Source organism: Sycon ciliatum, chromosome 12 (genome assembly GCF_964019385.1).
Source record: "Sycon ciliatum chromosome 12, ocSycCili1.1, whole genome shotgun sequence".
Lineage (NCBI taxonomy): Eukaryota > Metazoa > Porifera > Calcarea > Leucosolenida > Sycettidae > Sycon > Sycon ciliatum.
Genome location: NC_088654.1, coordinates 1,504,661 through 1,576,749, shown reverse-complemented (window position 1 = coordinate 1,576,749; position 72,089 = coordinate 1,504,661). Strand labels below are relative to the sequence as shown.

The 72,089-nt window shown below is 47.9% G+C and overlaps 1 protein-coding gene across 1 annotated transcript; it reads left to right on the top strand.

Annotated features, from left to right (window-relative positions):
- The first annotated feature begins 35,432 nt into the window (after positions 1-35,432).
- LOC135828392 (uncharacterized) lies at positions 35,433-54,203 on the top strand. Its single transcript, XM_065340838.1, has 7 exons — positions 35,433-36,609; positions 40,635-40,719; positions 46,865-46,890; positions 47,647-47,692; positions 50,661-50,740; positions 51,855-52,101; positions 53,273-54,203. Exons 1-7 carry the CDS (start codon positions 35,526-35,528, stop codon positions 53,289-53,291), a joined length of 1,587 nt encoding a protein of 528 aa, XP_065196910.1. The 5' UTR covers positions 35,433-35,525; the 3' UTR covers positions 53,292-54,203.
- The last annotated feature ends 17,886 nt before the right edge of the window (positions 54,204-72,089 follow it).

Below are 72,089 nucleotides of genomic sequence, written 5' to 3'. Positions count from 1 at the left end.
AGCTTTCCCCGCCTGTGCTGTCCCTGTATGGAATACCCTGCAACCCGCCGTCCTCAGCCAGCCACCTGACCGGAAACGGCTGCAAAGTTTCAAAGTGTCTGTCTTCCGGCACTTTCGTGCCCAGCAATGGAACTGGGCCACTGACACTTTGTAAGATGTATGCACATCTGCCCACACACTGCTGCATATTGCCATACGCCTCGTGCCCTGCTTACTCTTTTCTCTGGATCTGAATGTGCACCCCTTACGCATTATATAAGTATACTTTATTTACTTCTCTCCCCCTCTCTTGCCCCCAACCCTCCCGGCTCTCTCTCTTCCTCTCTCTCTCTCTCTCCTTTTATTTAATACTTTATTTAGTTCTCTTATTTAGTTGTCTTGCTCCCCAACACTCCCCGCTCTCTCTCTATATATATCTCTCTCTGTCTCTGTCTCTGTCTCTCTCTCTCTTTCTCTCTCTGTCTTCTCTCTCTGTCTTCTCTCTCTCCTCTCTCTCTCTCTCTCTCTCTCTCTCTCTCTCTCCCTCTCTCTCTCTCTCGCTCTCTCTCTCTCTCTCTCTCTCTCTCTCTCTCTCTCTCTCGACAACGTACTCGGGGTCATCGTCAGGAACATGCGTGAGGAGATTCGAATCCGCACTGCTGCAAACACCGTACAAACCGAAAATTCAAATGAACTTGACTTCATCTCGTTTTGCAAGGCGGGAGAGAAGCCAGTTCGCGTTCAGCCCAGACGGAAGTTGGTTACGACTGATCTCCTGTCAGCGGCCTCAGACTGGAAACTTCTTGTCGACTCAGTTAGTGCAAAGATTTCTTTCCCTAGCTGTGTTGCACTTACCAAAAAAAATGGAAAAGACCCAAGTGCCATTAGTATGTGTGGCACTTGTTGTGAGCTGCCTTTGGAGTGAAAAACTTGTCAGCGCCTTCTAGGTTCAGCCTGGTCCCATAGCTCAGTGGTTAGAGCATTGCTCATGACAAGCAGGATCCCAGGTTCGAGTCCTGGTGGGTCTGGCGTTTTTTTCTCTTTTCAGGCAGTTCACTTCCCCGACTGATCCTTTGAATTTGAAGTTCTCCCAATCCTTTCCAAATAATAATAATAATAATAATTTTGAAAGGATTGGGACAACTTCAAATTCAAAGGATCAGTTGGGAAAGTGAACTGTCTGAAAAGAGAAAAAATCACCAGACCCACCAGAACTCGAACCCGGGACCATGCCTGTCATGAGCAATGCTCTAACCACTGAGCTATGGGACCAGGCTGAACCTAGATGGCACTGACAAGTTTTTCACTCCAAAGGCAGCTCACAACACGTGCCACACATACTGATGGCACTCGGGTTTTTCTCCCTCCCCCAGGGGACCAACCACGGTCAGCCAAGTGCCAACGAAGAGAAAGAAGCAGCAAAGACACGTACTGAGTCAAATGACTGCCACTGTCAGTTCTCAAACAAAAGCAATTTTTGTCAAATTGAAAAATCCCGCCTGTTAGTGTTGCTCACTAGCCACTAGTGACTAGAGTTGTTCGTCCACGAAATTGAAATTTGCAATATACCACTACGGTACCAGCAAGAGTAGGTAAGTTGGCATAGAACAACAGCTATGCACAGCCATGGTCATCTCCGCTTCACTTTGGAAGGCAGTACACTGCAAGCACCCTTCATACCTCGACATTGCCTTGGAGTGGATGCAAATTCACCATGAGTTTTCCAATTCGCTACAATCGATCTCGGGGTGATGATCGGGTCTTTTTCATCACCACTGCAGCCTGGACAGCCTTCGGGAAGACATGTGTCACCCTCCTGCTCAACAGATTCCTACATCTAGATTTGGTTACCGTCAGGGAACGAAATAGAGCTGCAAAACACCAAAGTGATTGTTTTCTTCCATTCCATTACACTGCTGAGCATGCACAGCATGGTGACAGCTAAGCAGTACGCACGTCATCAACTCGGATCAAGCCCAATTTCCAAATATGGAAGGTGTTATCTATGAAATTTGACACGGTTCCTCTTCGCTGATCGGCTCGAGACATAGCTCATCGGAATCAGTGCCCAATTCTCCTTCGGATAATCCATACTTATTTTTGGCGTTCAGTATCCCAGACTCTGTTGTAGATTTATCCATCAGACTAAACTGCTGAAGGCCCCAATGCATATTCAAAATGCGCTTAACTGGGTTAACTCCTCTTCGTCAAGTCGTAATAAACTAGGATTCTCTATTTCAAGAAATAACTCAATTATTATTATATTTAAAGAGTCGGCGTGGAGAAAGCAATTTTATTAGTGCAATAAAGAGTATAATAGATGCAGACATGGCCAGACAACAACAAGTTCATGGAATTTTAAAGGATTTTTATGTTATTCGAAATCGATTTTCGTGTTTCGCTCATCAGTGAATAGTATCGGAACTGAGGGTACTGTGTACAAAAAAGAACATTTTATAACAGCATAATTAAAAGTTTGAAACTCGGATGTTGAGCCATAAATAAATTTAGAAAGGAAAAGGACATAAGGATACGAGTTAACTGGATACTACCGGTATATACACTCAGAAAGTGCAATAACTAGGCACACAACTGACAAGAGTACTGAGACATTCGACGTCCTGGCACCTACGGAGATGTGTTGAAGCTAGGTGTCAGGCCGTCGAATGTCTCAGTAGTCTTGTCAGTTTTGTGCCTAGTTCTTGCACTTTCTGACTGTATATAGTATCCAGTTACAGTGATGAAGACTGAAGAGTTACTCTTAATTAACTCGTATCCATATGTCCTTTTCCTTTCTACATATATTTATGGCTCAACATCCGAGTTTCAAAATGTTATAAATTCTTATAAATTTCTCCTTTTTTTAAGACATAACCTGGGATTCGAGCCCGCTCTATCGTCTGACGGCTCATATAATTAAAAGTGTGAACAAAAAACAGAAGTGCTACAGCGTTACATAATCACTTTTCTGTTTGGTGCCGTGCAAGTTATGTTAAGCAGTTGAAGGTTCTGGAAGCTGTATGTATTCGTGTGCATAATCCTGTTCTTTGTAAACAAAAGAAGCATGTAGTCGCGCTAAAGTTTTTCTTGTAGCTGGTTATCAGATGTAAATTTCGTGTTATGTTGCACTGTATCACCTCATGCTTTGTGCCTGCACTCAGTTTGTTGCAAGCCACCAGTTCTCAATTGGGAAAGGCCTTCGCGCTTATGGCATTGTATTCGTTGCAATGTTGTATTTCGACTCCGCCGTACCGCTGATGTTGCTGCATGGCATACGCTATATGCGCTGTGTGCGTTTTGCTGTATTATTATTGTTATTATTATTATTATTAATTCAACATCTCTCCTGGCTCGTCAGAAGACTGCCAATATAATTATATGAGAAGTCGGGTGGTAGCCAACCACGGCGAACTGAATAATAATGAGAGAAACAAAGAGAGTACTGCAAGGGGAGGCATGACGAAAATGGTGAGATTATTTAGGACGAAGAAGCTGAAGCTTGAACTCCTTAATGTCTGTGCATGCTTTAGGGCTAGTTGGCAGGGAAGACCAGAGAGTGTACGCAGAGAAGATAGGAGATTTCAGAAACAGGGAGGTATTGGCACGGGGTAATGAGAAGGAATGACGTGTTGATCTGGTGGACACAAACCAGTTATACTTAGCAAAGTGTTTTCGAGCCAGGTCTAATAAGATCATGTGTACAATGATGCAAAGATGTTGCTGGTGTCGCTCTAAGAGGGGAGATACTGAAGCTAAACTGTAGAGACGTTGGGAAGAGAATGTTTGATTTTTTGCGAAACAGGATTTTTAGAAGCAGACGCTGGTGTATTTCCAGAGTTTGAACAAGGGCCTGAGATAGACCGCACCACGCTGTGTCACAGTAATCAAATATAGGTAGAATATACGACGTAAAGAACAATTTTCGGCAATGGTCATTTAAATGGTGGCAGTGAGGTTGCAACATGCCAAGTGAGGAGCTAGCTCGCTTGCATACTGACGACCTGTGGGGACCAGGACATATGGCTGTCGAATATAACACCAAGGTGTTTGTGTTCATGAACAATTTTAACGTTAGCATTGGCTCCTGGAAAGTGCAACGGCTGAGTAGGCGGCGATGGGCTGATGACCATTGCTTCGGTCTTCGCGATGTTGGGCCTCAGCAAGCTTCCATCCATGCTATGGTGGAGTTAATGCCGGCCTGCATGGAGGTAACGAGGTTGGACGGCGAGTTGTCAGAGCACAACAGTGCAGTGTCATCAGCAAAAAGGCTGACGTCTGGAACTAGGGAGGGCAGATCGTTCACATAAGTTAGGAAAAGGAGTGGACCCAGTATGGACCCCTGTGGAACACCAGACACTACAGGTAAAGGATCGGACAAGGAAGCAGAGACACGGACAGTTTGATGACGGGACGACAAATACGACGACAGCCACTGCAGAGCTGTACCACGTACTAGAAAAATGTACTCAAGCTTTGCAAGTAGGCCTCGATGCCAGACTGTATCGAACGCTTTTGACAGATCAAAAAAGACAAGACCTACATGCTTCTGCAGGTTACGATGTCCGTAAATATCCTGGATTAAGCGTGTCAATTGCAAAGTAGTTGAGTCGCCACGACAGAAGCCGGATTGTGCAGAGGAGAGGGCAGGGGTGACATGGTGGTAGAGAGATTCATAGAAGATGCGTTCACAGACCTTGGATATAGTTGGTAGGAGGGAGATGGGCCTGTAATTAACAGCTTGGGAGCGTTGTCCTTTCTTAAATATCGGGACAACAATAGCAGATTTCCACGCAGATGGGAAGACTCCTGCACGATATGACAAGTTGAATAGCAAGCACAGGGGATACGACAAGGAAGGCACCAGCAGTTTAAGGACTTCATTTGGAATACCGTCTTTTCCAGGAGACTTGCAGCTCTTAAGACGTTTCAGTTGTTTGCGGACCACACCAGTTGTTGTAAAGACCTCCAGAAGTGGAGCGCGCAGCTCTGGAGCTGGGTGCAGGGGCGGGATAACCCAGTTCGGATCGTCGGGAAGGCCGGGAGAGACAAACTGTTTGTTCAGAGTGTCCGCAGTGGACTTTGCCTCAGACTGACTGTTGCCATCAGGATCAATCAAGCACTGGATTGGGGCGCGAGAGACACTGGGACGCTGGGTGCGAATGAACTGATAGAGAGAAGGACGATTGGGTGATGAGATTGTTGCAGAGAGGGAGCTGATGTAAGAGCGGTAGGTTTTACGGGATAGGTATTTGACAAAGTTGCGTTGAACTCGGTAGGCCTCCATATTGACAGGTGTTGGAAATGTTCGGCTGACACTGAAGAGGTCTCGTTTACGTTTCACCGCAGATACGAGGACAGTCGGCACCCAGGGTGGATGTCACAGACGATGTGCGTGTGTTTGACCGACACGAATGGGTGGAAAAATCAGCGAGGTGGTGCTGGAAGGTTTGTTCCAGGACGATTGAAAATCGATCGACTGCGTCGTCAACAGTTGGGGAGTTGCCTGGGCGTAGAAATGACCAGTCACAATGAGAGAGATCGGAATTAAGAGAGTTCCAGCAGTGAGAGGGGACATGACGATAGCGGTAAGGGAAATGTTTGCGTGGTGCTTGCTGCAGATGTTGGCCAGGCGATGGTGAGAGCTCGAACCGACATGACACGGTCAGATGATCCGAGGATCCAAGAGCGCAAGTCGTGTTAATATCCGTTGCAAGCTGGGGGTTGTTGACGAAGAGAAGGTCTAAGCACGACTGGGTCCCTGCAGGTGTTGTGTGCGTTGGGGTATTCACAAGCTGCTCTAGTCCGAAGCAGGTGAGGTGGCGGTAGAGCGCAGCTCCCGCGGGGGACGTTGAGTCAGTTGGGCACCAGTGCTGGTGCTTACAGTTGAAGTCTCCAGTCAGTATGACGTGGTACGAGGACATGGGGATAGTGACCAGGGCATCGGTGAGCATGTTACAGAAGTGATTTATCTCTGTGCTTTTGGCAGAGGGTGGGCGATAGGCACTACAGACAATAATAGGCTTTGGGGAGCGGAACAAGGTTTAAGCTCCACCCACACTGTTTCACAGGTAGGGCGACTGAGGTCGTTGCGAAGTTGGATACAACTGAAACGATGATCACGAACGAGAAAAGCGACTCCACCATATCCCCTGGAGGCGGTACCAGACATATTTTCGTTAGGAGGTCGATCACGCCGAAAGGTGGTGTATCCAGAGATACTAAGAGCGACACTTGGAGCTAACCAGGTTTCACTGAGGCAGATAATGTCAGGTCTGTGGATCTCGGCAATAGCCGACAATTCTGCGGATTTGTTGAGAACGGAGCGGCAGTTAATGGAGAACAAGTTTAGCTTTTCCTGGCAGCGCGGGTAGTAGGGCCGAGCCAGTGGATTTAGGTGGGAATTGGCCATCATTCGCTAGCTGTTGCGACATCGTTTGTGCTGGTGCCAAAGCTGTCACTTTTGAAGCGCCAGGGTCGGATGGTGTGGGAAAGCATGTCAGGCCAGAATGCCTTATTGGCTACTTTCTCCTCGTCGGCTGCCTCCACAGTCACGCGTGCATATGCAGTCCTGAAGTAGCCTGATGCATAGACGACGCATTGCACTATGTCGACCCCATGATCGGAGCACCATTTAGCAATAGATGATGCGGAGCAGTGAGGTTGTACGTTCCCAATGTAAAAGACCTTACGCTTTGCCCGGGGCGCTGCCGTCAACTCAGCAACATGGCCACCGGCGGGGGGTGTTTCGTTTGTGTAGCGGGACTTCTCCTCGAGCTTGGTGATCAAGGATGTCTGCATATTAGTATTGCCTTCTACGGGTGTGCTTGAACGCTGAGCCCTGCGCAAACGCCTTGCTTGGACGTCCTGCCATTCGAGTTGAGGGGTGTGCGTACGGTGTGAGACGGAGTCGACAGTGCTAGGTTGCTGTACAGTGTGTGCACTGGGCTGGCTGGCACTGCCAGCATGTGCGTGTGTACCATACAGGGTGTGTGCGGGCGGGCTTGAGCTGGAGGATCCAGTGGGTGCACGTGCAGGTTGTTGGGATGTTCCTGCTAGTACGTCGCTGTACTGTGCTGTGCTGCCAGAGGTTGTGTGGCTCCCGTGTACGCGTGGCATGGCATGCTGTGTGTGTACTGCGGTGTGTACGCTATTGTCTCTTAGGTCAGCAATTTCCCGCCTGAGTTGTTGAATCTCAAGTTTCAAGGACGCAATTTCATCCTCTCTGCCCCCCCCCCCCTTGTCGCCATCATCTCCTTGTTTAAATCCATTATTGTGGTGGACAATGAGGCTAAGGCAGTCGTTATATCTCCTATACCAGTCATACCTTCCAGGATGGGGTGGGACCCAATCCCCTCCTTCCGCAGTGCTCCTACCAGGTCTGGCCGCGAGAGAGAATCAGATTTCGAGATGCCGGTCCGGGTGGCCAGATTTTGGAGGCAGTCAAACGTCAGAAGGGCCAGGTCGACATGCTCATTGGTGGCCATAGTCCACAGTACAAGTCACAGACTCTATGGGTTACAGTTGCAGACTCACAAACAAGCTGAGAGGATGTTGAATCGCGAGTACATGCAGAGCTTCAAATTTTGCATCCGCTCTACGAGCACCACAAAAATCGAGTGTATACGCTGTTATGTCCAGTTTTATATGCGTATGTTTTGCATGTACGCTGTTTTTGCATGCTATAAATAGCTGGTGTTATTAGTGTTCATTGTTAATTATTCGATGAAGTGAAATATACTGTGTAAAGGAAAAGAGTTGTCCTCGTACCTTGTGGTCGTACGATCCTGACAATTTAGAGAATCTTAGAGGGTTCACATCATTTGGCGACCACGCCAGGATAGGAGCGAGCATGGCAGAGCAACTACACAATTTGGAAGCCAGCTTTATCGCCAATGGAGTTCGGTTAGGATTAGAAGGCGAGTTGTTGATGGAACATGTGGAGCAGAGGCTCCAACAGTACGAATAGCGTGAGGAGCGCAGTGCCAGACGGCGAGAGGAGGCGCTCCGCACCGAGTTTGACAAAACACTAAAGGAGATTAACAAGCGCATCGCCAATGCGTATGAGGGTGATGGTAAAGCCGCGATGGGAGGTACAGAGGAAGCTTCCTGTCACAGCGGGGGGCGTAAACCGTTGATGAAAATCCCCTCATATGATGGAACGCAGCCATTGGAGCGTTATCTTGACCTGTTCGAGGATATCTGTTCCAAGAACGAGTTCGAAGAAAGCGAATGGCTGCTGCGACTGCGCATCGCGCTAGCGGGTAGCAAAGCGGAGAGGATATATATTGGATGCAATAATTACGAGGAAGCAAAGCGAGAGTTGCTTGCCTCGCTCGGAAAGACTCCGGATAAAGCGTGGAAGATATTGCTGACAGGCAAGCAGCGGTCAGATGAGTCGTTCCACCAATACGTTGTCCGTGTTTGCCGAGAGGTAGAGGTGTGGGCCACACTCGCCATGACAGAAGATGGCGAGGTGGACACCAAGTATAGCGCCGATATAGGTAAAATGGCCCCGGTGCTGCAAGCAATGGCAAAGCAGGTAATCTTGGAACAATGCGGACCTGAGATGAAGACGTACCTGGTCGAACGGCAGTGCTACGGGATGTCTCTGCGCCAGGTACAGGAGCACGGCGCGTCTTACCAGGTCGCGCACGGACGACAGGGTGATACTGCCAGGAAGCCAGTAGAACGATCCGTGCCAAGGCCCACGGCGTCGGCACAGTGCATGGCGATATCGGTCGCAGATTCAGAGAAGCAGCTAAAGTCGCTGCCACAGGAAGGGAGAAAGGGTTTTCTGCAGCGAGAGAGACTCTGCTGGAACTGCCTTAAGTATGGCCATATGGCCAGAGAATGTCGGTCAGGCTCGAGATGCACGAAATGCCAGAGGAAACACCACCTGCTAATACATGATGTGTTGGATAGAGCAGGTTACAGCCGGGAGAAACCGACTGAGATAGTAACGGAGAAGAATGTTGGATCGTGCTGTCTACACTCGCCAAGTGTGCGGCTGATGACCGGAGTGGCACGAGTTGAGGGAAGAACTCGAAACGCGAAGGTTCGCGTGTTCCTGGACTCGGGTGCTGAGGCGTCATTCGTGACTGCAGCGTTGGTGTCAGCAATCGATGCAGAACACGTTGGGGTTGAAAATGTAGAGGTGAAGCCGTTCGGCGCGGAACCAATCCAACAGCGCATGGATAAGTACGCCATCACGATCCAGGGTAGCTCCGCTAGCATTTGGGTACGCGCGTTCGTGAAACCAACGCTAGAGCTGGACCTGAAGTGCGCAAGTCCGCACACCATTGCGCAGTGGCACAGTTGGGGAGTAGAGCTGAGTGACAAGCCTCAACAAGGGACATCAGACGAAATACATATGCTGATTGGTGCAGACTATATCAACGCGGTACTGCACAGCAAGAAGGAAGTTAATGGTGAGACGGTGTGGAACACAGAGATAGGTAATGTATTATCTGGTCCAGCGTCTGCACCAAGTCGAAACAGTCAGCCGGTGACCGTGTCATGTGTCACAGCCCACATCGACAAACTATGGCAGTTGGATGAACCTCCAGAACAACATCAGCACCTGCCATCTTTCCCGCTATGTCGCCAGGGCAGCGGGTACCAAGTGGGTCTCTTGTGGCGAAATGAGCGTCGCCCAGCGGATAACTATGCTCAAGCTAGAGTCATCGCAACGCGGCTCCTTGAAAAGCTGAAGAGGAATGGGAAGCGTGCGCTCTATGATGATGTGCTGATCAGGGAGTACCGCGAGCTTGGAGCAATTGAGCTGGAGCCATGTGAGAGCGATGCCGGGTACTATGTACCGCATCATGGTGTATTCCGCGAGCACGCTGCAACCACGAAGTTAAGAGTGGTGTTCAATGCCTCGGCGACGGCTCCAGATGGCAAGTCGTTGAACAACATGGTTGACCCTGGACCGTCGCTATTGCCGAGTCTCGCAGGTATGCTATTACGGTTCCGTGAATATAAGAGCGCGCTGCAAGCGGACATCCGCAAGGCTTTCTTCATGGTCGCGGTTAATCCCAAAGACCGTCCGTACCTGCGTTTCTTGTGGCCCGGTCGAAGCGACAGCGATGAACTGTTAACCTGGAGGCTAACGAAACTGCCATTTGGCGTAAACTGCTCGCCATACATGCTTACTGCGTTGATTCAGCATCACTTGAAGGAGCTACGGGCGTTGTCTGCACCCAAAGAGCGAGATCGTATTGATCTCTTGCTCACGAGTTTCTACGTTGACGATTTGGTCTCTAGTGTCTCAAATGCCTCGGAAGCCAAGGAGATGCAAGAGTTCAGCGTGCGTGTGCTTACGGATGCTGGCATGGAGTTACGCAAGTGGCGAGGCAACGAAATCCCGTGCGATCCAGAGGCCGGAGATAAAGTCCTCGGTCTGAAATGGAAAACCAGTGATGACTTGCTCAGCATAGCAGCGCTAGGCGAGTCCGATAGGCCGTCTGTTTGGACCCGGCGATCCCTCCTCAAGTGTGTTGCGTCAGTGTTTGATCCGCTAGGTCTAGCAGCACCGGCAGTTGTGCCGGGAAAGATACTGCTACAGCAAGCCTGGAAAGTCGGAGGCGACTGGGATGATAAGTTGCCTGATGGCATCGCAGCCGCATGTGCGCAATGGTGGGGAGAGTTGGCCGAAGTGGTGAGCATTGACATACCGCGTTGGATTTGCTGCAATCTTGACACGCTGATTGCGCTTCATGCCTTCGCCGATGCCAGTGAGAAAGCGTTTGGATGTTGTTTGTATGCAGTCGTCAATGGACAGTCGCACTTGGTATTTGCCAAGGCCAAAGTGGCACCCGTGTCTCCACCCACGTTGGCCCGCCTTGAGTTACAAGCAGTATGTCTAGCGGCTCGCTACGCTGAGTTTGTGGTGAAGGAGCTGCGTGTGACCGTCACGCAAGTTTATGGCTGGACTGACAGTCTCACTACCGTTCATTGGATCAGTAATCCATCGTACAAATGGAAAACATTTGTGGCTAACCGCGTCAGTCAAGTCCAAGAGATATCGAAGAAGGTCGGCATTGTGTGGAACCATTGCCCGGGCCTTCACAACCCAGTAGATTTACCGTCGCGTGGGAGTAGTGCACAGCAGATCCGTAGTCCGTTCAGGAGGGGCGGACCAACCTGGATCACGGAGCCCAATGACTGGCCCACCGCACCCTCAACCGCAGCTACAGATGAGTCCAGTGTAGAAGTACGAGTGTCAGCCACCACCTGTAGTAGAGAATCTGATCAGGAATGGTGGCTCCGATTCAGTAAATGGTCGAGGGCACAGGGCATGGTGACTCGGATGTTGCAGTGGAAGCACACTGAGCCTCGTGCTGAACTCTATTTTGCAGCAGACAACGTATTGTATCGCATCGTTCAAGCCGCATGTTTCGCTGAGGATCTTGAGCTGATCAAGCAAGGTCAACCAGTGAAGCCTGGGTCGAAGGTGTATCAGCTTGCACCATTTCTGGATGAGCATGGAGTGCTCAGAGCCGGGGGACGACTTCAGCACAGCGAGTTGGCGTATGGATCCAAGCACCCAGTCCTGTTAGGCAAACATCATCTGATCGAATTGCTGTTGGAGAAAATGCATGTTGGAAGGATGCACCAAGGTGTAGAAGGAGTCTTGTCGTTCATCCGTCAGAAATTCTGGATTATCGGTGGTCGACGAGCGCTACGCAACATTACTCAGCGATGTGTTACATGCCGCCGCTACAAGGCTAAGGCTGCCTCAGAAGTCTGCCCGCCGCTGCCAGAAGACCGAGTAGTTCACGAGAGGCCGTTCGCAACTACCGGCATCGACTATGCTGGTCCGTTGTACGTGCGCCGTGGTGAGTCATCTCCGAAGGTAGGGATAGCATTGTTTGTGTGTGCCACCACCAGAGCAGTTCACTTGGAGGTGGTCGATAGTTTAAGTACTGAGTCATTCTTGATAGCATTTCGGAAGTTTGTCGCGAGACGTGGTTTGCCGTCTCGGATCAGGTCTGACAACGCTACAACGTTCAAGGCGGCATCTGAAAAACTGAGTGTGCCATGGATGTTCAATCCTCCAGCTGCACCATGGCATGGAGGCTTCTATGAGCGAATGGTTGGTACAGTGAAGAGTGCCTTGAAAAAGGTAATGGGAACAGCGTTTCTGAAGGTCCAGGAGCTTGAGACCCTCTTGTATGAGGTTGAAGCAGTGGTGAATAGTCGTCCGCTAACTTATGTGTCTGATAGCTTGGATGAGCCACCGGTAACCCCTGCAATGATGATGGGTAACATCTGGATGTCGTCAGAGAAGCCAGCAGGTACTCTGGACGCTGCGCAGATGTCATCGAGATTGCGTTACCTCAGTCGGACACTGGAGCATGTCAAGAATCGTTGGGAGATGGAGTACCTAAGTCAGCTGAACAAACGCCTACAGACCATGTCGCGCCCTTTAGCTGTGGGTGATGTTGTCTTTATTCTCGATGACTAGCTCTATAAATAGCTCGATTATTCCCTGGTCGAGATGGTAAGCGTCGTGTTGCCAAGGTTAAGTTGAGTACCAGTACCCTGTTGAGGCCGATCCAAAGGTTAGTGCCGTTAGAAGTATCGTCACAGGACGTGGCTCCTGGGCTTGCAGATACCGCTCAACCTGCTATCGTCCCTCAGCAGCCAGCGTATCAGCCGTCAGCACCGTTACCACCACCACGGCAGCAGGAGATGACGCGTTCTGGGCGCGTAGTCCGAGCCCCGGATCGTTTTTGACTTGTGTGCATCGTTGTACGGCGGTGAGAAGCCCTTTGGTGGGGAGAATGTTGCAAACCACCAGTTCTCAATTGGGAAAGGCCTTCGCGCTTATGGCATTGTATTCGTTGCAATGTTGTATTTCGACTCCGCCGTACCGCTGATGTTGCTGCATGGCATACGCTATATGCACTGTGTGCGTTTTATATGCGTATGTTTTGCATGTACGCTGTTTTTGCATGCTATAAATAGCTGGTGTTATTAGTGTTTGTTAATTATTCGATGAAGGGAAATATACTGTGTAAAGGAAAAGAGTTGTTCTCGTGCCGTGTGGTCGTACGATCCTGACAATTTAGAGAATCTTAGAGGGTTCACAACACAGTTACATGTATGAATTTTAGCACTATGTTTGGCACCTATTATGTAATGCTGTAGCACTTCCCTTTTTTGTTCACACTTTTAATTATAAGAGAATTGGTGAGCACACATGCTCATTCCCTGGGCACTGCAAATTCACAACTCATTTCATTTCACATAATCATTTTCAACGTTTCGGCAAATTGCCATCATCAGGATACAATATGAAGTGGAAGTCTGCCAAGGAGCAGTTATATACACTAATTTGTGTTCTTAGGTTTTGATAATATTTCTATGACTACATATGTTACCTCAATGCTAGAAATATGACATGTCTAAAACTAGTGAAAGATCACAAGTTCACTGACTCATATGCTGGGTGTTGGTAATAAGTTAGCACAGCGCAGATGTCACCAGATAACTTGAGAAATGTCTGAACAGGTTTCTCGCAAGCAATTCACGAATGTGACCATGTCAGTGGTTTCCAGTAAATACTGTCACCTAGATAGACAGTGTGGTGTGATTGTTTTAGAGTAATGACCATCCAGTACTGGTGTTGATCTCTGGGCCTTCGTTTCTGATCTCCACTGCCTCTCGCAATTTGCGGCTTGCCCTGTCACTGGCTCTTGCAACCACAGACACTGCCGAGAAGATGCTGTCCCCGACACCTAGGTTGATCCCTGCATGCTTAGCTCGCATGTGGTCACCCCATGGCTTATCCACAGTGCGCCTACGAGCTTCACCGTTGTGTTCCTCCAGTCTTGTCTCCAGTGTGCGACCCGTCTCTCCGATGTATTTTTCCCTGCACAACTTACATTGCAGCCGGTATATCACATTCTTCTTCAAACATATTTTCACTCCACCCGACTTACAAGTCAGACACGGCCCCAATGGGCGTCCTCTTCTCTTTGTCTTTCTGATGTTGGGCTCCTTAATGCAGCTGGGCGGACTTTGTGCTGAGTGACAGAGCTGACGTTTGACGCTACCCGCATGCTCGTAAACCACCCGGACTGGTAACTTGTGCTTCCGGATAGCTTTGCTGACGCTGTGATGCACCCTGTCCGACTTATACGGCAGCTTCAGAAACGCACAGCACGGATTACCTCGGCGGCGACGCTTGGGTTTCCTTGCTGCTTCTCGGGCATTGATGATGAGGCTCTCTGGATAGTGGTTGAGTTGAAGTTGGTCTTGGATTTTCTGTTCACTTTCTTTACACATGGTGTCATTGGAAGACAGACGTTGTGCTCTTTTAAAGAATTGAGACTTGGCAACGGCAAGTTTGATGTGATGAGGTACAGCAGATGCGTAGTCTATCAGCAATCCACTATTGCATGGCTTTTGGAAGAGCTTGTACGTCATCTGGCCCGACTGTTGTATGGCAATCGTCACGTCCATGTAATCAATCCAGCCTTTGCTACTGCTGAGCTCGTAGGTGAACTTGACACCACACACCACAATGTCTATCTAGGTGACAGTATTTACTGGAAACCACTGACATGGTCACATTCGTGAATTGCTTGCGAGAAACCTGTTCAGACATTTCTCAAGTTATCTGGTGACATCTGCGCTGTGCTAACTTATTACCAACACCCAGCATATGAGTCAGTGAACTTGTGATCTTTCACTAGTTTAGACATGTCATATTTCTAGCATTGAGGTAACATATGTAGTCATAGAAATATTATCAACACCTAAGAACACAAATTAGTGTATATAACTGCTCCTTGGCAGACTTCCACTTCATATTGTATCCTGATGATGGCAATTTGCCGAAACGTTGAAAATGATTATGTGAAATGAAATGAGTTGTGAATTTGCAGTGCCCAGGGAATGAGCATGTGTGCTCACCAATTCTCTTCGAGTTATGCCTCACCGCTACTTTTAATTATGCTGTTATAAAATGTTCTTTTTGTACACAGTACCCTCAGTTCCGATACTATTCACCGATGAGCGGAACACGAAAATCGATTTTGAATAACATAAAAGTTTTGTGTAAGCAGAAAGACCACGTTGTTGCACTGACGTTGTATTCGTAGGTTGACACTTCGTTCAGTGCCTTCTCGCCTTTGGTTACGTAATCTTGTTACCTTTTTGAGTTTCCTCTAGTGATTTTATTGCACTTGCATCTTGATGTTATTTCTAACACCTTTCTATTTACAGTACTTAATTTCAGTTTCTTTGATTGTATCCTTAGTTCCGTATTTTTCCCACTGATGATAGGAACGAGAAAATCGATTCTGGGTTTTCAACAATATTTTTGTTATAAAATACACAGTACTACATGTCAAACAAGTAACGTAGTTACGTGATGTCTGCGGCCTTCATCCTATTCATAACTTTATTAAAATTATTATCTCCACGTAGATTATTTATTATTATCACATGGCACGTGATTGTTGCCCGTACTCCAGCGAATCAGCACCTTTCGCGCCGCGGGCAACAATATGCGATATTGCCCGCAAAAAAATGGTTTATTTGCCCGCAAAAAATAGTTTATTTCAGTGATCGCGTGACTACTCTGTAGACTGTACGACTCTACGACGAGTCGCAGTGTAGCATTGAGACGAAGATGGACATCCCGGCAATGGACATGGCCTCGGACGTCTGCCGTGTGGTGCTTGCAGGGATCCTTTGTTCAGTCATGTTGGCAGCCTGACCGTCCGTAAGCTTGTGGATAAGATTCAGTTCTGCTCGAAGTGGTACTGTGATCACAAACAATTATTTGAAATAACACAAATTAAACTCAGCGTCGTGCGTTTTCATATCCTCGCAAAGTCACTGCCTGTGTGTGGTCTTTATGTGCCACGCAAAACTCTTATTATTATTATTATTTTAATAACGAAGGTACGTGTTGGGTCGTAAGTATCCACGCAAACACACATCCAGTCAAAATAAGGCACTTGTCAAAGTATCCGAACGTTTTCGGTCCCTTCTCATCAAGGATTATACAGGGAATGGCTCAAGTTGGAAAGACTAAAACTTTTATAGCGTAAAGATATGAGATAACAACACTCGTGACAAGGTGGAAAAAGTATCAAGTTCAGCACGACACAAAACTCGAAGGAAATAATAAAGAAGGTGTGAAGAAGGATGTTCTACCTACCCTTAGTAAAAGTAACCTTATCTATTTCTTTCAGTGCCGACAATGTGAAGATCGGTATGTAGGTAGAACCCTTCAGCACCTGGGCGCGCGCATTCGTCAACATGTGCCGTTAAGTTTTGTTCCGCTTGATGCGCGTGAGTGTCGTCCTCGCCGTGGTCGTCCTCCAAAATGTGCTGTCCAGTCCATCGGTGGATCTTCCTCTTCCTGTGAAGATATCACTGCATGCCCGTCCTCCTCCGCGTGTATAGCGCAGGGTCCAGCTGAGAACAGCGTGAAAGATGGTGAAAGACCGACACGTAAACCACCGAAATTGACAAAGGATCTGTCTGCGTCGGGAAGGGTTACGCGAAGCCAAGTAAAAATACGGACGGGTGAGGACGCACGTACAACGACAACGGAAGTGACAACAACAGTCAATATTCGAAAACGTGGTAGACCGCGAAAACGAACCTCAATATCGAACACCGGACAAGTTGGAGTAAGAAGATCAATAGAAATCCGCAATGGAGGAGACGTAGCTGAAAGGACACTGGGCATCGCGCACACAACGGCTAGTGTCAGAAAACGTGGAAGGCCGCGGGAAAGCAAAGAGACGGATAGTGGTGATGCTGCGAAGAGGCGAGATGACGGGACATTGGAGGAGACTACACCCAACGGAGCTAAGAATCGCACTTCGTCCATCAAGCAACATCTGTCAGCCCGTACCAATTGTCGTAAGTTGTACAGTGATAATGTGTTCTCAATATTGTCACGTGGTAGATTTGCGTTGCATCTGGCTGTGTTAGAAGCTTTGTATATCCGTAAGTTAGATCCTGAACTTTGCGTACAGAAAGAAAATGTGTTGTCGCTACAATTGTTTGGTGTTACTCCTCGCCGAGGTGTTAACAATGTAACTTAATTTGCTCACTATGTTCTTGTCGCTATTATTATTTCCTTCGAGTTTTGTGTCGTGCTGAACTTGATAATTTTTCCACCTTGTCACGAGTGTTGTTATCTCATATCTTTACGCTATATAAGTTTTAGTCTTTCCAACTTGAGCCATTCCCTGTATAATCCTTGATGAGAAGGGACCGAAAACGTTCGGATACTTTGACAAGTGCCTTATTTTGACTGGATGTGTGTTTGCGTGGATACTTACGACCCAACACGTACCTTCGTTATTAAAGTATTATCCGCCTCCGACTTCTTGTAAAATTATTATTATTATTATTAAATTTTTGATAGGGCAATCCCCACAGGCCTTACCAGGCTCATCTGTCCTCTGCCTTCACCTTTGCTTGAACAACAAACACAACAATTCAGGAATGTTTTGCAATGAAAAATACAGCTATCTGGAGCTGAAAAAAAGAAGAAAAATTGTCCTCATAATTACACACCAGGGAGTCGTCAAATACTTGCACTTGTTGCAGTACTGTATTTGACAACCTGATACACATGTAAACATGAAGAAACTCTTTGTGGTAGCACTCTTAATTTTTCAACTGAAATTATGATTCTGCTGTATTTTATTGTCGTTGCCATGTCTATTGCTATGACGATGCGGTGCCGGCACTTTTTTTCTGTGTCCGTCTTTCAGTACTGTATACTCTCTGATGGCCTGTAGCAGACTTTTTGTTAGGGTGTAGGAGAAATATCTTCATTTTTCCTGTTTTGATAATGATAGCACATCAATATACATTGTGGTCATAGTGTGTTGGCATTTGGGCTAATTTCAACAGCAGCCCAATGGTCTGCTCTGTGGGCCATGTGATAAATTTGTTATCGCATGGTTGCTGCGGGCCTTATGGCATATTATTGCCCCTCGAGGTTAGCCCTCGGGCCTACGGCCCTCGGGCTAACCTCTCGGGGCAATAATATGCCATAAGGCCCTTGCAACCATGCGATATTTGTATTTGTATTTATATCATTATCTCATGGCACATCATGATGACGGCCAATAAAACTGAGACAAGGGTGAAAGCCAACCACAGCAGTAAAACAGATAAAAGAATACAAATAAGAGGCAAAGAAGGCAAAGGAGGAGACAAACCAGCAGGATATACATGAAACCTATAATTGAGCAGAGATTTTAGCAACAAAATTATCCATCGACGTGCTGGTCTTGGCCTGCGTTGGTAATGTTGCCCAAAACACATAGCCAGAAAAGATCGGGGATCTAGTGAATAGGGTGGAGGCAGCGCGTGGGAGACTGAGTGAGTTCCGGGTGTTCCGTGTTTCGGAGAACCAATTATAAGCCTGCATATGCAAGGGTATTTTATTTAGTAATATTTTATGTATGAGAACACAGAGGTGGTACTTATGTCGAGTGGAAAGGGGACTGATCTTGGCCATTTCGTAAAGACTAGCGGAGGGAAAGCGACGATCTTTGCTAAATAAGATTTTAAGGAGCATGCGGTTATGGGTTTCTAGCTTGTTCAATACAGTAGTAGTTATGCCACACCAAGCAGTATCACAGTAGTCAAGTAAGGGCAATATATAGCAACGATAAAACAAGCGTTTGCAAGAAAGAGGAAGATGTCTACAGTGGGCTTGAAGAGCCCCAAGGATGGAGCTTGTGCGCTTGCAGACATACTGCACATGGGGTGACCACGACAATTTAGAGTCAATAATAACGCCAAGATGCTTATGCTCTTCAACAATGCGAATAGCAACACTTGAAGAAGGAAAACAAAGTGGCAGGGAAGGGGGAGAAGGGGAAATGTACATAGCTGCCGTTTTATCAACGTTTGGCTGCAACTTCCAATCATGCATCCAGGTTATAACTTTCCCAATGCTATCTTGCATGGCTTTGTGCAGGCGTATAGGGCAAGCATTGGAGCAAAGCAGAGCTGTGTCATCAGCGAAAAGGCTGACACCAGGGGCAGTATCGGGGAGGTCATTAATATACAGGAGAAATAGCAGTGGCCCAAGTATTGAACCCTGGGTGACTCCAGAAGTAACGGGTAAAGGCTCCGATAACACAGTTGAGAGGCGTACAAGCTGATGTCGGTTAGAGAGATACGATGAGAGCCAGCCGATAGCCTTGCCATCAATGCGATATACTGTTCGCAGCTTAGCTAAGAGACCCCTGTGCCAAACAGTGTCGAAGGCCTTTGCGAGATCGAAGAAAACTAAACCAACATGGTTATGGGCGTTCCGGGCGGTGTGGATGTCTTGCACGAGGCGGGTAACCTGGTACCTGGTGGAGTCACCCCGACAAAAGCCCGACTGTGCTGGCGAAAGTGAAATGCGAACATGATCATAAATGATGTCATATACAACACGTTCGCACACTTTTGATAAAGTAGAGAGCAATGAGATAGGGCGATAGTTGCTGGGGGTGGTGCGTGGTCCTCTATTTTTGTAGGTGGCCACGACTACCGCAGTTTTCCACATGGCTGGGAATTTCCCTTCACGAAATGACATATTCAAGATAATTGACACAGGATAGGCAAGAGACGGAGCAGGAGCTCTCCAAACTTCGTTGGTAATTCCGTCTTGACCAGGGGACTTGCCAGTTTTCAGATTACGGAGATATTTCCTCACTTGGGCTGTACCAGTCGACAATGATAGGAGGGACGCAGGTATTGAGGGTGAAGGGGTGAGTGGTGGTATAGGCCACGTAGGGTCGTCAGGAAGTCCAAACGACGTAAACTGCGTGTTCAATATGTCTGCTATGTCTGCGGGATCTGTTGCTACCGTGCCGTCTGAAGCTGTCATTGATCGGATCGGCTCCCGACTACAGTTCTTACGGAGATGGCGGAGAAATTGATGGAGACTAGGGCGATCATGGGAAGACAGGGTGGCATGAACCGACTGTACATACTGACGATGGAGGGTACGTGACAAACATTTCACTTCGTTACGCTTGCGCTTAAAGGCAATGAAGTTTTCACTGGTTGGATACTTCCTATAAATGCTATACAAATCTCGCTTCAGTTTCACAGCACACTTGAGGTCCGGAGTGATCCAGGGTCGGGATGCATCCCGCATAGTAGGACGAGGCCTAATGTAGTCTCCTGTCCGCGGAATAACTTTGTAAGGCAACAGATGACGATGGAATGCTGACTGTAGTAAAGCATCAAACAGGACAATGGCATCATCAACATCAGAATGCCGATGAAGTAATGACCAGTCCAACCTAGACAAGTCTTCATTCACAACCTTCCAGACATGGGTAGGCACTTGTTTATACCTGTACTGAGCCTGGGGATGGAGGGACGATTTAGCAGTCGCTTGTGGTGTCGAGCACGATGCATAGTTGAGCGTACAAACAACCTGCAGATGATCAGATGTGCCAAGAGGAGCTGCGTGGTCGACTGAGAGGACATGTTGGGGTTTGTTGGTTACCAACAAGTCAAGACATGAGTTGGCACCCGCTGATGAAGTGTATGTTGGGAAACTCACTAGTTGTTGGAGCCCAAGCATTGAAAAAACTGTCTGTAGGTTGGTACCGGCTGTAGAGGTGGAGTCAGAAGAGCACCAATCATTATGTTTGGCATTAAAATCCCCCGTCAGGATAACATATACTTATTATTATTTTGCTTGTTCGCGTTGGCATCAACCTGTATAAAGCAGGTATATCAGTTCGCCTCAGTGGCCGTGCCTGATGACCCTTCTCTACCCATTCCTCCCATTGCCGAGGAGTCGGGTGAGGTTGACCGTCTCACATCTGTCTTTACTACGACTGCTGCCATTCGACGTTACATTCGAAAGCTCCCATCTGACAAGGCTCCGGGCCCAGACGGCATCACTAATCTGGTATTAAAGTCCCTTGCGCCCTCAATAGCATACCCATTATGTCTGATTTTCAACCTATCATTCCGCACTGGTCGTTTTCCCTCTGCATGGAAAACAGCTAATGTTATACCGATCTACAAGAAAGGGTCCCGCCACGAAGCATCAAACTACCGTCCGATATCTCTACTGTCCTGTGTTTCCAAACTCTGTGAGCGCGTTTTCTACGACCAATTGTACTGTCATGTCTCGTCACGTTTGAGTTCAGCTCAGTCCGGATTTCGCAGAGGCGATTCTACCAACCTCCAGCTGACGCGCCTGGTGCAATTAGTGTGTCGACATCGGGATGCTGGAGATCTAGTCGGGATTTGTTTTTTCGATCTTGCCAAGGCCTTCGATACCATCTGGCACCGGGGGCTTTTGGCCAAGCTTCGTGGATCATTTACTGTAGACGGCAATCCCTGCTATGGCTGACATCTTACCTAACTGGGCGAACGCAGTACGTCACGGTACATGGGACGTCCTCGGCCGACACAACAGTACTATCCGGAGTTCCCCAGGGTTCCATCCTCGGCCCCCTTCTTTTTATTTTATACGTCAATGATCTGCCCGCAGCTGCCCCGGGCACATCACTGTTCGCAGACGACACAACGCTCCTACGGGCATCTCCTAACATCACTGGCCTGATGAGTAACCTAGCTAACGGGATTCAAAGAGTTATTTCCTGGATGTCGTCTTGGCGGTTATCGCCCAATCTGTCTAAAACTAAAATCATGCTCTTTCCTTCTCAGCCTGATGTTCCGCCCCTCCTCCATCCCACTTTCCCCCAGCCTATAGACATAGTCTCCAGCCATAAGCATCTTGGCATTTTCATTGACTCTAATCTTTCATGGGAACCCCACATCGATTACATATGTAAACGATCAAGTTCATCGTTAGGAATTCTCTCTTCTCACTGTTACCATCTCCCAATCTCTTGTAAACTCCTCTTTTACTCAGCTTACTTACGCCCCATTTTTGATAATGCAGATACTGCTTGGGCTGGAATTTCCACAACCCGTGCTGCCAAGCTCGAGATTCAACACAAAAAAGTCCTCAAAATCCTCCTCCGAAAACCCCGCATGCTTCCATCTTCCACCCTTTATGCCCTTGCTGACACTTCCCCTTTGTCTAAGAGACGTAATTCACATCTTGTCACCCTTATCCATTCTCTCAAACTCAATCTGTGTCCACCTCACCTCCACTGTTTCAACTGGTTCTCTTCCCGTAGCACGAGAAACTCCCTTTCCCTTCCGAAACCTAAGTCCTCCTTTCTACTTTACTCTCCGTTTTTTATTGCGTACTCTGCGTGGCTGGCACTTCCCCAAGAAGCTAAGGACCTTTCTTCTCTCCGCCTTTTTAAGAGCCTTGTGGCGCCTTGATTTTGATTTTGTGTTTCTGATTTGGTTGCAATCACTGCTTATCCATGCCGGTTCCTTTTTCTTCTCCTCCCCTTCTCCCTGCCTTGCCTTGGTTGGCTAACACCCTCTCTCTTTGTATTGGCCGGTGTTCTCACTGTGCTATGAGATGATGTAATAAATAAATAAATAAATATAGCCTTCGCTTAAGCTGCCATAAAAAAGAAAGCTCATCCTAAGCGAGAGGGCTAGAGGGAAAGATAACGATAACGAGATACAGAATACAAAGAAATACAATGAGTTAAACATACGTATACAGTTCAAAACAAAACAGAGCAGAGCCGAAGTTACTAATCAGAGTGAGGAATGCGTTGGTTCCGATTGATCCATCAATCGACAAAGGGGCTAATCCGTTAATATTGCAAAGTAGATTATTTAATAACATAAAAATCCTTTAAAATTCCATGAACTCGTTGTTGTCTGGCCATGTATGCATCTATTATACTCTTTATTGCACTAATTATTATTATTTTAAAACGCAGGTAAGTTATGGGTCGCAAGTATCCACGCAAACACACATCCAGTCATAATAAGGCACTTGTCAAAAGTATCCGAACGTTTTCGGTCCCTTCTCATCAAGGATTATACAGGGAATGGCTCAAATTGGAAAGACTAAAACTTGTATAGCGTAAAGATAATGAGATAACAACACTCGTGACAAGGTGGTAAATTATCAAGTTCAGCACGACACAAAACTCGAAGTAAACTAATAATAGTGACAACAACATTGTGAGCCAATTAAGTTACATTGTTAACACCTCGACGAGGAGTAACACCAAACAATTGTACCGACAACACATTTTCTTTCTGTACGCAAAGTTCAGGATCTGATTTACGGATATACAAAGCTTCTAACACAGCCAGATCATTACTTCTTTTACAGATTTGGTATTATTCCCATCGGCCTCTTCATATTTGTGCAGCTGCACTGTTGAGCTTCCGATGTAAGACAAATAATAATAATAATATGTAAATAGGCGTCGAGGCGACAATAATTTTAGAATTGCGATCAACAGAACGAGCTGAACCGACATTTTCACAAAGGCTTTTATTGTATTCAAAAAACGAGTGTATACGAAGGCAGTGAAGAACATGGAAGAAAGAAAAAATGTGATATGGAAGAAATGATGAACAAAAAAATTGTACTTCGAACTAGTTTTCGCACAACACTCCTCAGGAAGCTACGTTGTACTAATGAAAAACAATCCAGAAAGATACTAATAAAGAGAAATGGAGTGAGAAGAAACAACACCTATGAAAATGATAATCCTAGCACTAAGGTAATAACAGGAAAAACTGCAAAGAAGAAGAACAACTGCTAATTACACCATGACCTATTTCAGTACGGAAGTACCGAGCCAACGGAATACACAACAGGAACGTGAGACGAGGGATGGGAGGAGACGGGACCTGATTGCTCCGAGGCAGGAAGTCGTTGAGGAGGATTCGGCCAGTGAGTCCAGTGATTTCGGTGAGTGTGAGAGCGAGAATGATCGTGTGAGTAAGAGTGGGTGCGAGCGTGTGTTTTCTAGTAGGAAGTCATCAGTGTATAAGCATCTTGCATCTCGTCCTGATTGCTGTAAGGTTTATTCTGATTCTTCTTTTTCTGTTTTGTGCCGTGCTCGTCATGGTTATAAGTTGCAGTTGAGTGCGTTAGAAGCCGTTTGTCAACGTATTCATAAGCCTAATCTGTGTGTCCAGAAGGACAGCATTATTCGTTTGAAATTGTTTTAGTAGCAACTTGTTCTGTCTGTTTGGCTCTGGTTGGCCATGGTGTCATATCTTGTGTCACAGTATACTAGTAGTCCTTACAAGTTCGTTAAGTGCTTTCGCAGTTTTTCCTGTTATTACCTTAGTGCTAGGATTATCATTTTCATAGGTGTTGTTTCTTCTCACTCCATTTCTCTTTATTAGGATCTTTCTGGATTGTTTTTCATTAGTACAACGTAGCTTCCTGAGGAGTGTTGTGCGAAAACTAGTTCGAAGTACAATTTTTTGTTCATCATTTCTTCCATATCACATTTTTTCTTTCTTCCATGTTCTTCACTGCCTTCGTATACACTCGTTTTTTGAATACAATAAAAGCCTTTGTGAAAATGTCGGTTCAGCTCGTTCTGTTGATCGCAATTCTAAAATAATAATAATAATAATATTGACTGGTTTTGAGGGAAAGAGACAAACGGGAAAAGTCTGAAGAAAAAATTGACTGTCACCACCAGGACTCGAACCAGGGACCCTCGCTTGTAGCCAGCGATGCTCTAACCGCTGAGCTATGGTGTAGTCGTCATCCCAGCAGAGACCGTTCAACGTTTTCTTCAGACTTCGTAACTCACACTTCCTGTGAATCCACACAGGCGGGTGGGACGCAGCCCTCACTGTAACCCACACACTTCACGTACAAACTAGCACGCGGGGAGCCACAAGTCATAACATATTGACTGGTTTTGAGGGAAAGAGACAAACGGGAAAAGTCTGAAGAAAAAATTGACTGTCACCACCAGGACTCGAACCAGGGACCCTCGCTTGTAGCCAGCGATAATAATAATAATATTATGGAAAGTTTGTAAACCCCCTCGATAGGCGAAAGCCTTTGGGGAATCCTTAAACAATAAAAAAAAGATGCAACGCACATCTACCACGTGACAATATTGAGAAAACATTATCACTGTACAACTCACGACAATTGGTACGGGCTGACAGATGTTGCTTAATTGACGAAGTGCGATTCTTAGCTCCGTTGGGTGTTGTCTCCTCCAATGTCCCGTCATCTCGCCTCTTCGCGGCATCACCACTATCCGTCTCTTTGCTTTTCCGTGGCCTTCCACGTTTTCTGACACTTGCCGTTGTGTGCGCGATGCCCAGTGTTCTTTCAGCTGCGTCTCCTCCATTGCGGATTTCTATTAAGCTTCTTACTCCAACTTGTCCAGTGTCAGATATTGAGGTTCGTTTTCGCGGTCTACCACGTTTTCGAATATTGGCTGTTGTTGTCACTTCCGTTGTTGTTGTACGTGCGTCCTCACCAGTCCGTATTTTTACTTGGCTTCGCGTAACCCTTCCCGACGCCGACAGATCCTTTGTCAATTTCGGTGATTTACGTGTCGGTCTTTCACCATCTTTCACGCTGTTCTCAGCTGGCCCCTGCCCTACACACAGAGGAGGACGGGCATGCAGTCACATCTTCACGGGAAGAGGAAGATCCACCGATGGACTGGACAGCACATTTTCAACGCCTCTACACCCACATTGAGCCCCACCTACCAGCCGACCAGTCTGGATTTCGATCTAAGGATAGTACTGAACTACAGCTCTCCCGCCTACAGTCCATTCAGAAAAAGATGATATCCTAGCTTTTGGCCATAAACGGGTCAAATTTTGAGTTAACGTCACAAATGTTTTGGCAATCCCCCAAGGAATGCTCTTCCAATTGTGTTTTTGAAGTCTATTTCTCCAAAAAGCAAGCCATAACAAAAATAGGATTTTGGCCAGGTTTTGCCCCCAAAGCACTGAATTGGATAAAAACCATGAAAATCCAGGCCGTTCACTCCGATCCACTGGCATAACAGTACATTTGCGGTTCGAACCCCAGTTGAGGTGCCTTTTTTGGACCCTTTTTCAAGTTTCGAATCGCGGGGCACTGCACAGTGTACCACAAAATCGCCAAACACGGGAGCTCTCCGGAGCCAGCGCTCATCTTTCTCTGAATGGACTGTAGTGCATGAGATTTCCGCCAGCCGAGATGCCGGTCAGGCAGTGTCAGCATGCTTCTTTGACTTATCAAAGGCTTCTGACCGAGTCTGGCATGCTGGCCTCCTGGCCAAACTCGAGCACCTTCGTGTCCGTGGCATTGCCCGTACCTGGCTCACAAGCTACCTGACTCGCAGCCGACAACGCGTCAAGGTTGGCTCCGCTTTGTCATCATTGAAATCCATTCCAGTTGGAGTACCCTAGGGCTCTGTCCTGGGGCCTCTTCTTTTCCTGGTGTACACGATTGACCTCCCCCCAGCATGTAGAAACTCCCGCACCAAATGCAGCCAGTTCGCCGATGACACGGCACTCATCGCGACGCATAACACGAGGGATTTGTCAGCTGAATTACTCCAACGTGGCGTGGACGCATCAGGACGATGGTTGAAGGATTGGCATCTCCTCGTCAACACCACGAAAACCGTCGTCCTTTCCTTCCAACCCCAACACACCATCCACATCACGCTCCACTCGACTCGGCTGCAGGAGGTCCACCAACATAGGCACCTTGGTGTTACACTCCAAGACGATATGCGATGGACCCAACACATCATGGAAACCACCAACAAAGCCAACAACTACTACACCAACTCCACAAGACACGTGGCACAATGAACGCTTCCAGCGTATTGTTAATATACACGACCTACATCCGACCCGTTCTCGAATATGGCAGCCTTGCCCTCTCCAACACCACACAGCAACAGCGGGACACACTGGAGAGAATTCAACGCCGTGCTATACGCATCTGCCTTCGGATTCCCCTCTTAGCACCAGTTCACCACAGTTCCTTTCTCCATCATGCAAAGCTCCCCACCCTTAGCTCACGACTCCTCGTTAAACAAGTCCTACTAGCATGGGACATCCACCACCAAACCTCCCCACCACACCTGCAACAACCACATCTTCCACCACAACGTCAACACCAACCATACACCCTTCGACAGACAAGAACCTACTCCATCGGACACGCACACACAAACAGGCACCGAGATTCCCCCATCAACAGTACCCTCACCCTCTACAACTCACTCCCTATCGACATCACAACCCAACCTCGTAGAAATTCTTTCCGAAACAATGCATCCAGTATTCTATACTGACCAAGTACGAAGTCAATATTAGATTTATCACTAGCCAAAGCCTGTGTTCAATCGCTAAAAAGGAGTTAAAAATAAGCAGTCATTATAGCCCTAAGGAGTGAAATATGCAGGAATCTTGACTGCTTACATGTAGGGATGGCAAAAATCTGTGGGATACGGGAGTGATTATATTATTAATTCTTTGAGTACTCGAAAACACCGCCATTCCGGCAACAGGCTCTCAGCTGCACCAAATAAATAACTTTGCCAATATTTCGCCCATTGGGCATCATCAGGGCATTGAGGAAGGGGAGGCCAAATTAAGAAATATAAAGACGAATAATGCAGGCAGATGAATGTTCCAGAGCTAACACATCATGGTGACACAATTGGCAAGGCCAGCAAACTAAACAATCATCACTTGTAAGGTGACCTAAACAAAACGAAAGATGAGAAAACTCACACATACACACAGACACAATTTGGCAAGAAAACTAACACTTACACTAACACTAAAGTTTACAATCATCACCTGTAAGGTGAGCTAAACAGAAGAAAGAAGACTAGTAAGACTATCACAGCACGTACAAGAACACTTTCAAGTGTGGGAATGCTAAAGGCGATCTATGTATATGACAGCGGTGTATGTGCAAAGTATGTGTATGTGCTGTGTCAGGTGGTAAAGTCCAGTGGTAGTTCGAGGAGATGGGTGTCGATTCCAGTGACGATCCGGTGACATCCAATCAGTCAATTAGGCGCCAGCCGTCATCGCAATTGACTGCTGGTTTGCGCTTCCTTATCTCGATAGCTTCAAGCAGTTTCCTTGATGGTAGCGAAGCCTCCCTGCCGAGAATCTTTGCCTGGTGGAAGGGCAGAAAGTTGGAAGACTTTAAAGATTCTCGATGCTGGGTACGATAGTGGAAGCCCCAGGGAGCCTTCGCCACCATCGCCCTTGCCTCTCGGTAGTGCTCAGCGAATCGGTCCCTCACCGGCCGCTCGGTCTCACCAACGTACAATTCCGCACACAACGTGCAAGACATACAATAGACAACACCTTTGACTAAACACTGACTATCCACCATACTCGCATCACATGCACGACACTCCATTGGTCGACCTCTCCCTCTCTTCACCTCCGATCGCTGCTTCTCACGGGGACACACACGTACAGCACTCGACGATCGGACCAACATATCCTTCAAAGAAGGACCAGACACAAAGACACCACGAACATGCGGACTGAACTTTCGAACACGTCGTGAGACACGAGCGGCAAGTGAGTCGTTGATGAAGGGCAGTTTGATCCTCAATGCCCTGATGATGCCCAATGGGCGAAATATTGTCAAAGTCATTTATTTGGTGCAGCTGAGAGCCTGTTGCCGGAATGGCGGTGTTTTCGAGTGCAAGGAATACGCTGCAATGGAGTTTGGGAATTCTGAAGAAATTCTTTGAGTGACTGAAAAAATCTGTTTTGCCAGAAAGTGTGCTGGTTTGCAAGGGTGCTAGATAAACAAGTGCCGTATTAGAGAGGGACGACTGTACACCGTACACTGTACACCGTACACTGTACACTGTAGTAGTGTTCACAAAATGTCATCTACATTGGAAAGGCTTCCTGTCTGAAGCCTTTCCATACTGGTACTCGATGTTCCAGTTTTGTGACACGAGAATGGCACGAGAATTAGTGTACCGCTGAGTGTACCGCTATACACGTGGTCGACACGTAGCCGACACGTTGTTGATACTTTTTTGACACGTGACCCCGTCAACGGTCTGCTTTGTGCCAATGGCACTCGGTAAACGCCGATGTCGCGTACGACAAAGACGACTATCCCGTACGCGAAATAGTTGAGAACTGCATGACGTGGACCTGACGGCAAGGACAACTGCGAGGAGGCCCCTTTTGGTACCCCTGACGGGAAGGAGAACTGCAGAAGTCGACGAAGTCGAACGAGGAGGCCCCTTTTCCGTACCCCATACTGCAAAGTGCCATTGATGGATACCTTTTGCATCTGGAACGACCCCTTAAACGCTGTCGCGGCGACTATCCCGTACGCGAAATAGTTGAGAACAGCTGACGTGGACCTTTTGCACCTGGAACGGCCCCGTAAACGCTGTCGTGTCGGCGGAGTGAATGTGCAGGGTACTAGGGTGAAAAGAATGGCTGCAAAGACGTCCCCTCTACTAGGCTCTAGGCCTTTGCCTTTGGAGACATCGTCGGCGAACTGAATGCGCAGGGCGAAAAGAATTAGTAGTAGTAGTAGTATTCTTTTATTTTCCATCGGAAGCCTCAACAGTGATGAACACAACTCTTAAGAGGGCCGATAACAGGGTAGAGGGGTGTGGGGTGAGAAAAAAAAAATAATAATAAGAGATATTTAAACTAAACTAAACTGATACTTGGAACAATAAAGCAGCAGTAAGCAGTAAGCAGTAAACACAGGTATACAATACAAGCGATGCAGATCAATGAGGCCGTTTGCTGAAAAGAAGATCTAAATACTTCTGAAAAGACGCTGCGTCTTTAAGCATGGTCATAATGGGATAGTGCAAGAATTAAAGAGATGTTTTTAAAAACGAATTTAAACTAGGAACGCAGTAAACACAGTTATACAATACAGGCGGTGCAGATCAATGAGGGAGTTTGCTGAAAAGAAGATCAAAATACTTCTGAAAAGACGCTGCGTCTTTTAGCATGGTCTGAAGGTGCTTAGCAAATGTAGTGCGGTGCTGGGTGCGCCACTCCACAGGCAAAGAATTAAAGAACAGGGCAGCACGATTTGAAAAGGAATTGACACCGTCAGTCGTCCGGAATTTAGATATTGCAATAGCAGCATTAAAAGAGCTTCTTGTTGTCCTAGGGCCGGTTGAAACTTGAGGGAAAAGGTCCGTCAGATTTGGGAGAGGGAAAACGACATGATTAACATGGATAAATTTAGCAATGCTACGAATAAGGTAATGTTCAAACGGATCAATCGACAATCTAGCTAACAGCAGCATGACGTCCTCTTGTAGTTTCGAGCCACAAGCAGCGCGTACAGAACGACGATAAATGGACGAGAGTCGCTGTCGGTCCTTGGCGGATAGCTTCATTGCAAAGCAGAATTGCTGCAAAGACGTCCGCTCTAGGCCTTTGGAGACATCGTGGGAACTCCTTCCGGTACTATACAAACTGCTGACGTGGCCGTGGACATGTACATGGAGAGTCATGGTGGGACTTCATGTACATGGATACATGGTGGGAATTCCTTCCGGCACCCCCGTACCGCAAAGCCAACGGTGGGGAAGGAGAAGTGCAGACGTGCAGGAAGACGAACGAGGAGGAACCAGGACGAGCGAGCAATGGCAGGACTAGCTGGACCGTAAGTAATAGCTGAATTGTGCATGACAACTTGACACCTATGCGGCACTCGCCACTTGCCACTGCATATTTCTTGTCCACTAACAATGTCTCTCCTCTGCCCCCTGTGTGTCCACGGCCCTGTTTCTGAATTGGCCCGATGAATCGAATGTCTTCCGCAACTGGAACGGCCCGTGAACGCTGTCGCGTCGGCGACTGAATGCGCAGGAGGGAAAATATTGCTGCGAAGACGTCTCCTCTAGACGACGGTAAGGCACCCCATTGATATGTTGCCAGTGTGTGCCAGGGTATCGCGCGATGGTGAATGAGGAATGATGAAGGGTACGGTGGGACTGTAGACCTGTTACCTTCTACTAACACGCTATTAGGTGGAGAGTGTCTTGTACTCACGTTATCAGGTCGAGAGCGTATTGTAGTCACTCTCTCTATTCCTGTACTTCATTACGTTTAAAGGGGAAGTATAGAGGAGACGGCTCGATACCGGGACGTTTTGACAGCCAAATTTGTATAGACCCAAACCGATCATCAGCGTTGATTTTTCACTCGAAATATGTTTGTGGAAGGAAACTGGCATGTTGAAGTTTGCTCTGGGGCCAGAGTCAATCGAACTGAGCCACTCCTTTGTGTTGACCCATTGCCTCCAAGTTGCCCAATTTTTCGCTTCAAAAAAGTTCAAATCAGAGGTGGCTCCAAACCGGACACGTTTTAGAGTGCACGTCAAATTCACTCTGGGTCTGAAATTAGGTAATTGCTATCGCTCCACGACGGCCAGTACAGAGTAACAATAAGCCTTGTGTGTGCTTCCATTAGTTTTGATTGGCATGCGGTGCTTTATTGGCGAGAGGCGAGCCGCTGTTTACCTGCGACAAGAAGTTGATTTTTCGAAAGTCGTAAAACTCAAGTCGCAGTGCGAAGCAACACGTCAAAAACTCACCTGCTTGATATGGCGCTTCTGGTCATCGCAGAGCCATTAAATTTTGGCTCGGAGTATAACACATAGTAGTCTCACTGTGACATATGTTTTCTAATCAAAATACCAAGAGAGAAAGTGAATATTGAGTCCGTTCCGGTTTGCAACCGGTGTCCTATTTGAAACCGTCCCCTCTACCCTAAAATCAAATTTTCACCAGTTGTAGTCTTCTGGGTGCTGAGTCGAATGGTCTTGGTCCGAGGAAGCTGCGACGCTCCCTTCCTACTTGAATCCCAATCGAACTCGCGCACTTCCACCGAAACTGGGTGACTGCGCCCTACTAGATATAGATGGGGATTTGTATGCAAAATGTCACTAAAAGCGCCATTTCGTTCTTATAAAAGCACGGATGACCGCGATTGGCCCATGTGTTGTAGCAAGAGTACATTTATGTACTCTTGGTTGTAGTCTTTTGGACGCTGAGTCGACTGGTTTTGGTCCGAAAAGGCTGCGATGCAGCGTTCCTCCTTTATTCCCAATCGAACATGGTTGAACAAGCGGTCACGTGCTCCTGGGTGCCCAAATCACCTGGTCACCGCGCCAGCAGGCGACAACTTTCACACCAAGGTTCAACTCGGGTTCAACTCGAGTGACAGGACTGCACCCAAAAAAGGTCAAACAGGCTAGTAAGTTGTACCCTGCAGGCACGGTGACCAGCTGACTGGTGTACGCAGGAGCACGTGACCGCTTGTTCAACCATGTTCGATTGGGAATAAAGGAGGAACGCTGCATCGCAGCCTTTTCGGACCAAAACTAGTCGACTCAGCGTCCAAAAGACTACAACATATGGGCCAATCGCGGTGATCCGTGCTTTTATAAGAACGAAATGGCGCTTTTAGTGACATTTTGCATACAAATCCCCATCTAGTAGGGCGCAGTCACCCAGTTTCGGTGGAAGTGCGCGAGTTCGATTGGGATTCAAGTAGGAAGGGAGCGTCGCAGCTTCCTCGGACCAAGACCATTCGACTCAGCACCCAGAAGACTACAACTGGTGAAAATTTGATTTTAGGGTATACTTCCCCTTTAAGGTGTACGTATAACTTCTCAAAAAAATTTAATGGTCCACAGTCGTGTCGGAAGGGTACGGTGGGACTGTAGACATGTTACCTTCTAACACGTTATCAGGTGGAGAGTGTCTTGTACTCACGTTATCACTATATCAGGTCAAGAGCGTGTTGTAGTCACTCTCTCTATTCCTGTACTTCATTACGTTTCAGGTGTACGTATAACTTTTCCAAAAAAATTAATGGTTCACGTCTTCAGATAGAGAGCGTATTGCTCCCACTGTCTAGTCTCTGTAGTGCATTGAGATTTTGTTGATCGAACATGAAATGGATACACAGACAAAGCCAGGCCAAGTACATGGCGAGATGTCGCCAGAAGAACGTCTTCAGGTAGAGAGCGTATTGCACCCACTGTCTAGTCGATTTTGTGGATCGCACATGAAATGGATACACAGACAAAGCAGGCCAAGTACATGAGAGAGTGGACGATGTGCAGATCGACACGGCCTGCGGGTACTTCATTAAAGTTACCCGTGACATAACTAGGATAAAAGTTAATCACTGCAAAAACATTGCCAAGTATGTGAGCACTTTGGACTTGACAGAAGAGTGCACGGGCGACGTTGACAAAACATACCGCGGTGACTGTCACTATCATGACAGCAGGGCACATCGCACGCAGCATCGCAGATCGTGTCGAATTGCGCATCATAATAATTATTGCAAAATTGCTCCTGTGCATGCAAGTGGATTTCATTGCACTTCTCAGTTTGGGAAATGCTCCATTATGACAATTCTCCGTGTGAGTGCACTAGCCCTGAACAGACATGTAGGTGAACCGTTTGTGGTGTCTCATAGCCTACCTCACGACCTTCTGCTTTCTTTCTTCATCACTTGTATCTTGCAGGTATATCATCCCGTGACGACCACATTGAAGTCTGAATTTGAAGTGTGAAGATGCTTCAGCAACCACATCGTACTTTTCCATTGCTTTCATTGTGCTTCTACTGTGCATGTGTGTAACTTGTGGGGTAAACATGTGATGACATTGTATGCTGGCGACACGGTCAGATGTTCATGCGTCTAACGTACACCTGCATGTTATGCATTGAAAAGGGTTTGCCACTTGCGATCCTGGGACGAGTATCAGGTCCGCTTTGTCCTGTGTGGGCTGTATCAGATTGCTGTTCACTTCTCTATCTGTTGGATATGTGACTTTCTGCAAGTTTCTGGTGTATGATGGCCACGTCCTTGCTTGTCACTTTGTATGATATTACATTCTGTATTCGCTGCTTCCATGGCATGGTCTGCAAACTGCAATCCTTGGGCAAATGTCATGTTTTCTATGTTGTGCTTTGGCCGTCAGCTTGTCTACACGCTGTAGTTGAATTATTTTTGTTTCACAACTGACTTCCTCAAGTACGGTGGCCACTGCTTTGCATGGCATTATACATGAAGATTTTCCTGTTTGTGTCGTGTGCATGTGCGTATGTGTGCGTGACCACGTGTGTGTGCCGTGTGCATACACATGTTTGTGTATCTGTGTGCGGGGTAGCGAGGCGGGGAGGGCTGGTATGTATCAGTGTGTTATTGTAGTCGCATGGCTACATACAGTACATCGCGCGCGTCGTCATCATGTTTACCTTCGGGGTTGGGGTGGGGAGGGAACGGAAAAAGAGCTGAAATTATCCATATAAAAATCGCTCTGTGAGCGGTTCTGAAAAACCTTTACTGGTACTGCCCCGTCGTAAAAGTAAGAAATTAGAACTGGCCCATTGTCCCCCCAAATGCGAACTGATCCACCTAAATCGCGAATGACGGGACCCGAACGCACCAGTAGCACGTGGTTCCTACCTGTGGATGCAGATGGGGACGTTGGCCCGGACCATAGGCCATGTACTGTACTAGCGGTAGGCTTCCCTATCAAAATAATAAATTCTACTACTACTACTGGTGTTACCCTATGATAATTGCCGTGATCCTGTGCCCTCCCGACCTCGTGCTACTGGTGCGTTCGGGTCCCGTCATTCGCGATTTAGGTGGATCAGTTCGCATTTGGGGGGACAATGGGCCAGTTCTAATTTCTTACTTTTACGACGGGGCAGTACCAGTAAAGGTTTTTCAGAACCGCTCACAGAGCGATTTTTATATGGATAATGTACATGTACATGTACATGTACATGTACATGTACATCTACTAAAAAATTTCAAAAATTGAAGCCAGCATCTCCGGGCATTTGGTGCCATTTCAATGTACGGTAACTACAATGAAAGACCTTTTGATTCTGCAAAAAAAACAAAGAAGATGCTACTGTAACCCTCTCTGAAAGGCTACAGAGTATCTCAACACACAAAGACACAAAGAATCGGAACCCAGGAAATTACTCTCGCCATGACGAGTAAAACCAAACTCTCTCTCCTGCCTTCAGCAAGAAGCGCGGGAAGACCAAAGGAAAAGGGTGTCACGTGTGGGGCTAGGTTCCAGCCACGGCAGCGATATCACGAGACAGCATACGTCACTACTTGTACAAGGGTCTACACTACGATGGGGACAAACCCTCCCCCGGGAAAAAAATCAAAATTGAAGCCAATTGCAAGCATTCCCAGGCATTTGGTGCCATTTCAGTGTACATGGACTTTTGATTCTGCAACAAACCACGATCAGGGACAAGGATTTGCCACGTTTGCGCTGAGATCATCGCGCTTTGATGCAGTGTACTAAAAAAATATAAAAAACGAAAAAGTGGGGCGCCATGCGGTTCCGACGCCCTTGCTAGTAGTAGTATCATTACCAGTACTGCATGCAGTAAGTCTACTAGATGACAGGTTTTCAGCGCGCATGCAGCATAGCGCGCGCATGCAGCATAGCCATAGGCATAGGGCGCGCACATGCAGCGCACCAAACTGCAAAGGCATTTTCAAATAAGTCACCTGGTCACAACAAACGGCCTCACAGAAGTCCAAGATAAGAAGAACACATTCATAGTTGATCTACTCACCGGCAACTAATAATTATTACTAACGATAGAGTTATGGCAGAGGGAGGCGTGGAGAAGTTCTTCGGCGACGACCGGCGAGTGCAAGTTCCGACACCTCGGAATGCGGAGTCACTTTGCCACTCAGTTCATGCATCCATCTTCCAGGTACGCTCTGAGTGCGAAAAGTGCATCGGGTCCGCCAAGAAAGGCAAGATATCGCCCGGCACATGCTTTATGGTAAAACAGCTCAACGACAAGAGTGAAGTCCCTGAAGACCAGTGCTACTATTTCACAACGGCAGCGCACGTCATTTTTTGCAGTAAGCCTGACCATGGGTATTGTTTGGTGCAAGTGGTGCGCGACTGGGATCCAAAGAAGGAAGAGCCCGACTGCACGTTTCTCGCGGATGGATTATTCGTGGAAGAAAACAATGACCGAGGATGGCTGCGCGTGCCCGAGGACTACAAAGACAGCTGTGGAGAAGGCAAGGAGGTCTTCGATCGCTATCCGTATGATTACGGAATTATTGCTCTCCGCAAGGACAAGGTGGAGGAGGCGCTGAAGAAGGAGCTGGACAAACTGTTGGCTGATAATGCAATGCTGCAGGAGCCAGGAAAAGAACGTAAGGAGTTCGTTGACCAAACGTTCCTGTGCGGGTTTCCAGGTCTAGTAGGGAGAGAGAACGTAGAGAAGTACGTGCTAGGTCACATGTACTGGGTGCATACCTCAAAATCCGAGAAAGCCGAGCCGCTGGACGAGGGTATTGCCATTCAAGAGCGACAGAAGTTGGAGAGAAGGACCTCTGCACTATTCGCCATGCCACAGCGTCATTTGAATGACAAGGGCGACGGAAAGAACAAAAGCAGGAGTGATCAGTATCTTGTTGTCAAGCGACTCTACCGTCACTACATTGATTCAAGCGGTGGACAGAGCGGCTCGCCCGTATACTCCTATGGTGCTACGCCTGAAGAGTTCAAGGTTCATGGCATCCACGCGGGATACTGGGAGTTTGCAGGTGCAGAAGAAGCTTTGTACTGCAATGTAGCAGTGCGGTTCCGGGAGGTCTACCGAGACATGCTGACGTGGATCTCATCCAAGAAGGCAGTTCCAAAGAAAGCTGAGAAGATTTCCACGGAAAGTAAGTTACACCACATACAGTACATAACCCACGTCACACGCACGCCCACACGCACGCGCACACACGCACGCACGTGCGCACGTGCACACACCACCACTCCCCCCCCCCCCCCCCCGCACACCCACGCACACACCACACACACCACCCCCCCCCCCCTCCCACACACGCACGCGCGCACGTGCACACACCACCCCCCCCCCCCCACTCACCCACACACACAAACGCGCACACACACACACATACACACACCACGCCCCCATCACACACCCATCACACCACGCCTCCATCACATCACACACCTATCCCCCCCCCCCCCCCACACCCCATCATGCCCCCCCCCCCCATCACACCCCATCACGCTCCCCCCCCCCCCCCTCACACAACTCATCACACACCCCAGGGGACACGATAACGGTCGGACATCGGACATTTTCCGACCATTTTCGATTCGAATCCGGCGCTTTTCTTCTTGAACGGACAATTTGTCCGTTCGAAATTCACAAAATAGCGTCGCTGGGAAAGAGAACGGCTGAGGACCATGGCGCTCTGCCTGGGAAGAAGTCTCACGAAGTCGGAGCAGCAACCTTTGACAAGAGGGCTTCACAGCAAGACAGGGAGCTGTCCACTTCAGTGTAGCTCCAGTTTGAGCGTAGAAAACGATCGAGGAGTTTTGAAATGAAATTTCTTCGCTTTCTCGCTACAATAGGAACTATTACGCGAGACGCTTGTACAATCCGAAATATTGAAAACGTCCCTGTTCCAGGGAAACAAGGCGTCAGAAATGTGTGCCAGCTTGCGATATGCGTCTATCGAAAGGAGCAGTCTACTGCAAATCCAGTCAATTACGCTCCTGTTGCACAGGCGCTGTGCAAGATCGACGGAGCAGCAGCAGCGAAGGTTAGTCAGAAATTCAACGTCGCGTAGAAACTACGTGCTGTTCAAAGAGCACATCGCGTTTGCAAAGATGGGAGCCTTCAGCCAACTCGAGTAGTGATAGTCACATGTTGTCAATCTTGGAGCTGGCAACAAGACTGAGTTAGAATGGGCAAGCAGGTGCCCATCTTGTCTTTTGTCGACTGCGTAAAAATGAATATCTTTGATCTGCCGCCGCGTGAAAAACCAGCTCAAATCTGAAATGTGCAGAAACACTGCACGCTCATATCACAGTTGCTATGTTTGCTGAAAAACGCACAGCGATTTGAATCAGTGTTACACTACTTGAGATCTGTGTGATGATCATCCTTGATGTGACCAGCAATACCGCAGTGTGATGTAGCATGTACATGCATGTGTGCATTATGCAGTGGTGTCGTGTGTGAAATTGGTGAAGACAATAATAATTAAACAAAGTGCGTAGCCGCTCCAGCTCCTCATCCAACTTTGAAGGCGAACATAATCGACGAGCAAGATCCACTAGATAACGAGATTAATTGTGTACGACCTCGCAGTAAACGAGTTCCAAACAATGTACAAGCCGGTGAACGTTGGTTTCCGGTACACTGATGTAATTACACCACCCATACCAGACTTCTCTACAAGAACGGCCAAGAAGGACAATTTACTAGAGGATTCAAACTCACAAGTAAACTTCAGTGACAATAATAATTATTTTTTATTATGAGTACCAGACTTGTAAAAAAATCACAGTGTCCGGCCATGTCCGACCGGTTCCAGAAGTGGCAGGACATTGTGTCAGAGCAATTTCGAAATCTTATCGTGTCCCCTGCACCCCATCACATCACACCCATCACATCACACACCCCCCCCCCCCCCCGCCCGTCACACCCATCACATCACACCCCCCCCCCCCCCCCCGTCACACCCATCACACCAGACCCCATCACACCCCATCACGCCCTCATCACACACCCCATCAAACCCCTAAAACCTAGTAGACACAATCCCTAAGAGACACACGAGCGGTCACAAGCGCAAACGCACGCAGTGTAGATCCCGGCGGGTACCTTGGGGTACATGCCCCCTCCCATCCAGGGTAGTTCCCCCCCCCCCTATCCAGAGTCGCCCCGCCCCCATTCAGGATCGTCGATGTAGCACAGTTCTCAGATATACATTTGAGGTGAATAGCGATTGTAAATATGAAAAAGGGTTATTATACCGTGCCTGCCGGCTATTATTCAGTCGTGTATGAACCAGAAAGGTGCAGGCATATATTGTATTACATACCCACAGCAAAAATACAGCAGGAAGATATTGAAATTACTAGAAGGCCTCCACAGCACACGGAGGGCCGTATACAGTCTCTGCGTCTTGTGAATGTGCTCAGTGTGGCTGCTGGCAATTTTTGGGTTAGAACGGTGCACGGAGTGTGTTGTCCGCTCACACACCCTAAGGTTCCAGCTGGCTCACAACGTGTGCCGACCCAGATAAAATAATGCCTTGGAAGGAGCACGAGGAGTATACACACACAGGCGTGCGCACACCTTTACAGATGAGAGCACACACACACACACATACATACACACACACATTAATTTTGACCTTGGCTTTTGACACTATGCTAGGGTGCTGAGTTGGGCAGTATTTGAGGTGGCGCTTCGAATCTCCACTTCTCCTGAACGCTCTGCCGCATGCGCAGTGGAAGTCCTTGGGTACGGGGAGAGGAAGACGATTCTGATGGACCCGCACGCGCCATTCTGGGAGATCCTGTGCGAGCTTGCACCACTTGGACTCCGTACTATCCAGTGACTGCAAATCACCAACAATCGTGTCCCGCCAACGCTTCTTTGGTCCATTCCGTGGACTGGTTGCCTCAAGCTGCCCAAACAACACTTGTTGCGGAATCCGGGCCGCGTTCATACGGGCAACATGACCCAGCCAACTCAGGCGGTACTCATGCAAGAGAGTCCAGTGCCAATGTTTTCAGGAAGACGCGCTCTCTGGGCGAGGTCAGCAGTAGTAAGACGACGGCAGTGCTGATCGCTACTTGACAGTCCAAGAATGGAACGAGAGCACGAGCGGTGTAAAACACCCAGGCGATTCATCTGCCGGGCCTCCACAGGCCAGCTCTCTACCACGTAGAATAGGGTAGGGAGGACAATGGCCTAGTATACGAGACGCTTTGACTTGATGGATACTCTAATTTCAGAAATGTTCGGTGCTCAATATCTTCGGCATGAGGGCAAAAGGCCAGGTTGGGTGAACAGAAAATTTAGGTACAGAGAAACAGTTCCCTATTGGATTACGTGTGTTAGTGTTGGTTCTGTGTATTGAAATTTTAGGTGTGAAACAGACACACCGAAAGTACCGAAAATAAAGGTACACCGAAAATTTATGAAAGTACATTAGACCATTAAACTGGAAGATAGACTTCCGGAGAGCGCCAAAAGCACGTGAGGCCTTGGCAAGGCGGGAGGTGAGCTCCTTGTCCAGAGCGCCGTCTGCACTCAGGACGCTGCCAAGATAGGTGAAGCTGTCCACAACCTCCATGCTCCCTCCATCCTGAAAGTCAATGGAAGTTGGCGGGTCAGAGCAGTTCACCGCCATGGCCTTGGTCTTCTGAACGCTCACAGTTAGACTCCAACTTGAAGCACAAGACACAAACACTTACCCCCCCCTCCACACACACACACACACGAGTGCGCACACGCACACACACACGCCCCCCCCCCCCCACACGCATACATACTTATGTATACATACTTACGCGCACGCACACACACATACACACACACACACACACACACACACACACGTAAACATGTACAGGACATGCACATACGGTCATGTGTGTGTGTGGGGGGGGGTGCGTGTGTGTGTGTGTGCATGCGTGCGCCCGCGTAAGTATGTATGTATGCGTGTGTGGGGGGGGGGGTGCGTGTGTGGGGGGGGGGGGGTGTGCGTGTGTGTGTGTGTGTGTGCATGTTTGTCTTTGTTCGTGGGCATGTTGTGTGTGGGTGTTTGTGTGTATGTATGTGGGCGCATGCACACGCGAGTTCTTCTTTACTTTTGCTTACTGTGCACTCAGAAAAACGTTTTTTTTTATGTTCTTGCTGTGTAATGTGCAGAATTCAGAGCTATGGAGCCCAACTTTGGGAAACTCCACTTCTTTCACCCTGGAAGCGAAGGAATGAGGAGTGCGGAGCCCAGAGAGTAAGTATGTATTATGTGTGTGTGGGGGGGGGGGGGGGGAGTGCGTGCGTATGCGTGATGCCCATCACCGGACGACGATTGCTCTCCGTGCCCAGTGGATGGCCCTTCTTTGTCTACGCCCACTCGGTTGCGGCAGTACCGGTGCCAGTGAGGACTCAGCTATCACTACCCTGCTGCCAGGCTCATTTCAGCTCATGTGGCAGGTGCTGCCAATTTAACGGAGCGTACCGTACTCAACCAACCTACTCCATGTCTGCCGGCCCCTCGTATGAGGGGACATGTGGCATGTGCTGCCGATTTAACGGAGCGTACTGCGTACCGTACTCATCCAACCCAACCCAACCCATGTCTGTCGGCCCCTCGTATGAGGGGACATGTGACCGTTTTACGGCAATGTTCAGGACAGGATAGGTGTGTGTGTTTGTTTTTGTGGGTGTAGGTGTGTGTGTGGGATTGTTAGATTGTTTGAGTGCCAACGTGTGTAACAATGTACTTGAAGTAGTGATAATGCAGATGAGCGGATATGTACTATAGTGTGTCTCGATCTCTGATTTAAAAAAACATTAGGCTAGCATCTATACCACATAAATCTGTTATCACTTTGTGCATAAATTTCCCGAAATTGGGCGTTTGTTATCCGATCGCTTAGAAATTTACCTATTATACTTTATACTTCCTCCGCGTCATTAAAATTGTCGCTTCCCAGAGTGATTCTTTGAATTTATTTTTTCCACTCGAAGGGCAAAGAAATCAACTAGAAATTGAGGCAGAGCATTATCGACGAACCAAGCTTTAGTTTGTGGCCTCCCCCATCGCTTCACTTGCAGCTAAGGTCGACGTCTTCATCAGAGTTTGAGGCAGACCCTTCAGCACTCAACACGCTGAACAAGACGCGCGTTCAAATTCAGGTCAATGAACTTCGTTTTCAAGCGATCCATGCCTCCAAGTGGCAGGCAATGAAGGCAAGCTAGCATTTTTCAAGTACACTGTAACGACCTTCCAGCGGGATAGGGTAAACAGTTCCGTATCTTCTTACCTCGGCAAGCGCTTCGCTGATTTTGTTGGCGTATTCAGACCTGCTACTTTAGCAGCAACATGCGCCACAAGTATCGCAATTTAGGAATTTTAGAACACTTTGTTCTTGCCACCGTCCACTTCAGCATTTCGTATTCAGGAGAGATACCAGGATTCTTATACTCGAGCTTGCAGTCTTGATAGATGCCCAAGGAGCGATGTGGGACGGCACGAACTCCAGAAAAACGATATGCGCTCCGGGGCGGAATAGTGCGGAGCGCGATGAACTTGCTTGGTGCGGAAGAGAGGTCCGACAAAGTCCTAAACCACCAAGGCTTCAGTAACAACTAGACATTGCGCAGGAAAGGTCGAACCAATGTTCGAACACAGAAAACAGCGATTCCGACAGTCTGACTAAGACGAGCCAAGTCACAAACATTGCGATGCGCGAAGCGACAATTTTAATGACGCGGATGAAGTACTTTATAAGCAGAAATATTATTCCCGTAGCTATGCAGAAGACGTTACTTCAGTAACGTCTGGCGCTAGCCAGGGTCTACACAGCTTTAATTTGGTATTTGTTTGTGTGTTTGTGTCACGCTTGGCGCTATCCCGTATGTGTCCCGTACCGTACCACATAGCTGGCCACAAACAGCTGGCCACAATATTCAAATAGGGCTTTCAAATGCAAGATCATAACGTGAAGCAACTTGAAAGAATGATTATGAATGCGAAGTGTATTGGGGAATGCAGGTAGGGCGATAGCGCGGGTTCGAATCCCAGGTTATGCCATTAAAAAAATGGGAGAATTGAAAACATCCCTATGCTTTTTTTGCCTAGATCATCATCAATCAAGGTGGTAGACGGTGGCGTATTACCTCGACCGTATCTGTCCCGTACCGTACCGTACCATCAAAGACGGCTGGCCACAAACAGCTGGCCACGATATTCGAATAGGGCTTTCAAATGCAAGATCATAACGTGAAGCAACTCGGAAGAATTAGTATGTATGCGAAGTGTATCGGGGGATGCATGCAGGGCGATAGTGCGGGTTCGAATCCCAGGTTATGTCTTAACAAAAAAAATAGGAGACATGAAAAATTTATAACATCCCAATTTTTGTTTTTGCCTAGGTTATCAAGGCAAAAAAGCATAGCGTAGGGCCCTGACCTTCCAAGCTCTCTAGTTACAACATCTCAAGACTCGGTGGAAACACCGACCAATGTTAAGAGAGTGGGTGATTGCTAATCACGGCGATAAATAAAAGTAAGAGGAGGGAAAAAGAAAGAGTAGCAAAATGAACAGCACCAACAACTCCGGAAAGAAAGATAATTTCAAATAAAAACAGTGAAAAACACACAGACGCAAAGGACATGTGGATAATGAGCTATTTATGTCGTAGTAAATAAGGGGCGGCACGGATCTTAAACAGGCGGAGTGAGGTCAGATTCTTAAAGGGGAAGTTAAGGCAAAAATTAAAATTTCACCAGTTGTAGTCTTCGGGGTGCTGAGTCGAATGGTCTTGGTCCGAGAAAGCTGAGACGCTCCCTTCCTACTTGAATCCCAATCGAACTCGCGCACTTCCACCGAAACTGGGTGACTGCGCTCTACTAGATGGGGATTTGTATGCAAAATGTCACTAAAAGCGCCATTTCGTTCTTATAAAAGCATGGATGGCCGCGATTGGCCCATATGTTGTAGTCTTTTGGACGCTGAGTCGATTGGTTTTGGTCCGAAAAGCCTGCGATGCAGCGTTCCTCCTTTATTCCCAATCGAACATGGTTGAAGAAGCGGTCACGTGCTCCTGGGTGCCCAAATCACCTGGTCACCACGCCAGCAGGCGACAACTTTCACACCAAGGTTCAACTCGAGTTCAACTCGAGTGACAGGACTGCACCCAAAAAAGGTCAAACAGGCTAGTAAGTTGTACCCTGCAGGCACGGTGACCAGGTGACTGGCGTACGCAGGAGCACGTGACCTCTTGTTCAACCATGTTCGATTGGGAATAAAGGAGGAACGCTGCATCGCAGCCTTTTCGGACCAAAACCAGTCGACTCAGCGTCCAAAAGACTACAACATTTGGGCCAATCGCGGTCATCCGTGCTTTTATAAGAACGAAATGACGCTTTTAGTGACATTTTGCATACAAATCCCCATCTAGTAGGGCGCAGTCACCCAGTTTCGGTGGAAGTGCGCGAGTTCGATTGGGATTCAAGTAGGAAGTGTGCGTCTCAGCTTCCTCGGACCACGACCATTCGACTCAGCACCCCGAAGACTACAACTGGTGAAATTTTAATTTTTGCCTTAACTTCCCCTTTAACTTCTCTGGGTAGAGTGAGCCAAACAGAATAAGCAATAAAGAGAGGGGAGCGCAAAAGAGTGGATGAGTTACACTTAGGGAGTAAGAGCGAGTTTCTAGTTCTTAGAGAAGAGAACCAATTATAACACATGAGATGAGGTGGGCACAACTCGAGCTTAATGGAATGGACAAGAGAAGCCAGGTGTGAAGTGCGTCCATGTGATAACGGGGTTGTGTGAGCGATTTTATAAAGGGCGGATGATGAGAGCATGCGGGGTTGATGGAGGAGAATTTTAAGGATTTTCTTGTGGTGTATTTCAAGCTTTGCAGCAGCGGAAGAGGATAATCCAACCCAAGACGTATCGGCATAATCAAATATTGGGCGAAGGTAGGCTAAATAAAAATGAAGCTTGCAAGAAAGTGGGAGGTAGGAGCAGTGCGGGGAGAGAATTCCTAAGGATTTACTTGATCTTTTACAGATATATTCGATGTGGGGTACCCAAGAGAGTGCAGAGTCAATCACAATGCCAAGGTGTTTGTGAGAAGACACTATGACAATTGGATTTGGAAAGTTGGCATGGATGAGGGTTGTGAACTTTGGCTGGGGCGGGAAGAGCATGATCTTTGTTTTTGATAGATTTGGGGACAATCTCCAGGACGACATCCAGGAAAGAACTTCCTGAATGCCGGCACGCAAGTTGTTTTTCGGGCCAGTGAGGGAAGCTGATGAGGTGAAAAGGGTCGTGTCGTCAGCAAACAGAGACGTTCCAGGGAAGACTGCAGGTAAATCGTTTACGTAAATTATAAATAGTAGGGGACCAAGAATTTATCCTTGAGGAACGCCTGACAATACTGGCTCTGCAGCCGAGGATGTGCATAATTATGAGAGAAATGTTCGTCTGGAATATAATTTCGTCTTTTCCGTCCAAGGAGCTTTTGGACTAAAATAAATGCCGGACTAAATGTCGATTTGTCCAGCTTATCAATACATTCTTATTATCCATGGACGAAATTTACAACCGGACGAACTCCCTTGCTTTGGAGTTGGACGAAATTATTGACCGACGAAATTTTCTGTCTGTACAGTATAATATTCTTATGGGAAAAATTACGGGAGCTGCCTGAGCAGTATTCCGCAGAAATTTCTCAAATAGCTCAAACCAAATTTGAATCATTCGAAAAAGTCTAGAAGTCTATAATTTTGAAATGCACTAAAATGCATCTGATTTTATTTATATAGCTATGAATAGGATGAAGGCTATTCATAGCTATATTAAAATTATTATCTCCACGTAGATTCGTAGATTATGTATATTTTATTTATTTTTATATTTTTTTCTTCTCTTTAATTTTCATTAATTTGTTTGCCCCCAGTCCGTGGTTGGTTTCACCCTCACTTCCTTGTATTGGCTATTTTCATTATGTGCCATGAAGTGCAGACAGTAAAATACCAAAAAAATACCACTAGCCAATCTCCGCTGCTCCTATCTCTCCCCCACCCCTGGACGTCCCTGTAGGCTCTGGCGGACTATACCGGCATAATCATTGGCATAATTTGGTGGTTGAAAATTTAGAGCATTATTTGGCATCCTTTCGGAGGTAGGAGCATAGCTACATGATTATACCGCAGTTCTAGTATGTACCGGTAGGCTACACAATTGTGTACAATGCACCTGATCAGTGCTGGTGGTCTGCATGGTAAAGGGTTTGGAGGTCATGCCGATAGTGTTTCCAATGAAAAGCAGGGTAAAAGTTATGGCAATACAATGTTGTATGCTCAAACTCGTCTTCTTCAAATTTCTTTCTCAAGCTGATACAGTACATGTAGCAGAAGACCAAGTGAGTAAGCCTTTTTTAAAGTCTAGTTCACATTCGACAGGGCGCGGCAAGACGTGAACTAATGATCGACGGCACGGTCTGCCGCCGTCCAATGTGAACACCAGGAACGGGAACGCAACAGTACTACCGTACGAATCGGGAAGCGACGGGAAAAGTTGGATTAGTTCATATTTTCATACCGTAGACGGGCGTAGACGGCAACGCAAGCGTGCAAAACGGCTGCTTTTTGAGTGTGAAATTGTATTTCTGGCCGGCCGAACGCAGCGAGATAGGCGAGAAATGATTTCTCGCGAAATATTTTCAGTTGCAAATATGGCATCTGGTGTGTTCTTTATTGTCGCTTCTTTTCCTGACTTCTTCAGTCAGTTTTGAGTCTCACCAGTTCTGGCTGCGGCCAACTACCCTTCACTTTGTGTGTTGTCGCTATTGCTGTCTATGTCTCTGTGTATGCCAGTATATGTGGAGCGAGAACAGGAGACGGGGTCGTGCGCCGGCTACTCCCGATGTAGTGCATCACACGCTTTTCTTTGCAATAATTTGTACAGGATCAGATGGGCTTTGGTCCACCACAGGTTCCGGATTTGTCTGATAATCCGTGTGCAGTGCGCATTGCATCATAAAAATGACGTCAACTTGAAATTCTGTCGGGACAGCACCCATAGTCGAGTTGCACGCTCTTGGGGTGGGGGGTTTATACTCTTGATATCATCTACCTAGTCACTAATGAATTCTGGATCAAGTGTTTCTGAGTCACGAGAAATCAATTTGGTCTCTACTGTAGTACGCTCTGCCATTGTTAGTGTATAGAGCACTATTTGCAGCAAGGACTTCAGACACTTTGTCTACTGCCATAACGAATCGTTTTCCGTTGCTCTGTGTGTGTTTTGTATGAGTGCGTGTGTATGTATGTGTGTATGTACATGTATGTGTGTGTGTATATGCACGCGTGTGTGCATGTGCGTGTGTGCATGTGCGTGCGTGTGGGTGTTTCAGTGACGGCCAGGACGAACCTGTCGCAGGTATGATACCAAAAATCCTCTTTGTATGCAAGTGCGTGTGTGTGTATGTGTGTATGTGTGTGTGTGTGTGTGTGTGTGTGTGTGTGTGTGTGTGTGTGTGTGTGTGTGTGTGTGTATGCTTGTGTGTGTGTGTGTGTGTGTGTGTGTGTGTGTGTGTGTGTGTGTGTGTGTGTGTGTGTGTGTGTGTGTGTGTGTGTGTGTGTGTGTGTGTAGGGATTCACTGCCCAAAAAAGCGACTTCGTAGCTGTGTGGTGCAGACCAGGCTGAATAGTGGCGGTCAATTCCTCAGCCTTGCAAGCTGTTGAATGATGCAATCCTAGCACAAGTTGCTATGGCTTCTGCTGTAGCATCGCTATCATCGCCTCTGGCGATGGGGGTCAAATGGTCCGTGTGTGTGTGTGTGTATGCGTGTGTATGCGTGTGCGTGTGTGTGTGTGTGTGTGTGTGTGTGTGTGTGTGTGTGTGTGTGTGTGTGTGCTGGCGTACATGCATTGCTACTTCACTGAACATGATTGGAGCAAACGCGCACGTGTGTGTGCGTGTGTGTGGGGGGGGGGGGAGGGGGTGCTTGTGTGTGTGGGGGGGGGGGGCGTGTGTGTGGGGGGGGGGGGGGGGTGCGTGCCTGCACGTTTGTGCACACTCATGCACATTCCGCAGTTCTACAATTCTGAGTTGTGACTGAGTTGTGACTAATCAGAGCGACGTTTGATATTGAGCAAGCGGAGGTGATGTGTTTGTGTGCACATCTGTACTCAGATCCGACAACAGCTCGCCCCGTTGCCCGCCCACTGGGCCCCATAGGGTAAGTCCACCTTTGAGGGTAAGTATAGCCTAAAATCAAATTTTCACCAGTTGTGGTCTTCGGGTTGCTGAGTCGAATGGTCTTGGTCCGAGGAAGCTGAGACGCTCCCTTCCTCCTTTATTCCCAATCCAACTCGCCACTTCCACCGAAACTGGGTAACTGTGCCCTACTAGATGGGGATTTGTATGCAAAATGTCACCTTGCGATGCAGCGTTCGGCCCTTATTCCCAATCGAACACGGTTGAGGAAGCGCGGTCACAAGCTCGTGCGTGCATCAGTCACCTGCAGGCTACAACTTACAGCCTGTTTGGGCAGGTTCGTGTCACTCAAGTTAAACCTTACAACCTTTGAGTTGAACCTTGATGTGAAAGTTTTAGCCTGCAGAGACGGTGACCAGGTGATTGGTGTACACAAGAGCATGTGCCCGCTTAGTCACCCGTGTTCGATTGGGAATAAGGGCCGGACGCTGCATTGCAGCCTTTTCGGACCAAAGCCAGTCAACTCAGCGTTCAAAAGACTACACCATATGGGCAATCGCGGTCATCCGTGCTTTTTAAGAACGAAATTAATGGCGCTTTTAGTGACATTTTGCATGCAAAAAAGGGAACGTCTCAGCTTCCTCGGACCAAGACCATTTGCCTCAGCACCCGGAACTGGTGAAAATTTGATTTTAGGCTATACTTCTCCTTTGAAGGGGAAGTCTGATGAATTTTTTTAATATCAGAGTCCGTAGAGTTTCAGGCGATGAGTCGGACGGTGTTGGTCCCACGAGTCTCCGACAAAGCATTCTTGAGATGCTTCCGTTTGAAAAGCTGAGTTTCAGGGGCTGCGCCATGACGTCATGCGGCCGCGCCGCACCCTCTCCAACGTCATAGCATGCATCTAGGGCAAAAGGAGTGCGTGAAAGCAATAGTGTCGATGCTATTTCGAATGATTTGGCGACCGATAGTAGGTGGTGCAAGCGACCCCGAAGACAGACCTCCGTGTGGGAGTCAGGATGCAGTGTCGTAAAGGGGTAGTTTTCTTAGTTTTTTGCAGTACATGTATGGAGAACAGGGTATTTGAAAGTTCTCCATACTGTATTGAGAGATATGGCTGAAACAGCTTGCTGTCTACAGCATTGGGTACTACACTCCTCGGCATTCGTCTTGTTTTGCACTCTCACTAGTACTGAGTTCTCTAATGCTGCTGCATCATGCAATGCCCGCTACTTTTCCTATTTGGAGCACTCTGGCGCTAGAGCGACAAGCTATCTTAATGTCTGTGGTGCCTCCTTTGCACCGTGGCTGATAGCTCGGCCTGCTTAAAGCTCGTAGCTGTACCGATTTGGCCTTTCTGGCCGAAACAGCTTTTATATTTATATTTATTACTTGGTCCGGCTCATCGCAATTGTCGCTTATCCCCCAAGCACTTTTTGACAGGTAAAACCCAGTCCAATCACGATATCTAACTTAAGTTTGCGTGGGAGATCGTGATGGCAAGATCAAAGGAAGCACCAAAGAAAAATGATCGCGACTAGCGCTTTGAATCGCGATGTATTCGACTTTTTTTGGGAAGTGGGAATCTGGCCATTCACTGTCTGTGTTGCCAAAACTTGCAAAAGCCAAACGCAGCGACCCGAAGACCGGAACTGTAGCAGGGGCAACTGACATCCTGGCCTGGAGAGCGTGACAGGCACGCGTGCACGGAACATGAGTATGAGCGTCATGCTGAAGAAGAAAGGTGTTTTTGATGGGATGCGCCCGGCCGACGTGTTGGTTGTTCCTTCGCTTGGTGGACGTAGCAGCCGCATTACAAGAGTCGTGGCCAGTATATCCAGCGGAGCGTATGACAGCTGTCTGGAGAGGCCTGTATGCCTCATTCGAAGACTTTGTTGAAACACACTGTGGTGACACACAGGTCACACTGCCCACGGTTCCTTTAAGCACCGAAGTGACAGCCACAACTGTTTCTTTCCCATTGCTGCCATATAAATACGAAAGGCTGAGAACGCAAGAGATACTCTACCAGTCTACGCCAGCTAGCATCTAGAAACCAGCAAATGTCAGCTCATGTAACGGCATGGCTCGAGAGATGCAGAGTTGAGTGAACTCTGGACCTGTATTACTAGTGTGAGTGCAAGAACGCGCTTCTTCGCTGATTTATTTTGTGCATTTTGCTTACCTTGCTTCCTTTCTTCGACTCGCTTCACCTGATTCCATTGCTGAAATTTTGAAATTTTTTCTTGTGGCGGAGAGTATTCATGTATCATGCTTCCTCACTATGCCTGTTGGAAATTTCACAGAGCGGTAAAAAAACTCCTGTTCTTAGTGGCGATAGATAAGCGACAATTGCGATGAGCCGGACGAAGTACAACATCTCAAGACTCGGTGGAAACACCGGCCAATGTTAAGAGAGTGGGTGATTGCCAACCACGGCGATAAATAAAATTAAGGGTAGCTTGCTATCTACAGCGTAGGGTATTGAGAGATGTAAGCACTGTGTGCAGTGGCCAAACAGTAGCCTGTGCTTGATGAAGATTTACGTTGTCTGCACAGTAATATATGTACTGTAAGACCAGATCTTTTAACGTCAATTAAAGTTAACGATCTCCGGATTTTTGTGGGTTAGCGAGGTGAAGTTCTAACTAATTATCTCTCAAAACAAACAGATGATTGTACATGTACGTATCGTTTTGCACATAACGACTTCAAATGTTAAAATGATTTTCTTAAATTCGTTTAATCTTTAGAATTAAAACTAAATGCTCGTTAGCACTACTGGTCTTACAGTATGGTGGATATGGCGGCTCAGAGCAATGCCCGGCGGCATGGTGCAGAGAGGTTTTACAAGCGTGTAGGCTAATGGCTGACGAGTGTAAGTACGTGTTTGCTGAAAGTGCAGCGAGGAGAGGAGGAGAGATGGTGAAGAGAAGGTGATACTGCTGATTCCACTGTATGCTGTGTGTTCATCTTGCTTCTCTATGTAGTTCGAAACGCCTTAAAGATATCGACGACCACACAACATTTGTTGAGAACCTTCAAGATTTCTTCAATAACACTGAAAAGAGTAAGTACTTTGCAAATTTAACTTGGATACTGAGCCAGTAAATAATTGGAATAGAAGAAATCACATGGAAACGAGTTAAGAAGCAACTATACGCGACCGTCACAAGATGATACGCAGTCAGCAAGTTTTGTTATGTGATCACACTTTCTAACTGCGTGTTATCTTGTTACAGTCGTGGATAGTTGCTTCATAACTCGTTTCCACGTGATTTCTTCTGTTTTTATTGCATTTTTCCTTGATTTCTTCTCCAGTTTTATAATGCATTGTAATCCATTTGGGTTTTTGCCCGTACAAGAGGATTTTGAGTGTGCTAAAAAAATGTTTGACAAACGGAAGTAATTTTTAAATGAACTCGGAAACTGAGCCAGTAAAAAATATATATCTGACCCACCCAAGTTGGGTGGTGTGTTCCTTTGCCCCTTCGAATTGTAGTTGGACCGCATTGTCAAGTTATTGACTGGTCTCGTCATCTTCCTGTAACAGCCGATATTCGTTGTTGCCATGGGACATAGCCTGCACACAATTTTCGCTGTGCTCACCTTCCCATCTTTGATCCTAGCATAACCTTGAGCTTTCCAGGCTGGACCATTCCCAGATCTCAAGTCTAAACCTGCCAAATGCATGAGTGCAAAGGAAGAAACAAACACATACATGTAGTAGTACTGTAGAGAGACATTTACCAACTTGACACCTAACATAGCTACAACACATTCTACAGCATGCAAACTAATCACCTTCCAACTTGGACAGCTCAGGTTAGGAATCACTCAATGAGAGGAAGGAAAGCGTAACGCCGAAATTAGAACCAGCTACGACCCTCAGCAACAAAAAATGACAATGGTTACTGGATAATGATGATGATTTTTTTGATTCCCACCTTCCAACCCGGCAAATATTTAGATTTTGATAAAAACGATTCAAATCCTCTCAATTATTTTTGTAATACTTGAAGTACAGTACATGTATGATACATTGGCTCACCATCCGAGTTTAAGTTTGAAAAGTTTTTTGAGAATTCGAACTAGGATTTTGCGACATCGGCGGTAATTCTCTTTGAGTTTTGTGGTTTGAAGGATAACCTGTTGTTCTATGTGTGCGGCTAAAAATCTCACAGGAGGCTTCGGTCGCAAAGCAGTCGAGGCTGTGGAACCAAGCCGTAAGAACAATTCGCATAACGTACTGAGTGGTTTTTATAAGACCAACAAGGAATCCATCAATGGCCCGGGGGAGGGCCAAGAGAACTTGATGTGCATCATCTACTATCTGATCGTCAAGAATGGAGAGATGACTATACATGATTTGTTTGAGATGCTCAGAGCATGTGCACCGCAGAACACAGACGCAATAAAGAAAGAGCTGATGTAAGTATGAGAAATGCTTGTGTTAGGGCATGTTCGATTGGTAGGATCCAGATCTCAGATCCGTCGAATCCTTCAGAGTCCACTGAACACTTTGTTTTGGTCCTTGACTCTTGCCATGTTGGTGAAGTAATAAAGTGGCACTCACGGGTCACCCAAAAGGGTGAACGTCGTATTCGTGGCGCACGTGTTGTACGAAAAGTCAACAGGAGTATCTCGAGCGACGTGTGTGCGTACCACAATGTGTACAAAAGAAGCGTTGGCGAGACACGATTGTCGGTGATCTGCGCTCGCTGGATATTCCGGAGTTCGAGTGGTATCGGCTCGCACAAGATCGCCCGGTATGACGCAGGCGGGTCCATCAACATCGCCTTCCTCCCCCGGCACCGAAGGACTTTCACTGCGCATGCGGTAGAGCGTTTAGGAGAAGTGACGATTTGAAGCGTCACATCAAGTACTGCCCAACTCAGTAGCCTATCATCTCCACTGGAGATGGGGCGTCAAAGGTGTAAAAAAGTGAGTTTTACCCGCCATATACGCACAAAGGTCACATTTGGATCTGTTGGATCCGGTCAACCCTGCTCCCCGAGGTGGGTTCACCGGATCCCAATCCAAAGGATCCGGATCTGGATTCGATCAATCGAAATTGTGCGAATCCAGTGGATCCGGTTGATCAGGATCCCGATCCTACCAATCAAACATGACCCTATGTACCTCCTCCCGTATATTGCCTCCTACCACCTTTTCCAAACTGGCTTGCATGCACCCCGTGCGATTTCCATAAAAATAATGTATTGGTTCGTGTCCCTGCATCTCTGCTGGCATCTCTCCTGGCATCTCTGCTGGCATCTTTGCTGGCATCTGTGCTGGCATCTGTGCTGGCATCTGTGCTGGCATCTCTGCTGGCATCTCTGCTGGCATCTGTGCAAATCTTTGACGATTGCAGTGCTCGCCATCTAACTGTCCTCCAATGTTGTTGCATTCATTCCACCTGCATACGTTGTATTTGTCTGTGTGTGTGTGTGCATGCATGCGGGTGTATGTGTTTGTGCGTACACGTTTGCATGCGTGTGTGCATGCATGCATGTTTGTGTGTGTGTGTGCGTGCGCGTGCGTATGTGTGCGTGTGTGTGCGCATGTATGTATGTGTGTTTTCTCATTATTGTCATTTAAGGGAGGCTTCGTACAACTGAGCAGTGTCGTGAAGTCACCATGGCAACTACCCAGGTGCACTACGCGAAGGTCACCAGATGTCTGCGGCATAGTCGTCTTCTGCGGTTTGTTCTTGCGAAACTGCGCGCTGCATTGCTCTGCATTACTCTGCATTACTCTGAATTGCTCTGCATTACTCTGCATCGCTCTGCATTGCTCTGCATTACTCTGCATACCTAGTAGAATACATGTGACTGTTATCTCTTTGCCATTCTATGTTCGAAGTCGGAAGAAAATGTTGAACGGTCTATGCTGGGATGACGGCTACACCATAGCTCAGTGGTTAGAGCATCGCTGGCCACAAGCGAGGGCCGAGGGTCCCTGGTTCTTGTCCTGGTGGTGACATTCAATTTTCATACAGATTTTTCTCTTTGCCCTTCCCTCAGCTAGTGAGTATGACGATGTTTTCTCTGATTTTAAATAAGTTGCCTTGGGCCAGGTCTGCCTGCTGGGAAGCATGGCTTGCTGCCCGTGTGTTTATCTGCTACGTGCATTTCTTTCATACTGAGGAGGAGGAAGAAGTGTTTGCGCTCTTGTCTCCAAGGAAACTGTGCATGCATTTCTTTGCTTACATAATATTATTATGCCTTCCGTGACACGTGCATGCTGAATACTCTCCTTTCGCCTGCACATGCCTTCGCTAAGTATCGGTGTTTGATGTTGCGCTGTCGTACCCCGCCTCTCTGTGTCCTGCGTATCATATTGCTACATGTCTTCCTCTCGTCTTGTTTTTCTCTCTCTCAAATATGTCCTTCTCTATTTTTCTTGGCGCGCTTTGTCTGTGCAGACGCCGAGACCACCAAGGTCGGCTGAGCAGCAGGGCCCCGCCACTACTTTCCGCATTCATTCGGGAGCATAGTGGACTTAGAAAGAAAAAAATCCTTTTCCTTCTATCATGGGCGTGTGTGACACGAGCGAAACATGGATGAGGCAAATGGGATTATTATGTCTTTGACCATTTACTTCTAGGGTGTGTTATCATGACTGCGTGTTGCCATGGCTGTGTGCTGTCATGGCTGTGTGTTATCATGACAGCGTGTTGTTATGGCTGTGTGTTGTCATGGCCGTGTGTTGTCATGGTTGTGTGTTGGCACGGCTGTGTGTTGTCATGGCTGTGTGCTGTCATGGCTGTGTGCTGTCATGGCAGTGTGTTGTCATGACAGCGTGTTGTTATGGCTGTGTGCTGTCATGGCTGTATGTTGTCATGGTTGTGTGTTGGCACGGCGGTGTGTTGTCATGGCTGTGTGCTGTCATGGCTGTGTGTTGTCATGACAGCATGTTGTTATGGCTGCGTGTTGTCATGGCTGTATGTTGTTTTTTTTCTCTGTCCACCCTGCACTCACTCGTCGCGCACACATCCGCACACTCACTCATACGTGAACACCACTATTGAACACGTGAACATTGCCAGTGGGGGCCACCACAGCACAAACTCTCCGCACAAAGACAAAAGAGGCCGACCCTGCACTCGTCACCCCCTTTTATCCCACACCGTGCTCCCTCATACCCGTTCCCGGGTGGACAGAGAACACTACTTCTCTGCTAATTCTTATACTGTGACGTCAACCGCAGAGAAGTGACATTTTTTTATATTTTTTTATTTACTTGAAAAGCACATAACCACCAGGAAAGCTGACAAAGAAAAAGAGTAAGAAAAGACAGATAAAAAGAGAGCTGAGAGAGAGAGAGAGTTGGGGTACGGTTAGAGGAGGACGAGACATTGAATGGAGGTCGCCACAGTCACAGATACATGTGGTAGCAGTGCTGGTGAGGCTACAGGCACTCCAATGACCAATAGGTTTCAGGATCGCCATGCTGGTAACGCACCAAAAGACAAAAACGGAAAAAAACCTGAAGCGCAATACATGAATAGTAATTACAATAAAGGTAATAGGGAGAGTGGTGACCAAGAGAGGACAGTATAGACCGTTAATATGGGGTGCTTCAATGCACATCCCCAAACCAAGAGGTGCGATCTGGAAAGAACAGTGAGGCGATCGTGTTGTCATGGATGTGTGTTGTGAAGACCATGTATAACCGTGGTTGACGCCAACTGATTTTCATTCTACATGTTGATTCTCCCCTCTAGATTGACCCTTGAAATCCTTAGAAATCCTTTGCTTTCAAAATGCGAGCTGTCTCCCTTTATACCCCCCCCCCCCCCCTGCCGACCGGGGATTGACCTGTTCAGACCTCTACTCATAGCAAAGTGCCAGCCCTGCTAACTAGGGTCAAGCGGATAATGCCGGCATTGTATTCGGCATTATGGGACTATCCGAGCATCAGAGCATTATGGAGCATTAGAAGGAACAAGACGAGCATAAGGTGAGGTTTGAGCAGCATAACGAGTTTCGTACTGAACAATAGACATGGTAAGCATTTTACCGTTCACACTATTTTCGACGGTCGGCCTGCACCGTTTTTTGTGTGTGTAGACATGGCATTTTACAGTTCACGCGCTAGATCCAACGGCACTCGTACCCCAAACCCAAAATACCGTCGGTTTGGTACCGTTTCGCCGATAGAAAGCTCTTTTTAGCGGGAGAACGAAACGGTAAGATTCCAACTAGGATTACCTCACACGTCTATCATTGCGTCAGGAGTCAGGACTCAGAAGCCGAACTGCTAACTGTGTCTCGAAAACACATTGAAAACAGTAGACTCGCCCTCTACACGTCGACCGTTGAAAATATCGTGAACGGTAAAGTGCTAACCATGTATTGTTTATCACTCCCTTAGTATTGACTCACATAGATTTTTGCCATACCTAAGCAGTCAAATATTCCTGCATATTTCACTCCTTAGGGCTATATTGACTGCTTATATTTGACTGCTTAGGGGTTGCGCAGTTGAACGGTGCCTAGTGCAGCATTGTCACTGCATGAGTAGGTGGTGGTGCAACGGTTGTGCAATCATAAAATCGGGATTCATGAGGTTATCGTTCTGGAATTTGAAATACGGACTGTTTGTCGTGATAAATCTAATATTGACTTCGTAATTGGTCAGTATAGGAAATAAGAACCTCGTAAAAGACCTCGGCTTTTATTTCCTATATTGACCTCGTACTCAGTCAATATTAGATAAATGTCGGAAAATCTCAGGTTTTGGCAACAATCGGCTAAATAGTGTAGTTGAGTGTAGTTGAGTGTAGGGGTTGCGCAGTTGAACGGTGCCTAGTGCAGCATTGTCACTGCATGAGTAGGTGGTGGTGCAACGGTTGTGCAATCATAAAATCGGGATTCATGAGGTTATCGTTCTGGAATTTGAAATACGGACTGTTTGTCGTGATAAATCTAATATTGACTTCGTAATTGGTCAGTATAGGAAATAAGAACCTCGTAAAAGACCTCGGCTTTTATTTCCTATATTGACCTCGTACTCAGTCAATATTAGATAAATGTCGGAAAATCTCAGGTTTTGGCAACAATCGGCTAAATAGTGTAGTTGAGTGTAGTTGAGTGTAGTTGAGTGTAGTTGAGTGTAGCACATTTACGCCTTTGTCTTTTGCGACCAATGGTATTTTGCACTTCAGAATGTTCCCGTGCTATAAAGGAATGGTGTTCAGCTCATTGTCCAGAAGCAACCAGAGCTTCATTATTCAAAATAATGTTGCATTTGCGCTGCAGGATCTCATTTTACTTACATGTATCTACTTTACTCCGCTCGCTGATTAATTGCTTTCGTGGTGCAGAGCTTCATACTGCCGAAAGCGCATAGCATTTCTAGATCAATGCCGTCTGCTCCAGTTGTGACTAGAAGTAAAATCCATATAAAAAATCCAGTGGAGATTGGATATAACGACAAATCGAGTTGAGCGGCAAGATTCTGTTGGCCAATTCGTTTAAATTAACAGGTCCCTTTCCGTACATTCTAGGTCGGGTACAAAGACCTCGAAAATACCGACAGATCGAATTTACTGTCACTTTTTCGGTGCTCGAAGACCTGAAAATACATTGAATATAACGACTTTTCTATTGTATCAGGCAGACTGGCGTGACTGGAACACGGCTGTGCCACGTGCCCGGTAGGGTCCGGCGGATTCTGCCAGCAGAAAAATTGGCAGAATTCGGTACTTTTTCTGATAAGTTTCATGCATGTTTGGTATGTGGATAAAGAAATGGAGCAGAATTCGAGGAATTGCCCACCATAAGGTTTGTATGGTTTTTTATTTTATTTTTATTTTTACAAAGACCACTTAATGCCAAACATGAGATGCAGCTAGGGGAAGCACGCACAACCTGAATCGTGGCAGTGGTGGTGAGGTTTAGGGAGCTCCGCCGACCTAGGGTCTCGACTTCATAGCCACCTAGACGCACCAAGAGTGGGTGGGGAGGAGAGAGAGAGAGAGAGAGAGAGAGAGAGAGAGAGAGAGAGAGAGAGAGAGAGAGAGAGAGAGAGAGAGAGAGAGAGAGAGAGAGAGAGAGAGAGCGAGAGAGAGCGAGAGCGAGAGCGAGAGAGAGAGAGAAAATAAAAGGAACATTGAAAATATGAGATGATTGGTGAGGTGACTGCAGCCTCTGCTATTTGGCCAGCAAAGTCATAATTGTTACAGTAGGCCAGCTATTACATGAACAAGGGAGCTACTGTGCCGCAACATAGAGCGAGGGAGAGTATATAAGCTAGCGAAAAAACTTCAATAAAGACACTGTCTCAGACGCGGTGTGTGCACTACGGCTGAGGTGGGTGTGAGAGGTCTGCTAGAGGCTCTCAGTCGCCCAGCTCCAGTGGTGCAGCTGGAGGTGACGGTGGACACGGCACCTAAAGGCTTGCAGGCCCTCCAGGTGTGGGGGTCTCAGCAGTATGCTTTGGGGCAGAGCATTCCATGTCTGCACAGCGCTGGCAGGAAATGCGCGAAGACAGCTGTTTCGGGTGCGTGCTGGCGGGTTAGTAGATAGCTGGTGTGGGTGCGTAGGCTGAGCAGACACGCGGGTGGGCTGTATGTCCTGAGGTCGACGTTGGGCACCAGGGGGGAGGATCTTCTTTAGCGGGCTGTCCGCATCTAGGCAGAATAGCTTGTACAAGTATGCAAGCGAGGCCACTGTCCGCCGCAGAGATAGACTAGGGAGCCAGGAGCCCGATCCGATGATGTGGATGGCTCGTCGCTGGATCTGGTCTAGCTTGGCCAAGTGTGAGGGTGGCGCACCAAGCCAGACCAGGGGACAGTACTCCAGCACAGGTCGGACAAACCCATTGTAGGCTCGGAGTCGGCCAGGGGGCTCTAGGATAGCAGAGGCCTTCCGCAGGAAGCCTAGGCGTTGCTGTGCTCTGGAGCGGATCGTGCGGATGTGCTGCGCATATGTCAGCTGGGAGTCAAAGGTGACGCCCAGGAGCTTCAGGTGGCCTGCCTCGCTGACTGGCGTAGCGTCGAAAGTGGTTCTCGGGAGCTGCCAAGGCTGGCGATGATGTGCGATTGTCATGGCTTGGGTCTTGGAGGGCTCAAACTTGATCTTCCACTCCACGCCCCAGCGAAACAGTGCATCCACACCCTGTTGCATGATAGCAGAGCTGCCAGGTATGGATACTCTTGAGGTGATGAAGTTGAAGAGCGTAGTGTCATCGGCATATGCTGCGAGGTCCATTCCAGGAGGGAGATGGTCCTCGGCGTCATTTGTGTACAGGATGAACAGTGTCGGTCCCAGGATGCTGCCCTGGGGGACGCCAGCTCTCACCGGGTAGGGCTGAGATAGCTCCCCACCAACAGCTGCGGTTAGGTTCCGGTTGCTCAAGTAGTCGCGGAGCCAGCCAAGCAGGTGACCAGCTACGCCATAGCACTCTGCCTTGTGGAGCACTCCGGTGTGCGAGACACGGTCAAACGCACCAGCCACATCCACTGCGATCACCCTTACTGCACCACCGCTTGCGGCCACCCTGCTCCACTGCGAATTCAATAGGGTGAGGATATCCTGGGTGCCAAGTCTGCTGCGGAACCCATACTGGCTCTGGGAGAGGATATTGTTTGACTCAAGGAATTTCCTGAGGGCACGGTTGACGATAGCCTCCATCACCTTGGACAAGATGGGGAGGAGTGAGATAGGTCTGTAGTTGCTCACATCAGATTTCGATTTCTTCTTGTGGACGGGTACAACCATGGCAGTCTTCCATAGGGTAGGCTGGCGTCCTGCCCGAAAGGACTTGGCGAACAGTTTCGACACAGGGACTGAAAGTTCCTTGCTGCACTCCTGCAAGACTCGGCCAGGCAGGCCATCTGGTCCTGTGGCTTTCGCAGGGGAGACCTTCCTGAGCTCGCGCTCGACCGCACAAGGTCGGAAGTGCACTGTGTGGAGCTGCGCATCTGAGCGGCGACGAACTGGTGGGAGCGCGCCTGCCTGCAAGTCATCCGTACCCAAACTGCACTTTGACGAGAAGAACTTTCCAAAAGCCTCAGCTTTCGCTGCGCTCTGCCTGACTTCGACACTGTTGGCCTGGGTCAAGGTCGGGATCTCCGAGGAACGGCTGCTATGGCCACCAGCACGTTTGATCCTAGTCCACCACTCTCGGCTGGAGAGACCTCCAGCGCTGATCTTTCGCCTTACTGTCGCAATGTGGGCCATCTTTACTCGATGCAGAGTGGCGACTGCGGCAGTTGCTGCCTCCTTGAAGATTGAAAGAAGTGCAGCATCATCTGGGGACGCCCGATGGCGCCTCCACGCCTGTTGTTTTCTGTCAACACATGCTTGGCATTCAGGAGACCACCAGATTGGGTTGCTGGCTCGCTGCTCCAATACTTTTGATGGTATGAATCGTTTCATTGCCTCTGTGACTTTCCTGGTGAGTTTGTCACATGAGGTGTCAACGTCATCAGTAGCAAGGAAGGACCAGTCTGAGTCGCGCAGGAAGGCGCGTAGGCGGGGCCAGTCGGCTTGCTGGTACCGCCATACTGTGCGCTTGGTCGGACGGTCTGGAGTTGGTGCCACATCAAAATGTGCAACTATCACTGCATGATCGGATTTGCCAAGGGGTGGATGCAGAGGCGTGACGATTCTGCCTGGTAAATCTGACATCACGAGGTCCAAGGTGTTGCGACCACGGGTTGGCTCATGGACGAGCTGCTCAAGACCATACATGTGGCACATGTCCTCTGCATATTCGCCTGCACGTGTCGTTCGACTGCTGTGGAGCCAGTCTTGGTTGTGTACATTAAAGTCACCAGCTAGAATCACAGGCGAATTTCGGCACGCTGTCGACTCGAGGCCCGCAGATATGGCGTCAAAGATGGTGATGACCGTGTCTGAGCACGTTCCAGGGCGGTAAGCTGCACATATGACCACAGACTGGCCGTTGCACAGCTTGACGCTTAGCCAGATGAGCTCCTGATCAAGCACGTCGATTTTTTCCAGCTCCCGCATAGCGAGGGAAGTCTTAACCCAGACTGCCACACCACCGCCATGGCGAGTCCTATCACGCCGCAAGGGTGAGTAAAAGCCAGGGACCGTCAGCTCTGCTTGCGTAGTACTTTCTGGGGTGAGCTTGGTTTCTGTGATGATGGCGATATCAGGTTGGACTTGGTCTAGGGTGTGCTGGAACTCACCAAGTTTGGATTGCAGTCCGAAGGCATTTGTGAGCAGGAGCGTTAGGCTGGGGGGCATCATTTGGATTGCTGCTCAGTGCGTTCCTTAAATCGCCATGGCCTCGCGTACAGGGGCCTTGGCCCGAAATTCTCAGTTGTGACTAGGGTGATGTCCTTAGCGTCCACAGTTAGGTGGGCAGACACTCTTCCTGCCTCCGTGGTGTGGAGGCTGCAAGTGTGCACCGTTGCCGTACCCCCTGCTGCAACTGCACGCTGGCGGGTGAAGCTTTTCAGTCCCTCCTCAGTGCAGCTTGAGCTTAAATTGCCTACATACAAAACTGCCCTCCTGGACCTGGGAGGCTCTCCTGACACCAGTTGCCAGCTGTCGTCGTCTAAGACCTCCAGGACTGGCTTGGAGCGATGTTTAGCTCTCCTGCTGTAGGGGCCCTCAATGCCAATGATCTCAGAATTACTGTCTTCCTCACTGGACGCCTCAGGCTGAGGGTCACTGCCAGTGTCACCCATGCTACGGGGATCACCCGTACTAGCAGTGCACGCGGCAGCCTGGCCTGTGCGGGTACTACGGGTACGATTTCTTGACGATTTCGTAGATCTACGCTTCGTACGCTGGCTCTGCTGAGAAGCTTGAACATTTGGGAGAACACTTGCCTTGGCAATGGCGGCTTCCTTGAGGGAGACAACTTCCTGAGTCAGGCCTGACACTTGCCGCGACAGGTCATTGATTCTTTTGTTGAGGCGATCCTCGCGATCGGCCGACTCGGACGCTAAGTTCGCCAGGGTCTTGATAACCTCAATCACAGACGACTCGATACCCGGGAGGGAGCACAGCAGTTTCGTCTCTACCTCTGAGAGCCCCTTGAGGGCGGCCTTTGTAGCTGGGGGCATGGCCGCCAGAGGTGGGTCAGCCCTACTACACGATACTAACTAACTAACTAACTAACTAATACTGCTAGTGGTCCTCTTGGCCACGCCGACGGGCTGCCAGAGACTGAAAAACTGCGGAGCCCAAAAATTTGCTTCCACTTCAGTATCATGTCTGACCTTCGTATTCTGCCAATTTCACTGCTTTTCGAGCAGAATCTGTCACCTTTTCGAGCATAATCCGCCGGTCCCTAGTGCCCGGACCTCCGGGCACAGTGATGCGGTATGCAGGGACTTTGCTTTGAACAGTGCATGCAAGACACATGTCATACACATCTGAAATCCATATGCATTATTATTATTATGCACATGCATATCTTCAATACATTTCTGTCATTTTGATATGCATGTACCGGGTACATGTACATATTGCAACTAACATTAATGTGAAGATCGGGTTTAGTGACAGATCGAATATAGCGACATTTTTCTTTCTCCCGAAGGAGTGTCGTTACATTCAATCTCCACTCTACAAGGCACTTCACGTCCTGTGGAAACCTTCTGGCAATATTTTCCTGCCGCATTCTATGGTCTATAGACCAGACTGCAGATTATGTGATCAAATACAGTGCTGGCAACTGAAATCCGACCCCTGAGTGATACGTTCACATTCTAGCGGTGTCTATTTCGCAGTTTTACTATCCCATGTTGGGTCTTTGGCTCTTTGCGATGTGAGCGCACCAGGGGTCAGGGGTCGGATTTCAGTTGCCAGCACTGCATTTGCCTACAGGCTCTGCACACTTTAGTGGGCTCACACATGACCTAGTAATACTAGTACTGCTTTGTACTAGCATGACTTTTTACCTCGGACTTCACAATTTTCATCTCAATTTCGGAGTTCAACAATAAAGATTCTACTCACTGAATCAGGTAACGTGCGCCCTCTTCACGCAGCAGAGTCGAGTCGAACGAGCTACATTCTTGTACGTGTAGCTAGCTGTACTTGCGGTGCGTAGAAGGCGGGTTCACACCCCGGGATGGGCACGTCCCTATGTTTCACACCAAGACGCAGTGAATACAGACTCGCCGAAGATAAATTCAAGAAAAGCAGGAAAGAGATACAAAAACGTACTGTGTAAGACATAGTACCGGTACTTGTCTTGTCCCGTGTACTGTACATGACTTGTATACATGTACACGGGACTGTTAGATCTCCTGTGCCTGTGCCTGTGGTACTGGTACTGCACCGTGTTACGGTGTATTTCTTATCTACTGTCGTGGACATGGAAATCCGGTCGCACGTCTAGCGGCCCCAGGGCGCTGGCCATGCAGCCGTGGCGGCGGGAGTAAGCGGTAAAGAGCAGACAGTAGTAGTAGTGCGCTGGTCGCATCTGACGGCTCCAATGATTCTGTGCACTGCCTGCCACGTTCTATACGCACTGAGGGCGCCGGCCCCGGTCGGTCATTCGACTTGATTTCCAATTTTAAATTATTTATTTTCCATGTCTACGACGGTAGGACGCCATCACCAGATCACGGCTGACGGTAAGTGTGACAGATGCGGTTTCCGAGAATGCTGCTGTTCTGTCACTGTACGACTACAGAGCTGGCAACTGAAATCCGACCCCCTTGCCGGCGCGGCGCGACGCCAAGGGAGTCGGATTTCAGTTGCCAGCTCTGTAGTACTGTGCGTGTACATGACATTGTACTATCTGTAGTAGCATGATTGTATAGGACAAAATCAGTAAAATCAGTAAAATCAGTGCTTGATGAAAATACGGAGTTAGGGCCTGTCCAGACTAGGTAGAAAACCACGTAAACACGCCGTAAACATGCTTGTTGCCAAGGTGAGTGACGAAAAATGGCCGAAAACGGGGAACGTGGGATTCACGCGGAACGTGAGTCGCGGACCCCTGTACAAAGCACGTTTCTCATCTACGTGCCGTTTTCGCAGTGTTTGTTGTGTGAGCCTCGATGGAGTTTGTGGATCGCAGTTTTTTCTTGCTGTTTCCAGCTGCCGCTTGGTTTCGCTTTGGAGTTGCCACACGTCCGTTTCAGCGACCACTCGGAGGCGACATTGATACAGTCATGGCTGGACATGCAGAGAAATCCCGGGGGTCTGATGAAGAGGAAGGTGTAGTAGCGAGACTCGGAGAATTCACTGAAAATTTGATCTAGCACTGATTTGAAAGAATTGTTTGGAGAGGAAGCAGAACCCTCTTGTGACCAAAATTGACAACATGAAGGCCAAAGCCAGGGAATTTTACTGGAAATACACGGCGGCCACCAACACTGGTTCGTCAAGCGATGCTACAGCCGGCCTTGGCGCTGCGTTGCCGCGAGAGTCACACGGTTGCCAAATTTCCGCACCTGGAACAAAGTTCAGGGTGATATTCCTTGAGCTCGGCGTCAGTGCTGCCATCGCTGGGCCGCCACTTGTTTTGTAGCTAGCTGGGTAGGTCTAGACCAAGCCAGGGAGTCCTTTCCTGGTCTACGCGCTACGGACATTGTGCAATAGAGAAAATATGAACAGGTACACGACGTAGTTACACTGGTGACAGAGTGCAGTGTGGACAGAGCATCGCGTGTACGTCACGTAGAGTCTACTGTGAAACGGCACGCCGTTTTTATTACATAGTGTGGATAGGCCCTTACACTTACACTAGAAGCCTGTAGTGCAGCGCCCGGCGCACTTCAGACTTCACGGTTCAGTGATACTGATAATGATAGTGAGCATGCAGTTGCCTGGCCATATCTATCGCACAGAATTAAAGGGGAAGTTAAGGCAAAAATTAAAATTTCACCAGTTGTAGTCTTCGGGGTGCTGAGTCGAATGGTCTTGGTCCGAGGAAGCTGAGACGCTCCCTTCCTACTTGAATCCCAATCGAACTCGCGCACTTCCACCGAAACTGGGTGACTGCGCCCTACTAGATGGGGATTTGTATGCAAAATGTCACTAAAAGCGCCATTTCGTTCTTATAAAAGCACGGATGACCGCGATTGGCCCATATGTTGTAGTCTTTTGGACGCTGAGTCGACTGGTTTTGGTCCGAAAAGGCTGCGATGCAGCGTTCCTCCTTTATTCCCAATCGAACATGGTTGAAGAAGCGGTCACGTGGTGCTGGGTGCTCAAATCACCTGGTCACCACGCCAGCAGGTGACAACTTTCACACCAAGGTTCAACTCGAGTTCAACTCGAGTGACAGGACTGCACCCAAAAAAGGTCAAAACAGGCTAGTAAGTTGTACCCTGCAGGCACGGTGACCAGGTGACTGGTGTACGCAGGAGCCTTTTTTGTGGCGCAGTTCTCACGAGCTCCGTTCTGATTCTGAACGAAATTCTTTTGTCTCCTGACCTAAATTGACGATATCTTCATGATGGGTTTGGATTTTCGAGTCCGGTTTTTTGGAGGTGAAGCATAAAAACCTATAGATTTTGCCTGAGTCCTTATCTCAATTTGACCAAAATATGCCATAAGCACCATTTTCACATCTGACGGCTCGTTGTCCTTGTCCCAGCTGGAACCAATACAAAATTGACGCTTTGTAGCGAACCATTCTCGTGTATAACGAACCATAATATCTCGAAGGGCCGCATACAACACAAGTGCACTCAGACAGACATGAGCCACATACCAGCCATGACTTGCTGCTCGCAGAGTGTAAGTGCATTTCTGATAATATTAAAATAAACAAAGACGGGTAAGCGTCAGCATTTGGCCTAGTTCAGATTGTTATCAACCGCCACATCACATCACACTGTTGCGTTCTCCGGCCGACCTCAATACGTTGCCACAGCACACCATCCGCAAAACGACGCTTCAGTTGGAACTCGGCTCCTTCAGACAGCAGCTGTTTCGATTATGTTTTTTTCTTTTTCTTTTTGCTATAAGGCCACACCAAGTTATTTCTATGTCTCGCGTCACCGCGCATGTACCTTTTCGAATTCTTGACAAGAAAAAAAGAACCGAGACAAGTCAATTGACAGTTTTTCTGGCGAACATTCTCTAGCCAGTATGGCACATCAGACCATAGGTTATCAGCTTCTCGATAATCTGGCATTCCTGGCAATGTTACTCCATCTCTCTCTCTCTCTCTCTCTTTTTCTCTCTCTCTCACACACACACACACACACACACACACACACTTCACCCCTGTTGTCCGCCAACCCCCATTCAATTCTGCTAACAACATCTTCAGGCAGTCTTCCAGGCAGCCCGTTTGATGATCCAAGATTCGACAGCTCAATCTTGAAGTGGATTCGGCTGCTTCACGCGTCAACCCTGAGAAATTGTGCGCAGAGAGAAGGCTTGTTGACGTTGGAGCAGCTATCTGACCTCAGAAGACGGGAGAGGAACGACGGCACTGCCGAACACAACACGGCCCTGATCAGGATCATCAGCCGCAAGGGGCGTTCAGGGTATATCGCCCTGTGCAGGGCTATCAAGGGCCTGCGGCTATACGCCACTAGGTTAACTGAGATGCAGGAGCTGCTAGCACCCAGTGAACGTGTGTAGAGAGCGCTACAGCCCCATACATGTTTAGCCAACAAGTAGATGTACTGTCTGGCATAGCAACCTGCCGGATATGATGAAGTTGTCTGATGCCTGTGATGGGCGCTTTTGTGTGATTGTGCTTTTGTCTGATGGGTGCGCTTTTGCTCGACACTCGGAGCTACACCAAATTTCTCGGCTGTCCATGGCTTGATGACTTATTATTATTATTATTATTAGACACAATCTCATAGCATGTGACAAGCATAGCTAATGCAGGGACAGAATCCCCTGAGACAAGGGCGTTGAGCCAGCCACGGCAATAGTAACCTAGGAAAACAAAGCAAATATGAATTAGAGCAGAAAATGAATGGAAATTACAAAGAAAAACGATTAACGGAAGTGAGCACTATCAAAATTCGTGCATCACCCAGGTATTCGAGAATGTTCTTCGATGATAATTATTGCGTCTAGTTCAGTTGTGATAGTAGATCTTTAAACTGACCAATAGAAGAACAAGTTTTCAGACCGTATGGTAATGATAACCAATGAGAGTAGCCGGAAAACAAAGGGGACTTTAGATACTGGGCTGACTTAACAAGAGGCAGGAGGAGCGCGTTACGGGTTGAGCTTGTCGAAAACCAATTGTACTTCATCATGTGTGAAGGGGTTTTATGAAGAAATATTTTATGAACCAGTGTACAGAGATGGTGCTTATGACGAACGGAGAGAGGAGAAGTGTGTGCAAGTCGATAAAGGGCATCCGAAGGAAAACATCGATCCTTGTTGTAAAGAATTTTAAGTATAAATCTATGGTGGACTTCTAATTGGTTCAGAGTTGTGGCAGAAAGGCCACACCAAGCGGTATCGCAATAGTCGAATATAGGGAGAATATAGCACTGATAAAATAATAGTTTACACTGGATGGGCAAATGAGTGCAATGTGGTTGTAGTACCCCTAATGCTGAACTGGTTCGCTTGCATACACAGTTGACATGTGCAGCCCAAGAGAGTTTGCAGTCAAACATCACACCTAGATGTTTGTGCTGAGTAACAACACGGATAGGCATAGTCGAGTCAGGGAAGTATAATGGTTGATCAGGAGGGGATGAAGAAATATACATGGCTTCTGTCTTGTCTAAATTGGGCTGGAGTTTCCACGTTTGCATCCACATGACAGTGCTGTTGATGCGATGCTGCATGGTAAGGAGTAATTGTGCAGGGGAGGAATCAGAGCAGATAAGGCCAGTGTCATCCGCATACAAACTAACATCGGGGACAACTGAAGGTAGGTCATTAACGTAAAGCAAGAATAACAAAGGACCCAGAATGGAACCTTGGGGCACTCCAGACGTTACAGGGAGGGGATCAGACAAGAAATAAGACAAGCGAACAGCCTGAGAACGAGCAGACAGATACGAGGATATCCAACGCAAGGCAGCATCCTCCACCCGGAAGGTGACCTCCAACTTGGCAAGTAAGCCACGATGCCAAACGGTGTCGAATGCCTTAGCCAAGTCGAAAAACACCATTCCCACATGCTCCCCACAGTTCCTCTTTGTCGCTATGTCTTGGACAAGTCGAGTCACCTGGTATTGAGTTGAGTCACCACGGCAGAATCCCGACTGAGCTGGTGAGAGGGCCGGAGCGATGTGCAGGTAGAGGGAATCGAATACAATACGCTCACAAAGTTTGGAAACTGTGCGCAGCAGAGAGATGGGGCGGTAGTTTGCCGGGCAAGCACGGGAGCCTTTATTCTTGTAAAGCGGTGTCACGATGGCGGATTTCCAATCCTGTGGGAATGTACCAGTTCGAAATGACATATTAAAAATAATGGCGAGAGGATAGGCTATTGATGGTGCAAGAGACTGCAGCACTTCATTCGGGATCCCATCTGAGCCGGGAGACTTTCCACATTTCAGGCGCTTCAGATATTTCCGAACTTGAAACGTAGTGACAGTGATTGTACGGAACGGAACAGATATGAAAGGCGACTGGGACAAAGGGGGAATGCGCCACGAAGGATCATCAGGTAGCCCAAATGAGGTGAACTGAGTGTTCAGAACATCAGCTATGCTCTTGGGGGACGTGGCGACCGTACCGTCGGATGCTATCATCGTTTGGGGCATGACACGGCCGGAAGTGTGCCGCTGTGCTCGCACAAACTGAAAGAGTGTAGGTCGATTCGGTGACGTTAGTGATGCTTGGATGGAGCGTATATATTGACGATGTGCTTGCCGAGACAGGTGCTTTACAGCATTCCTTTGTCGGTTATATGCTGCATGATTTACTGCTGTCGGATATTTTTTGTACACACTATATAGATCACGCTTGCGTTTTACAGCAGACCTGAGCTCAGCAGTAACCCATGGTGGAGATTGCATGCGGGGTCGTGGAGATGTCACAGTGTGGGTGGCTCCGAATGAGGTGAGGTGACGACGGAAGGCGGACTGGAGCTCACAATCAAAGTGATGAAGTGCGTCATTAACATCAGTGTACGAGTTCAGAGAGGACCAGTTGTAGCCAGCTAAATCAGCGTTGATTAATTGCCAAAGGTGCGAAGGTACTTGTTTGAAGCGATACAGTGAAGATGGAGGACCAGTGGAAGAGTTGGGGAAGTAGTTCGAAATAGGGGCGTAACATAAAGTGCAAACAATCTGTATATGGTCAGACATACCCAAGGGAGGTGCTTGATCAATTGAGCGCACGAGGCGTGGTCGGTTGGTGATCACCAAGTCCAGACACGAAACAGAGCCATTAGGCGAGGAATGAGTGGGGAAGTCAACCATCTGGTGGAGCCCAAGAGCAGAAAATACTGTGCTAAGGAGATCACCAGCCTTCGAGGTAGAATCGGTGGGACACCAGCTTGAGTTGTGGGCGTTGAAATCGCCAGTCACTAACAGATCATAAGAATCTAAACAGACTGACTGTAATGCCTCAACAAACATGTCACAAAAGTACGACAATTGCATTGTGCTCTGTGAGGGTGGTCGGTACATGCAGCATAGTAAGATGGGATTCTGAGATTGAGTAGAGGGGGAGCCAAGTTCAAGCCACACAGACTCGCAGCCAGGGCGTTGAAGGTCGGCACGAGGGGAGACGTACGGAAAGGAGTCCGAACGGACAAGTACGGCAACACCCCCATACCCACGGCTACAATGCGCTGACCGATTGTCTTCCGGAGGTCGATCTCTGCGGATGCAGATATAGCCTGACAGTGAGAGCGGGTTCGAGGGACAGAGCCACGTCTCTGTTAGGCAGATTATGTCAGGCTTAGCACATTCGGCAATAACGCAGAGCTCAGACAACTTGTTGACAACAGAGCGACAATTCAGAGATACTAGGGTTAAATCACGCTGGGATTTAGGGAAAAAAGGGAACGCTGATGAATTTAGCGCTGGACATGCAATGTGTGCGGGTCGGCCAGAGAAGGGCTGAGCGGGGTAGAGCCGGTGGGCTAGTTTCGATCGTGGGGTGAATACAGGGGCGTTGGGATTTAGTCGTTGTTGCTGCATCGTTGTGTATGTTGGTTTGTTAGCATGACAGTTCAGGATTGATCATCACTGCCTCGCCGCGAAGTAGAAGACGACTTGTTACCTTGGGCATCAGCAAAGCGCCACTTTCGCACTGTGTGCTGGATGGTGGCCGGCCAGAATTTGGAGTCGAGAACTTTGTCCTCGTCCGATGCTGCCACGGTTACGCGAGCATAGCAAGTACCCAGGTACGTGTTTTCTGAAATCGAACAGTTCAGTACGTCAACTTGGCGGGCCTTGCACCACGCTGTTATTGACTCTGCCCTGCAACCCGGACTGACATTTCCAACGTACAGAACAAGCTTCTTTGTACGTTCAGGCCCTGTTAGCACACGCGGGTCGGCTGCCCGGGGCTGAGGTTTCACGTAGCGTGACGTAACCCTACGGCGTGTGACTTCCGACCACTCTGCACCTGCAGCACTCGACCCTGGGTTGGATTGCTCAGGTAGGTGTGGTCTGGTGCCATGCATTGACAAAACAGGCTGCGACAAATGGCTGGAGGTGGTGTGAGCGGGGGTCATATGGTGAGTACTAGAACCCGTACTACCCTGTGTGTACTGCATAGGACCAGAGGAAATATGGGTGCGTGCACGTGGGGGATTCAAGTCTCCTACGGCGGTGCTGTACAACTTCCCGCCGGACATTGCCAAATTTTGCTGTGCTTCCTGTACGAGAGGGTGTACACAGATTTCCGGTTGTTGGAGCCCCTGAACTTCCCGCCTGAGTTGTTGCACTTCTAATTCCAGACTCAGGATTTTGTCGGCTCTATCCTGTCTCAAGGAGACAATTTCCAGTGACATGCAGCTAATTGAGTCAGTAAGGCTTACAATTGCAAGTTGGAGCTCCGATGTGGGTAGCGAACTCTGCGCCAACACGCCCACTCCACGCTTCCTCAGCTCGCTCACCAGATCCGGCCGGGAGAGGCTCGAGGCTTTATCCACAGACATTTGCTCGCCGATCTTGATGAGCTCCTCATAGCCAACCAAAGCCAGGTCCATGCCTTCGTTTGTCGCCATTGGTACTGTTGGTCTCTTCTATTAGTTCTAAGCAATAATGGGGAGGGGTAGTTCTGTAGAGAGACGCACCTCGAGGCTAATCCTCGGAGCACAAAAATGTCAAACCGCACCCTACTTTCACTTCACAATCATAACTTGTGGTAAGTATTACAAAAAGTGAGAATTAAAATAAAGAGTAAGGCTATGATCGTTTGGTCGGATCCAGATCCAGATCCAAACTTGTGCGCCAGATATCACGTATACATGCATGTACCGGTGTGTCCTTCTGCACATGCAAGTTGGTACTTTTTAGTATTATTAGTAGTATTACTCATGCATGACATCATCACTTGGCCAAAGTGTGATTTAAGCATCTTTTACAGGCAAAAGAAACACAATGGATGAAAATGCAATACAAATTGAATGCAAACCCAGAAAAGGAAAATTGTAACCCAAAAGAAAAACAGTGGCCAAAGTAGTTTGTCATGATCATGATGTCAGTACAGCAAACCTCTATTCTTACAAATTGTTTGTATGTTGGCATTTCTTTGTATTTGCTGTCTTGCATTTCCTTAGAACTGTCCAACTCTTACTGCAGCGTTTTCTCTCCACTTGTAACGTATGCACTTCCCATTTCCCAACAGGCTCTCAAAGTCAATGCCTACTGATGATTGCCAACAGGTAACATATTGGAAGTCCCATCATTCATTTTGTGCAGCCGTAGACTCTAATCCAGACATCTGCTTTCTACGTGATTTCTGTACGTTTCACGTATAGCAGAACCTCACTAATAACAAAGTTACTTTACTTGTACGCGTAGGAAGAGCGCTTGCGTAAAGTGGAGCACGCCTCGTTTGTCCCGACCGTGTTCTCTACAACCGGTGGCATGAGCAAGTGTGCGTCAGCTCTGCACAGGAGAATTGCTGCATTGCTTGCAGAGAAGACCGGTGAGTCCTACCGGCTCTCACCATGCGGCATTCATCCGGTGTCGTCTCAACAAGCAACAAGAGAAGCAGGGGTGGTAGAGTCGACGGAGGCCTTGAGGCTGCGGGATCCACGGAGACACATGACGCTCGCCCGGAGGAGCGCAAAGCTTAGGCGGCAGCGGACCCATGCCATCACCACACTGTACGGCTCCTTGCTCTTCTCTGCTAGCAGGCACGCAATACGCTTCTACAAAGCTGTACAGTGGCGACTCATTCCACCTGTTGTGACAAACACATAGTGAGGTTCTGCTCTACGTTTCAGGATCGCGATGCAAAGAATCACGCAAACTCTCTTCCCGTTCCCGTAACGTAAAGAAATCCTGTTCTGCTCTACGTTTCACATAGAGAAGTCACGTGGAATGTGTACTGGGAATTTCTCCTTCC

Excerpts from the sequence above, each read along its gene's own strand:
- LOC135828392 (XM_065340838.1), top strand. The coding sequence starts at position 35,526 with ATGGCAGAGGGAGGCGTGGAGAAGTTCTTCGGCGACGACCGGCGAGTG. Across the intron at positions 36,610-40,634 it reads TGAGAAGATTTCCACGGAAA|AATTCAGAGCTATGGAGCCC; the intron begins GTAAGTTACACC and ends TGTAATGTGCAG. Across the intron at positions 47,693-50,660 it reads CGCCCACTGGGCCCCATAGG|TTCGAAACGCCTTAAAGATA; the intron begins GTAAGTCCACCT and ends TTCTCTATGTAG.